Raw genomic sequence first — 68,741 nt, forward strand, 5'->3', positions numbered from 1 at the left:
TATACATATGCTAAAGCATTTTTGGTTGCAAGGTCCAAAAAAAGGGTTTCGGAGCATGTAGCTAGCAATCTCAAATAATAGGGATAAATGCTCTTAAGCAACAAAGATACACTCCCCGGCCATGCCAACTCGGTCGCCAAAGCTTATCAAGAGTAACTAGCTAATAAGAGCTAGAGCAATCAGTTGGTCAAGATTGATAATTCACTAGTTCCTAGTCATATCTTCTTCTGTTGGGATGTTTGTGTTGGGGTGGGGCTTGATCGCCATGTTACTTTCATTTTTATGTCAAAGATTTCAAAAATGATTTGATTTCTCACCAATAATGATTAAGATTGATCACTCATACTGGAAATTAATAATCCATAGTTCGTAACCATATCATCTTCGCTGTCACAAAATGTTCATGCAAGGTTACCAGCATGTTTCATATATATTGTCATATGTGGATGTTTCTCAACGTTTCAGGTTAGTTTAAGGAATATTGTGGCATTAGCACTAATTTAGTTGATTAATAATTTTCACCACGCACGTGTAGCTAGGCTTAAAATTTTTAATGGCAACTCATGTGGTCTGGTCATATATTTCTTCACTTTGATTGAAAAAGCTCCAAATTCACATAAATCCTCCCTCTTGATAAAAGGACTGGGAAAAGAATATTACTAGAAGTGATGCAGAAGCATATGGAGCTTCACCAAAAAAATACCTTTGAATGAGAGAGAGCACTACAAGAGGGTGTTTGAAGAAATTCTGTGACACTGTCGTGCGCATCTACGGAGCAGAATTTCTTAGAAAACCAATACAAGAGGACATTTACCGGCATCATCTGCAAATGTGAGTCTCATGACTTTCACGGCATGCTTGGTTCATTAGATTATATGCATTGGGATTGGAAAAATAGTGGCCTTATATGACACTTGAATGTGGCATACATTATTTGGAATGTGTGGTTTTCACAATACATATCTGTCCTTGTTTGTTCTCATTAATTTGTTTGATGAGCTTGTTGAAGAACGTGGTCCTACTGTTAACTGTTTCCTTAATCGTAAGACACATACAATCACATACTATCTTACAGATGGTACATGTCTCGCATGGCGTAAGCTTGTGAAATCTATATCTCAGCTTCAAATTAGAAATCTCAAGTATTTTGCTAGTAAACAAGAAAAATATCGCAAGGATATGGAGAGAGATTTTAGGGTTCTCCAGGTTTGCTATTATAAAAAGGATTGTTCGAGCTTAGTAGTTAGATTTTTTTTTTTTTTTGAAAAGGAATTTTATTGAAACAATTAACGAGTACATTCGTTTAGAATGACATCCCTTAGTAGTTAGATTTTCTTAGTAAGATAATGAAGACTTGCATAATTTTGCGCAAACATGATTGTCGAAGATGAACGTCCATCAAAGAAAGTACGTATTCTCACGTGATGTGTGTTTGAGCCCAAAAGTGACTTTGGGCTAGGTCCAAGGAGGACAAGCACCATGGGCTGAACTAGCAGCCCAAGCTGGAAAGGACTCGCCTCGTGCCGCGCGGGAAACCAAATGGGGATTCCCGCGAGAGCCCAAAATGGAGCCCATGACCCGCGGCGGTGAAAAGTAATCATCAAGATTCCTTGCACACATGACGATTGAAGGAAACAGTGAAGGCTTCCTTGCAAATAAGGGAATATGTTGGGCATATAGGACCACGCGATCACCTTTTATCGCAAAAAAGGTGTTGGGAATATGTTGGGCATCATGACTATATTAGTGTGCGACCATGGTGGAATTCTCGCGAGGATGAGCTTAAATAGTATACCCCAATTGCCTGCATCCAATAGGGGGTCAGTTTTACTCTTATTCTAAGCATATCCAGATTAATTAAACAATTAATCTGAGATATTCGCTATGACTCTCGAGGTAATGCGTCTACAGGTCATATACTCCTGATCTAGAATAGAATATTCTACATTCTTCCAGCAAGAATAGCCTATATAAAGAGGCTAGCACGAAAGAGCAAAGCACACAGCCAATTCATCAATTAATCTCTATGATTATCCAATCCCCAGAGGTGGGGTTGTCTTACCAGTGATCACACTCCAGTCCCAGTATCCTTAGGAGCCGACTGTCAGTGCCACCAAACCCTCTGTCAACGTGCTTTGGTCCTAGTCTCCTCGGGAGCCGACTGTAGTACCGCGACCACAACGGTTACGAAACCAGCCAAGCAAGGGTAACGCCCTCGCAAACTAGCCAAGCTAAAGTCATGCTTTAGCAAGTTCTCCCCACTTCCCAGTGATTTTCGCTCTGCTCGATCTACGTCGTCGAGTATCGATTGTGTGATTTTGAAGAAACATTTCTCCTCACTCGGATTTCCCTTGAGCCAATAGTCAACATTTGTTCTAGGGGAAAACATTTGTCCGCGAGGAACAAGGTGATAGCACTCTCGCGGAGCTCAAGGAGAAATTCTCACGAAGCTCAAGGAGAAGGCCAAAGAAATCTTCGCGAGAAATATTTGTTCGCGAAGAACATTTTCGCCAAGCTCAAAGATATTTCTCCTCACTCAGATCTCTCTTGAGAAGATTTCTCCTTACTCAGATCTTCCTTAAAGGAAAAAGTCAGTGAGGCTTCGCGGGGAACAAGGAGATAGGATTCTCGTCAATGTTTGAAGAAGCTTAGCAAAAGTCCTCACCACGAGGCACAAAGAATCCCGCGACTAGGTTGGTGCTTTTCTCGTCCACAATCGCTCGAAAGAAGTCAGGTCAAGGGACACCCCCGACGACCGCACCCAAACGGTGCTGGCACGCCCGCGCAGAAAAGAGACTGTTGACCAGCTGCAACAAAACTGGAGCCAAACAATGTGCTGGAAAGTAGTACTAGAAGGAATGAAGAAGATGAGTACGAATCTCTACATGATGCTGAGGATATGAATCGAATTTTAATGGACTTAGATGTTTTCTTGGATTGTTACACTCAAATTAGGAGTAGCGGGTGCCATGACAAACTCAAAGATCTAATTGATCATTTATACAATCAAAGAGGAGTTCGACCTTGAGTAGTTCTCATTTTTTGAGTGTGTTTCGCGTGGGTGACCTCCTAGCTTTGAGCCTGTTTTGGTCCTTGATTTAGTTACATTGTAATGAATTTTTTTGATGTTGATAAATACATCTTATTTTACACTAATATGTAGAAATATTTTGAACTTTTTTATTTTTATTTTTTATATTTGTCTAAAAAAATAAACACAATCCTCAAATAAAATACTCAAATGTGGGTCTGTCTCACAGTGGAATGATGATTTATGTTCTGCACCCAAATATTAGTCCAAAAAGTAAGGAAGTGAAATTCGCACAAGATAAAATTCGCACTCTCTATTTTACAATCCACACTTCATATTTCCTTTTGTAGTATCTTAAATTTAATCATTTTATAGTGTGGATTGTAAAATTGTGATGATAAGATACTAAGAAAAGAAATATGGGAGTGTAAATTGTAAAATAAGGAGAGTGAATTTCACCCCATATAAAAACAAATAGAAGGTTGGGAAAGGGAAAATGTCACAGTGGTCAGTGGGTAAGAAGGAATAGCAATTGCTGTCAGCATTTTTGACAGAAAGGAGGTTCATTTTCACTCTTCATTCCGGTAACAGATTGAACTAGATGATCTGTTTGCTTCAATGAGAACTAAATCACTGGAAGCTACAATGCTATGTCAAAAAATTACAATCTCAAAATGTTACCCCTGATACACTCGGAGCATTACTCCCGATACAATATGTAGACTCAGTATTCTTACTAAAAAAATCGGACTTTATGTGACGCTAATGGATGTGGCATATGATTCGAGTAGTGTCAGAGCTTGCTCCGTGATAGCCCTATTCCTAGCACGCTTCACCCAATCACCCACAATTTCTGCTGCTTGGGTGCCCTTGACACCTTCTTCTAGTGCCTCTGCTGCTTCGACTAATTTTCCTTCAGCGAGGTAGCACTCCACTTTATTGATGATAGACTCAATCCCATCTCCAGATTGATCTACTTCCTTCACCTAAACAAAATCCAAAGGCAAGTATGGTGAACACTCCAACAAGTTGAGTTCAAAAGTGATTAGAAAGGAAATCAGACCTCATATCTACATACCTTCAACCAGGATGCTATCCGTGCTAAAGAGTGAGCCAAAATGCCGCCGCCACCAGGAGGGATTAGGCTGAAGTGTCGTACTGTCCCTTTTAAGGCATCAAACTGCAAGACAATTGAATGGAGTTTAGCAAGTACAGCACTGATATTAGACATACTAACTAGGACTTTCAGTATACAGAACTTGAAGCACTGTACTAGGTTAATGCCATGCTAGTATCTCGATCACATTGGACAACAATGATAAACCAGATTTGAATTGAGAATATTTAAGAACACTAAACTCATAAATGAAGCATAAGCAAGAAGCTAAGATGAAAGTGGGTCAACCAAATAAAACAAAAATACTTCCTTAATGAAGATATTCATCATGTTTTTACATTTTGCCACAACCAAAAGATACACATGTGACAGCAACGGAGACAAAGAGAGAGATCAAAAACAAGGCTTGAGTCTGTCCAGGACAAAGGGAAAAAAGAAGAAAGAATGTTTTCAAATTCGAGTGCATAAGTGGTGCATTTTAGTCATCATGGAAAAACTATTAAATGCAAATAACAAAAAGATCCATGTCCACACAAGAAGTTGGAATATTGATCCTGAAGTAACGTTTTCAAAATGAGCAATGGCCTCACAAGCCTTGCTAATAAACAAAGAAATGAGTATACATCTAAATAAGATGAAGCTAATCAGTCATCTCACATGCAGTAGTACCATGAAATATGTTATGAATCTCTAGCCTGTTGCTTTAAACTCATATAACTTATGAGGAACATATGAGCCTACCTTTAACAGCTATTATACATCCATGAATTACTAATCACGTGTGCAATCAAAATCTGTAGGAAGTAATTAGTCCTCCCCTCAACTATATAAGAGGGATATCAACTATGCCTTTGCTATTCGTTAATCTACAATGAGGCCAAGTTTAACAATGCAGACAAAAGCTCACAGAAGGCTGATAATGTTCACGGTTAATTATAAGAGTAACAACCAGCAAACATCTAAGGAAGAAGTAAGAAGATAACTAGCCTTCTGATTCAATTGCAACAAGGTATCTGTGCCACTCCTCCGTGTTTCCTCAGGAAGTGATGATAGGACCAAATCCAAAATTGAATTTTTATCAATGCCTTCAAGATAAGTGTCCAAAGCCTCTATTTCTGTGTGGATTGGTAACCCTTTGGAAAGTGCATCTTCCAGTGCAAGTGCCCCCTGCAAGACACAAAACATAAAATTGATAGGATGTAAGTTGCAGGTTTGGGAAAATAATTGAGGAGATTGAAAGTGGATAGATGTAAGAATAATAAAGTAAAGAAATTACCCACCAAAGCAAGCTTGTGAGCAGAGTGAGTCTGACGAGCTTCTTCAGATCTTGCATAGAATGCAACACACAAGGCATTTATCTACAAAAGAAGAAACTAAATACCATCAGCTTTCATAACACGTAAATTCGTTAATCACCTATGACAAAAATGATTGCTGACATATGTATACGCCAAACAAAATAGATCTTTTAAGCAGTTCTACTTAGTGATTGTGTCCAAATTCCAAACTGTATACAATTGAAGCCTACAATCCTTAACCTCATAATGGATCAAATATGGGCCAAGTAGCAAGTCTTCATTAGTAATTATTTTGTGCTCTTTCAGCACAAATGAGGTTCGTTTCAAGTTGTTTGTACAGTTCTACTTTAAAAGCATAGCTTAGGTGTGGAGTGAATTCAATTTACTGAGCTATACTCTGTGAAGCAATTGTAACAGGGGTTACTAACAAGCATTTTAATTACTTTCTGGTTTCAAATAATCTCCTCCATCTTCATGTATTGAACTTTCATTAAGGTTTTATTTAAAACAACAAAAGAGATCACAATAAACATACGTTCAAACTTAAGCACCGTTTATCTCTTCTAAGGTGACTTACATGAAGATTTGCTTCTGTCATTTTCTCAATCTGGGATGCCTTCTCACTTGCAATTGTGGCAGCCAGTTCAGCTTTTGCTAATTCCTCAACCTTTTTTAACTTCATTTCTGCTTCGTTTTCCTGAAATTACTTAAAATTATAAACTTTAATTTATCCAGTCACCATGTGCTGATGCCCCATAGAGAGATAAATATATGGGAAAGAGAAATGTGACAGGATCAAGCATCAAAGTATTGTGCACCTTCTGCTCAAGTTCTGTCTTATATTTCTCTTCAAGTTTTTCTTGAAGTGACTTGAGTGCAGCAACTGCTTTTGCTCTTTCTCTCTTTAATTCCTGAAAAAAAAAAAAAAAATCTACAAGTTTTCCTCTGAAAAGCAAAGGTGCAAATAATACCTATAAATTTGAAGTAAATACAAGCTATTTGTAGGATAGTAAGGGATCAACTAAATCTGGGGTGGGGAAAAAATATTATGTGACAGTAAATAGTCAGATGCCAGAACAAGTTCATAAGCAGATCATCTATTTCCACTTCTTCTCATGTTTTACATTACTAGTCTTCAAACTCAATTAGAATGTCAGATAGACTTTATTCAAAGAAGTGAAAAACATTTGTCCAAATGAAGCAGGTATCTTTTTTTTGCATATGAGAATGGCAAGATAAATATGGGACTTTAGCCCAAATGTGAGTAGCAATGATTCCCTTGTGCTAGTGAAAACATGGGATGATTAGTAAAACAGGTAACCTGACATAGGCAAAGTCACATCTACTCTTGTATGAAGTCTTATAACACTCTATACATTCTTGATTCCTTTGTATTGTCCTACAATCATGATTGTTAAACCTCTTCATTGATAAAAACCAAAGACATTGAGAAGGGGTTCAAAAACCTCTCCTTCTCTCTCTCTCTCATATATATATATATATATATATATATATATATATATATATATAACTGTGCTTAGGAACAACTGTTAATAACAAACAAGTGCCCACACACTTTATACTAATTTTCTACTCAGTCAAAGCTCCCATTCATAATAAACCAGCCACATGAAGATAGTCCATTGAAAATAAAATGGAGAAAACTAAAGAGACAGGGAGAGCTCATTAACCTTGTCTAGCATTGCTGCCTCTTCTGCAAGCATCATTTCCCTAATGCCAGCATCCTTCAGTTTCTTTTCATACTTCTCCTACAGTGAGCAAGAAGATTATATTTATGTACCATACAGAGCTCTCTACAATTATCAATAGAATCATTTTGAAGCAAGTGAATACCAAATTCTTGTTAAGATGTAAAATTTGAAACCTTTAATGCTCAATAAGATAATCTTATAAAGATATTTCAAACCTTTAATGCTCTCTTTTCTTCAGAAGAAACACGAGCATCTAACTCAGCTTGCCTTTTTTCAGCAGCATGAATTGCTTGCAAGAAGTCAAGAACTAACTTTCCATCTTTGGATATGTAAGCATCATCCAACCCTTCAATAGCACCAATTAAGGCCTAAAATTAAGAGCAATAAAATTTAGTAAGTAACATTGGTCATCCTTATTCAGCATTGCAAAAACTAGAAAGAAATGCTGATAACTACCTCTTTTTCTTTAGGAAGTGGATTGTATTCATTACTGCCTTGTGTACTAATATTAGTCTCACTGCCTCCATCAGCCTCGTCCTTCAGATTATATTCACTGAGCAAAGAACTTGGTGGTTCTTCAACATTAGCTATTGCATCCTGTAACAAAGTTTCGCCAAACGCAACTTCATATAAAGTCCATTCAAAGTAAGCTTCTTTTGATTTTGAACTACACCAAGCTTGTCACAATAACTCTATTATGCATGATCCAACAAGTTCTATAAGATGATAAACTATTAGTAAAAATTAAAAGCAACCCAAAATGAGGACTACCTGTGCCTTGTCTTCTATGATTTCCTGTTGAGGAGCCAATGCTTTAATCTCATTCTCTTGCTGATCAATCTCGGTAAACACCGGTGCAGTTTCAACCTCCTCCTTGGGCACCTCACTAGTTTTCTCCTCTACACTTTTATCATCTACATTCTCTTCAGACGATACTCCAACATTTGCATTTTGCGAAACCTCCCGCAAATCCTTCTCAGCTGTTACATCACTGACCACAGATTTATCCTCCACCTTCGACTCGCTTTCACCCGAACCTTCAAACTTGGCAACATCCTCTGACTGTGCATCACTCCTCTCCTCAGAAACCTCAGGAGCAAAGCTCAGTTTGCTACTCTCTTCCTCCACACGCGGCACATTCTCTTCCACACCTACATCCTCATTGACAATCACTTCAACTTCCGGTTCCGGCTGCTTCTTCTGGCCGAGAATCGGGTCCAGATAGCCAGTTCCGTAAGCCAAAGCAGCCCCTCCACCAACAACAAGACCTCCAAAGATAAGAGCGTTTGAACCGCCAGACTTCTCCGGTGGCTTGCCCGGACCGCCGGGCTGAGCGGCCGCCGGATTCTTCTGGACCGCGGCGGAGAACTCCTTTCTCAAAAACCTAGGAACGTGCTGCAAATTTTGAACCGCCACTTCATATCAACAAAAAATTCACAGTCTCAACTAAAAATTGCTGCAAATTTCGAATGTGAACGAATTCATAGAAAAATCTGAAGATCAAAAATTTACATACCTGACTTTGGATCCTCCGAACGGCACGACGCGACGAAATTTGGAGAATGGACCTGAGAAAAAAAGAAGAAGAAGAGAGAAGCGTCGGTGAGAGTGATCGGAGATTGTGTGATGGAATTTTGAGGTAGAGAAAGAGTGTGAGTTTTACCTTCGCAACATGGCTTTTCGCCGGAGAGAGAGAGAGAGAGACTGGGATTCAGTGAAGAGGCGCCAAAAGACGGCGAGGTTATAGTCCGGAGTTGAAAGACGAGCAAATGATACAAGAGGTTGAGTCGTCCTAAAACGCACCGTTTTAGGAATAAAAAAAACAAACGAGAAGCTAACGAAACGGTGCGTTTTGTTTGGGTTGGGGCTCGCTTATAAATCCCTAGGTGAGAGACCCTTGGTCAATTTTGAAAAAGACGCTACCGCCTCCCGGAGAGTGAAACCAGTAAGCTCTCCTCTCTCTCTCTCTCTGCCTCTTTCTTCTGGTTTTGATTCATCTCTGGTCGATTAGCATAAGAGAAATTCAAATTCCAAAAGAGACGCAAGGAAAGGAAGAGTCTTTTCTTGTTTTAAAGTGAGACACTTTTGTTTTGGGGTTTTAACTAGGGTTTTGGTTTGTTCTGTTGGGCTGTGTTTGGATGAATTCAAATGTAATTTCCATTATCAAGTTCACTCTTATATATCTCTCTCTGTTTTTGTTGTGTTATTTGTGTGTAGGTGTAGCTCTGATCTCAAGTTGAGTAAGAATGCTGAGTTTCTTGTTTGATGATACTTTTGTCATCGAGAAGCTGGACCCGGATGGTAAAAAGTTTGACAAAGGTTTGTAACTAAAGCATTCTCTATCTCCATTTCTGGATATAGTTTCACAAATTGTCTAATAAATTGTTTCAAGGGGGTTTATGGTAGTCATAGTTGGAATGAGGCCTTGCTGTTTGTTATTAACCTTCTGAAAAATACTCTAGTACTATCTGGGTCGTTTTGTTTACATGTTTATTATTTGTTTCTGTAGTTTCTCGAATTGTAGCACGGAGTGAGAAGCATGGTGCTGTGCTGCACCTAGATGTGAATACAGAGGTATACCCTATGCATGAGAAGGAGAAGTTCTTGATGGTGCTGTCTCCTACGCTTAACTACAGTGGAGCACCTGTTACGAACCAGGCACAGGTATTTCACTAATCATTGATGTTTAGTGCCCCATCTTTCTTTTGGAAAAACATATTGCAGTATGATCCTAACTGTGAAAATTAATATGTCGATTATTTACTAGGACATTCATTGAATCCCGAAGAATGAGAAGAACTTCAAACTATGAAATATTATTTTATTGGATCCTCATGGGCTGGTTGGTTCGACATTTAGGTAGGTGAAAGAGCTTGAGGAAAAGATTTCCAATGTATGATTAGATAACTAACTTCACCAATTGATAAAACAGTAATGCGCTTATGCTGAAAATAAATGTATAGAGATACCACCAGTATTCCTTAAGTTGGGTAACCTGTTACAGTAATGCTAACTGTAAGGATCTTTGACGACTAGTCAGTGCTTAGACTTTTCAAATGCTTCACTGCTGCCATATCTTATATAGTCGGTGATTCAAGGTAGGTAAAGAGAAATAAAGTGCCCGGAAATTTAAGATGGGCTGCTGCAGAGCTGATGGTCCCTGGATATTGATTGGACGAATCATATGTATTGCTTTCGCACTGCATAGACTATCTCTTTTAAATTATAACACTATAACAATGAGAAAACTACCTGCTGTACTAAAGAGGGGAGAACATTTCAGGCACACATTCATATTTTGACTAGCGCTCTTCCTTGAATGACTAATACCCCAACATCGTAATTATTGTATAATGATGACAAATAAGACTAAGGCTATGCTGTATCATGTGTTTTTGCATCTTTTCTGTTGCCTTGATGTTGTGTTTTTGTTTCTCTTAAATTACTGAAACTCATATTTATCTAGTGACTGAATATATTATACCTTTTGGCAGGTTGAACAGAAGTCTCTTGCAGACAAGTTTGAATATATCATGCATGGTTTGCTGTATAAAATGGATCACATGAGATCAGAACCTTCAGATGGAGGCTCAAAGTCGCCACCCGTAGTGTAAGTTTCATACTGCTCAAATTATATTTTCTTGCAGCTTCCTACTTGTATGTTGAACTCATGACTCTGAAAATGGACTCGCACTCACACCCAGGCTGTTACTATCGTGTCTATTTAGCTCATTTAAGTATACTTGTATCTGGTTAGGGATTTATTCTTCTCACACTTATTTAGGGATTTCTTGTTAGTCAACTCTGTATGCAAGTGGTGCTCGTGTTCTTAGACATTGTATATAGATCCAGAATCCCAGATACATTTGATCTCTGATATATTCCTATTGTGCACCAATAAAAATGATTTCTCCTAGATAGATGTAATAGCTTTGTGGTTATCTAATGAACATTCCTTTCTTCTGGGTTTCAGGGAGGTATTTGTTTCTTTTGGTGGGCTACAGATGAGGCTGAGAGCTGATCCCACCAGCTGTGCAAAGTTTAAGGTTGACCAGAACATGTTTTTGCTTATCAGGAAATTGATGTAGAATTGAATGGTAGCTTGTTAAACCTTCTACACACTTGATATGAATCGAACTTATTCGCCTTTTCTAAAAGCTGATGGTGTTGCACCTGTACGAGATTAGACTACAGTATTGCAGCCGACTCTTTTGTATACATAAAGTATTCAATGCGGAAGTGTTATTTTCTTTTTAATTGTCTATTCCCAGACTTCAGAGGCGTAAGTTTTTCCTATAGAAAAAGCTTAAAGAGAAGGCACCAACCTGTCAGACTATTCACTAACTCCATGTTGCAAGAACTGATATAGAGCTAACTCATGTTGCAAGAACTGATATAGAGCTATTGTCAGAATTTGACCTCAAAGTAATTTGTGTTGTGAAGAATTTTTTACTTATGGTGACGGGAAGTTGGGTTTTATTATGACCTCCCGGTTTGGCACATGGATTTAGCTTTTCATATTTTAACATCAAATCCAAATATGCATCTCTCCTTCCCACCTTCACGGCTTCACCCCAACCACATCCGCAAGTCACCTCCGGCAGTGCTACTGAAGAGCCTCCAAGGGTGACAATTGCCCATCTCCGATGACCCCGCTGCCCATCTCTGCCGAAATATATAAGTCCCCGGAATGTTATCCCGTTGGCTCCCATCAAATTATGCACCAATTTTTTTTTTTATTAGGCACTAAATTCTTAGCCTTCTTGCCAATATTATTCTATTTACCTAGTGGGGTGAATTTCACATTCACTTTTACAATTCACATTTTATGTATCATTTTGGCGGTCACTTAAATTTTACCTTTTATAAGAACTTCAACTAAAAAACTAAAAGAATGAGCGTGTGAGTGTGGATCACGGTGCGGTAAAAATGTGAAATTGAAAAAGAACAAGGGAAAAAAAAAAAAAAAAAAGGCAAGGGACAAAATGGACAATTTTGCTTGATGATCTACCCCGCCGATTAAAACCCTCGGAGCTAAAACCCGCCATCGTCACCTGTCTCAGAAGTGAGAACTATACTTTAGTTTCTTGTTGATAAAGAAAATCAATGGCGCCCAACAAGCGGTTCAAGAACCACAAGCCCCATAACCATCGTGGCGAATCTAGTCGAACCCGTACCCATCTTCCACAGTGAGTATTTTCGCTTCCAAATTCCCCGTCTTTGAATTGCTCCTCTGTTTCACTCACTTTTGATCTCCGTTGTTTTCCACAGTGACAGCGACTCCCTACCATCTGAACAAGGTCCCATATTCATCACCTTTATTCTCTTTTTGGTTGCAAAAAAAAAAAAAAAAATTTAAAAAAATTCAGCTTTATTTATTTTTGCTTGGAGGTGTTTGATTTAGTTGCACCAGTGAGTTTTGGGTTTTGAGTTGTGTTTGTTGTAGCTACTGAAGAGGAGCCAATACGTCCCAAAATCCAGCTGGCCATGTGGGTATGCTTGTTTCTGTTTCTTGCGAAATTTGAGTTTTGTGTGATTGAGATAGAAAAGTGAAGCATTTTATGATAGTCAGCCTTCAGAAATCGGATTCTAGTTTTGTGTTAATGTAATCTGTAATGAAGTGTGTGCTAGAGTAGATCAAATTCATCTGCCTTTTTTCGTGATTCTGAAGCTGTATTGATATCTTGAACAAGTTGTTGGTTGTTGACCTGAAATTTAATTGGTGCTATTTTGTTGATTCAGGATTTTGGCCAATGCGATGCAAAAAGGTGCACGGGACGCAAGCTCTCAAGATTTGGATTTTTGAAAGCAAGTATCTGCTTTAGTGTTTTTTCACACTTCAATTTATCATTGGATGGTTTTCCTTTTGTTTTAGATAACAACTGTCCGTGGTCTTTCATTCCATCTCTGTAAAAGTTTATTTTTTAATTAGATCTTCTGATTTTATGTTTGATTTGAGGCTACCAACTGGGATCTTCTACTTTATGGAAATGTCACTAGTGGTATGAAATCTTATTAGTCTTTGTTGGATAGGGAATTATTACCTAGTGTCAAGGGGAATTACTCAAAAGGTTAAGGTTTCCTTAAAGAATAAAAGAAAAACAAATGGAAAAAGGATCAAACATACATGATGACCTTACGTAGAAGCTTAAAAGACTTTGTCCAGCTGTCATCTCATGCAACCTTTTTGATGACCGTAGGAAAGTATTGCCTGTATTGCATGCCATCAATCATTTTTCATATGGTGAATTAGCACCTTGAGCATATCAGTAACCAAATTATGAAGATTGTGTTTTTTTCTATTTGGCCTATCAAACAAGTATTGTAACTGAGGGATATCTTTGGTTGCATCTATGACACAAGCTTTACATATCATTTAGTTGGTAGAAATATGTTGTGAGAAACAACATTGAGTAATAGTACTAATCCCTTTCCCTTTGAGCATAAACTGGACACTCTGGATAATGCAATGTATGTAGTCTTGACACTATTAAAACTTCATGCAGGAGTTGCGGGTGAACCATGGTTTTGGAGGCATTGTATTGAGGTACTTGAATCAAATAATGCTGTTTACCTCACTCTATCTATGATGTTAATTGATCTACCTTGAATGATGTCATGTAGATTTGTGGTTATGTTCATATGAAAATCTATATCATTGTTCAAATGATCTTTTTGTGCAGGAATATTGAACAGGAACAAATTTGAATTGTATTCAAAAATAAAATGTATATTCTATGGCCTTTCTTATGCTGTAAATTAAAATGGCATCAATTCCTTTATGGTTAATCCCCAAGGTGTACGAAAACATTCATGAAAAAGGATTGATTGTAATATATAAAGTCGGGATTGAGTCAAGAGAGGCTGCTATTATCTCTCAAATGCAAATTTTCAGAACCACCATTTTTTCTTTCATTAAACAGTGTATACGTTTAAATGACATCTATTGCTTCATGGTTCATTTACTCCTGTCGCATATTGAATATTCGATTTATTTCTAACTGGTTGTATATCTATATTTCAGTCCAGTGGGGACGGATTGTGTCTCAAGAGAAGATTATAGCTTAATCCAGCGAAAAGGTTTAGCTGTTGTGGATTGCTCTTGGGCACGCTTGGGTGATGTACCCTTTGTGAAGCTGCGTTGCACTGCTCCTCGCCTCTGTATGAGCTTTAAGTCTTCACTCTTGGATATCTTTCTGAAGTAATGATTTGTATATGTAGCTGTAAGATTTGTGTGTTGACTGTTCACACAAACTACCAATAGGTTTCTTTTCCTTTTTTTTTTTTTTTAAAGATCTATAGGTATGATAGTATAGATACAGTTCTATAATCACACAAACTATAAATACAATAGATTTACAGGGATTTTAGGATTTTATTTGTTGATTGTAAACTTCCATAGGTATGACAATTATTAAGAGTATTCCTACCAGTTGATATTGGTCACAACCCTGTCGATCACTTATTGCACATACTAATGAAGCTATTTGTTACTAGTTTTTTATTCAGTGTTGTTAATGGATTCATGAAATAAAACTGCACTTCTGGTACTTGAATTTGTACAGACATGGAGTTTATATTGCCATGTTCAATTGATTCTCCTAGCCAGCTGAACTTACACATTAGTTAATATTGCAGTGCCTTGGCTTGTAGCAGCAAATCCAGTAAATTATGGTCGACCATGTGAACTATCCTGCGTGGAGGCCTTATCTGCAGCTTTATTCATATGGTACTGAAACTATTTTCCCTTGCATTACAAACTTATACTTTTAGTTTATCTAATTCCGTGGATCTTACAGTCTGTTGCTATTACGTGTTTCTGTAGTAAAACTTCATTTGTTTCTATTAGATGGTATGGAAACCTCTTTTTTAATATATGCCTGATTTTTCTTGAACGGTTGTGTGTGTGTGTGTTAGTGATGGCAACCCAACCTGACTTTGACATGGGAAAAACCACTTATAATGCAGAACAATCACTACTTTTTCCCATTTCTTGTATCATAGATTCTTGTAGGGATAATAGTATGGCTGTTATGGTTTTATAATATTAAGATTAAGTCATTATTAAATTAATGTGGATAGGTTATGTTGAGGAACCATGATGAAAGTTTTTAGTTCACAGAGGATATGGAATCAACCAAAAGTGATTACAATCAAGTTAGTTAAACAGGTCAAATTAAGGTTTGACTGGCCATTGATGCGAATGGCTACCCAGTAACACAAATTGTCGCCCCGGCAGTCCTCACTCAACAGTAATAGTAATAAATCTTAAGACATTGCTTTTAAATTACCGTTACAATAAAAGCTAGAAAGGCTAATAAAAGATGAAGGTGTCCGGATTTTGCGATTATACTAAAAGCAGAAAGACTGTTGGCTGGTGTGCAGTGTCTTGGTACAGCCCACTTTGACTAAACCCACTTGTGCAAGATCCCAATTAGGAACTACATAATTTATGCTTAGGCTTCAGAGCTTTTCTCTTCCACACTTCTGTATAGTTTTGAAGGGACAATTCATAAACAATTTTTTGTTGTTGTGGAACTATTACTATTTGGGCCAATGTTCTATATGCTATATGTTTCTTAATTATATGCTACTTCTATACAATTTTACAGTGGGGAAGAGGAAACTGCAAATTTGTTGCTCGGAAAGTTCAAATGGGGTCATGCTTTCCTATCCCTCAACAGGTATGCTTTTCTTCATTTCTTGAATTTTTTTTTTTTTTGGGTAAAGAAACATTGGGCAAGATGCTCACCAATCACCATACACAGTATATAGCAGTAGTAAGTTTAACAGAAAGCATAATTCCAATCTAAAGGACACCAGAAAAAGGTATATCCACAAACTCAATCGAACAGAAGCCCATAAGGATGTCAAAAACTTAACTCTGACGCATCTTTAACTGAGTATTCATCAGAATCTTCACTGTTTGTTTGTTTCTTTTTTACTATCTACATACTCAAACTATCACCATCAAACTGCAATCTCATAGAAGTTAGTTGCTTCACACATTGATGAATGATTCAGCAACGTTTGCTTCTCTAAACAGCTTCCATAGACTCTGTGCTGTTGGGCAGTGAAGTAGTATGTTATCTGTGCTTTCCACTTCTCTTTACACATTGAGATTCAATAGAGTGATTAACAAGCTTAAGGCCTCAGCTTTGTGTGAGCAGCTACCTGAACACATACCTTAGCCTTGGGAGGCACTCTGGCTTGCCAATCAATCCTGCTCGTTGAAATCTAGGGAACTCATCAGCATTGTTCATTGCACCAATAGTATTCACTGAGTTGTTTTTTTATTTTATTTGTTTACCTTATTCTAATTCCCTATACTTTATAGAACTTAGAAAGCATGGTCCATGTAACGGGTTCCAGATATGTCAATTGAAACCCGTAGTGGACTTGAAAATTGAAGTCTAACTTCTGAAGACACGCATGGAATCATCTTTAGTGTATTGTTGAGTAAAGAAACTGATCTAGAGTCGGTCGATATCCTTTTTCAGTTGAACTTTGAGATTGAGGTCAGTGGTCATTCAGCTTGGATTTGTTTAATTGGTGTCGCGCTGTGCAGACAGCTGAGTTCGCTATAATAATTTTACAAAGCTATTTTAGGACTAAAGCCAAAACTAAATTAACACTGTTACAGAGTGATTGACTAGTGTTTTGTAATGTGATTGGTTTCCCGAAACTCTCTGTGACTCTAGTCTCTTGCATTCTGTTTTTTCTTTTATTTCCATGGAATTGATGAGCAAAATGTCAAGACGACAATATTCCCGTTGCGATTTCTTTGTGGGTCATTGAGATTAATTTGTAAATGTAATTTTGAATTGAAAAATTTGTCTCTAATACTATTTCAACCAATGCAGGGAACTTCTAAAGGCATACTCTAATTGTGAAAACAGTGCTGAGATTATTTCATTCCAAAATGCCTGGCTTGCACAGGAAAGACAAGTTCCAAAGGTTCCTACAGAAGTAGAAGGTATCAGTTTCTCTTTATCTAGAGAAAATACTTTTCTGTTTTCTTTTTCTACAATTTAACACATTTTGTTGTCTGCATTCATATGTATTTGAATGATATTGGTAATCACTATTTGTTAAATTTACTTTGTAATTGTATGTCAAACTTGCAACCCATCAAAAGTTGTCTTGTGCTCTAGAACCTCAGTTACATCCAGTTAGATTGTATTGGACTTCTTAGACCCATCATGTTCCATATTGTTGCTTTCTGGCTATGGCTTTTACAATCCTTTCCTAGTCCTTAGCTGGAATTTCTATTTTCAGTCTTACGTGTTATTGTCTTGGTGCGCATCAGTTCATTCATCACAAGATTCGGATGGTGTTGGATTGAAAACATCAAGAAAGGTCCTGCCTTTCTTTCATGGGACCTATATTCACAACACACTATTGAGACCAGTTCATTATCAATTGACCGTCCTCTCCATTTGCCCGGAGGAGGTGATCTGGTCTATAAATATCTTATTGGAATTCCACATATCATCAAGATAATATGCATTCATTCCTCAGTTTAATAAATCATAATCTGGTCTGTGATTCATGGTGCAAATTAAGTTGAGTGACCTCATGAATATTTTACTTGATTTGGATGTTTTCCTTGCATAATTTCTGATCTTGTAAATTGTCATCGACTGAAGAAAATAAATCTTGTTGAAAGCCATGTTTGCTAAGTAAGTTACTTAAATATATGTTTGCTATCTGCTGCTCCAGGAGGAGAGAGGTCAGCTCGCAGTGATGATGAGGGTTCTTATGATTCTGACGATGGGCTTCCGCCACTTGAAAAGAATATGAATCATTTAGACTTAGAGGATAGTGATGAAGAAAGTGAGTAGAGAAAGATCAATATTTTGTTTCCTTGGTGTCTTAAATATGTTAAAATGACCCGAGAGATGATGTCTTCTGGTTGATGCCTATCACCCATAGGATTCAGGCTTCTGATGTGTTGTTGTCAGATGGGTTAAGGTGTTCTTTGTATCATTCCCAGAGGAACTATTGTTCGTGCTTTTAGGAGCATTATGTAATGCAAAAGTTTTGTTTATCTTCCGCTGCTACTCTGTTTTTGTAGTACACTATAAAGGAAGTGGTGTTAGCTTAGTGGTTAGAGCGCCCACTACCTAGGATTCAGGTCCTGGGTTCAAGTCACCATGGAGATAGGAGTGAAATCCTTTTATCCTCTTAAAAATAAAATAAAAAATAAAAAAAGACAAAAAACACAAAACGATAATGACCATTTACACAATTTTGGGGTTAATTAACCCTACTTACCCAAACACTCTAAGAGATTGCTCACTTACATAATATTTTATATATATTTTGCCCTAATACCCAATTAAGTATTTAATAAACTTTTTATTTTTTTTTAGGACAATTTTGCCCTCTCCTTCTTTGTCACTTAAAGAGAGAGAAGTCATCGGAGACCTTGCCGGACTCCGGTGACCGGCGGCCGGCTACGGACTCCGGTGACAGGAATCCTGCAACTGGTGACTGGAATCCAGCCATCGGACCGGTGGCCGGATTCCGGCGTCCGATTTTATATTGCCCCCTAGTAATACCCAATAATCATATTATTGCCTCCAAATAATCATATTATTGCCTCCTATATATTACTCATATTATTGTCTTCCAATAATCATATTATCGCCCCCAATAATCATATCATTGCCCTCTAGTGAATTGCATAAACTCCCAAAACCAAAATGAATACACTACAGACACAATTGATCAATTTATATGTTCAATTCTACATGTTCACTTTTTTTTTCCTTCCCCGTTCTTGGAGCTCACATTTTACCAAAAAAAAAAAATTGGGCCACCCAGAAAATGCTTTGGGCACCCACCGGAGTATGAGACCGGCTCGTTTTTTCGCCGGTGCATCCCTGGCGGCGGTTTAGAGGTCGTGACCGGATTGGGCGGCGGAAGATGCGACCGGCTTGGGTTGGAGGACTGGGAGACCACGCTATCCGAGACAGCAGCGTCTTCGGGTCAAGACCAGTCGCTGCTCTGGTGGATCTCGGGCGACGTGGACAACGCGTCTAATACCCGGCTGCAAATCGGCGGCGTTGAGTTCAAGAAGAAGGCTCTGGAGTCTCTGCTTCAGCTTCTCGAAGACGACGATAAGGCCGCGACCCTCGTCTTCATTTTCCACCTCCGCCGTCTCGCCCCTCGGAAACGAACTCAATCTCGGACCCGACCCGGACTCGAATTCGAACTCCGGCTGCCTCTCCAACATTACTCCCGTTCCTCACTGATTCCAATCCCGTTCCGGCGACTCAGGACCTCAACTCCTCCGTGGTCTCTGCGGCGATGACCACTGAGCCAGCACGCTGCCAATCTGAGATTGAGGCCAACGACGACGGCCACGTATTCGGGTTCTTCATGCTGATTCAGGCCATGTCTACCGGCGAGACTGGTTCTGACAGAGCGATTCGATTTCGCCATGAATGAGATGAGAGAGAGTCGTGCTGTGGATGGAGAGAGAGAGAGAGAGAGAGAGAGAGAGAGAGAGAGAGAGAGAGAGAGAGAGAGAGAGAGAGAGAGAGAGAGAGAGAGAGAGAGAGAGAGAGAGTCTGAGGGAGTAGTTGTTAATTAAAATGAGGGTAATACTGTCAATAGATGTTAAATTGGGTAAATGGGAGTAAAAAACTCTTAGTGGAGTAAGTGAGCAATTTTTAGGCTCAAATTGTGTAAATGGTCATTATCCTCAAATTGTGTAAATGGAAGTACACTATAATGGAAGTACTTACTGTCAAATTAACCGAAACATGTAATCTTGATAATGCTGTTGTTTCTCTCTATGACCCAAGTTATTGCCATCAAACTGCAATCCCATAAAGATTGGTCTTCTTGTTTCCATCAAAACTTGAATGCCTCGCACATGAATGAATGATTCAGCAATGTTTGCTTCTCTCTAAAGTGCTGCTGGGCCGGGGTTAGAATCTAGTCTGTGCTCTTTACACATGGATAAAATAAGAGAATAAGGGTGATATTGCATGTGTTGAGCTTTGTCCTTTAACCTTGGGAGGCACGCTACTGTTGCTGATTGAAATATAGGGCGTTAACTGAGGTGTTCCATACTTGTGGCCACTGACCAGAGAAACAATAATGGTGGAGATGGAAAGAAATCAAGTCTTGACTTCTGAAGACACGTAGAATATCATCTTTTCAGCTCGCACTGGTCAGACTCTATTCCATTCTCTAGGGCTTAGCAACTGAATCATAAACCCTAAAGCCAGACTTAGTTTCCTTTATTTTTCACGTTAGATTTTCTCGATTAAGCTAGAGGTTGTCAAGGATTTGGTTGTGTATTGTGTTTGTGGATATCCGCGATTCCATGACACACTTTACGGTCATGGCAGAAGCAATGAACAAACAGAGACGGCCACCGCCGGACCCAGTGGCTGTGCTGTAAGGTCACCGTGCCTCTGTCACACACCTTTGTTTTCATCCATCTCAACCTCTCCCATACACTGGGTACCATTTCAGTACCTTAGCATTATTATTCTTCTGCTTCTAATTGTTACCTAGCTACTTGATCAAGTGTTTTTTTTTTTTTTTTTTTGGTAGTTCTGCAGACGGTGAGTTGCGTATATGGGACACTCTCCAGAATCGGACGATAGTATCAAAAGGGTACTCCACATAGTGGGCATTTTGTTTCATGACTGTTATGCAGTTAGTTTTCGAGAATAAAAGAGTGAAATTTGTGTTTGCAGGGTGCATAGTGCGGCACATGGGGTTGCTTTTGTTGCTTGTAGCTTAAGTTATTAGGTACTTCTTGTTTTCCTATGTGGTGTTCATTTACCGGCTATTGTTGTAGTTTTAGAGCAAGAAATGAAATTTGAGAATGTTTGTGTTGCCAGGGTAGGGATGGAACTGTTAAGTGCTGGGATATTGGAGATGGAGGTCTATCCAGGTTGTTAGCTAGTTCTCGTGCTTTTCCCCCATAGCTATTAGATATTTTGTCTAATGTTAAAAAAATTTGATCCTCATTTGCCTTGCAGGACTCCCTCTGTGACGATCGCTACAAATGCTTACCGCTTCTATAAGCTTTCATTGGTGAAGAGACCACATTCTTGTTCTACACAAGTTGATAGGCCAAAGCATCATGACGGAGATGAGAGGGAGACTACTGATACAGATACTCTGGATGATAGTCAAGAAATGGTCCAAGGATATCTGTGTCAGCAGTCTAGAACTAATGAAGGTATGTTAAGATCGGTAGTCTGATAAAACAGGTTGTGAATGCACTTCAGTAGTTTCTTTTAGGGTGTGAGGGCATATCTATTAGAATTGAAGTTTGTACCTGTGGATTATAGGATTATAAATTTTCTTGTCATCTTTGCTCTTAGACGGCTTGAACAATGACGGATAATATTTCTTTGGAACAGAAAATACTGAAGTTGGAGGATCTAAATACATTGCTATAGCAGGAGAGCAGTCTTCTGAGGTTTATACACAACCTTGATTACGTTTACTTCTTTCCTCATTCCGTAGGCTCAATTATTCATTATCTTCATGTGGTATTGATGTGCCAAGGTTGGGATTTGGGATCTTAATACTGCATAAAGGTGTACACGAGTACACGACTACCTCAAAGCTGTTCTGCTGGCTCCTCAGCTATTTCTACCAAGGAAAGAGGTCAGTTAATTACTAATTCCATTGACTTTTGACTAATTAATGACTGGGTAGAAGTGGACTTAAAGTCTTAAATTAGCAAAGATAGGGCCATCATATATATGTTTACCTTCATAAATTTTTTTATTGGATTACCTTCATAAATCAAGTAAGTTGGAAGGATTATTGGTTCAGAAACATGTTTATTTAAAGCGTTGCTACTAATGCCTGCTAGCATGCATAATTTATTCTCTTATAGAAAAGTTCATTTCCGGAGTTCATTTGGACCTTTACATTAAACTGATTTGGAGATTTTTTCGAGGTACAGTAATGATTACTTAGATGCTCATGAGCTTGTAGATGTGAAAGTAATCCAAAAAATGATTGCAACCCTTCAAATGATGCTACAGTTGACATGCCGGTAATGAGCAAACCCATGGAGAAAGAATTTGCTGTGATTCTGGAATCTGGAGACAACAATCTGCATAATGAACCGATAAATGTGGCAAGCAACAATCTGTTAACTAATTTGGGTGAATATGAAAAGACTGTGATGCCTCCTAACGAATATCAGGGCGATATTGCAGAAACTATGAAACCAAATGGCCACGATGGCTTTGGTAATAATAATGCTTGCGCAGGAACATGATGAACAGATAAATGTGGCCTACAATCCAAGATCTGGCCTCAGGCCCAGATCGACAACAAACTTGGCTACTTGCATAGTTGGTCTTTTGATAAAACATATGGCATTGAGCTACATAATCTCCCTAATCATTGCAGATAGCAGATGGCCTATTTGGGAGCGCTTATCATATGGAGGAAGAATGTTTAGGTGTTGATTTTAATCTAGATTATTGGTCGAGGCAAAATTACTTTTCAGTGAATTTGAAGAGAATGTGTTGCCTGATTCATGGTTCCCATACTCTCACGGAGGCTCTAGCTAATTCAGTGTATATAAAATAGCCTATGAATCAATTATGAAATCAAAATAAAGAAATATATGAAAGAACTTAGAAAGAATGATAATACGACTGGGAACAATATTCATTGAACTTCACTAGTTTTGACTCAAACTAGGGAGATAAAAAAGCAACAAGCTGAACTACTTAAATCTTCTGAGACTCCTAAAGACTTGATCAATAGCAGCAAATTCCAAAGGAATAGGACAGCTACGATTTATTCAAAACAAAACAAGCATTAAACTCCAACACCGCCTTACTTACAAATGGAAACCAGAATTTGACGCAGTGGCTTTGCAGGAAGCTTAGCATGCATGTTGAGCCAGCAAATTATCTACTAGCAGAAAGTCTCCTTTCTCCCATTTGATGTTCACACAGTTCTCCTCTAAGATTTTCTTGAAGGTTTTCACTGCTGACTCTGGAAATTTGGTACCATTTGTGAAGCTAGCTAGTGCTGTCGACATCTTTAGGAGCCTAGCAAAGAATGGTGTTGAACCATATACCCTCTTTCCTCCATAGCTCCTTTTTTTTTTTTGGTCAAATAAACTCATTCATTAGATGAAACCCATATTACAAAGGTAATACAGAAAAAGTAGGAGTCCTAGGCCCGAAGATCCAATAGACAACCCATAAACTAAACTAGAACTAATTGACAAGCCGAGACCCAAAAGCCCAAAATACCAGCAAACCTAGATCTAAAACCAAAGTCTTCGCTACAACACAGGCTGGCCGCCGTGAGTACCACCATGGCCAGATGAGCTCCGACAGAAGCTTGACTTCCAGAGGCCAAATAACTCTCCACCATCATTCTCCACACCGAAATTGCATGCACAGGAAGAAACAAGAAAAACAGAGAACTTAGTAAAGGTAGTCGTGGAGGTGGAGACCACCATGCATCACAACACCACTGGTCCGGCGATGTCCACACACTGCGGTGGCTTGCCGATACTGCTGCAATCATCAGGTGTGAAGTTAAGTGAACAGATCCCTGTCGAGACTCCAATGGTTGAAAGTGAAGATGGGGTTGTGGAAAAAGAGAAAAGTCGGATGAAGATGAGAGGGTGAGGTGTCTGAGATGGAGGAGGATGGGAGGTTTGAGAATAGATTTGGAAATCTGATGAGAAATTGGGCAAGCACAAGGACAAATAAAATAGAAAAGAGACATGAAAAGATTTAAAACTGAAACCAAAGCTCAGAAAACCTCACCACAAAAGGGTGGAGACGCACCACTGAGGGTGGAGAGACTGGAGCGCTGGCGTTGCCGACTCTCAAAACGGCAGAGAGAGCGAGCTGAGAGAGAGAGACCACTCCCAACTCTCAAGCCGTCGATCTAGATCCGGAGGGATCAAGATCTGGGCAAGAGAGAAGGGGGAGGGGTGATGGTGATTTCAGATCTGTTTTCTCTCTCTAGATTTTAGAGAGAGAGGCTCTCGTAGTGGTGTTTTATGTTACTTTCCTCCATAGCTCCTAATTGGATTCATTGGCCCATATACGATCTCTCAAACTCCATCCTTTCTAAATTTCACCTCATTGCACAAAAACTTTTCTTTTGCTCTATAAGATCGAAGAAACCCAATAATGTAATAAGCATATAAACCATAGGTGTATGCATTTCAAGTACCTATAGCTAGTTTTCACTAGTGTCCTATTTTGCTAGAGATGGATCTTATTGATCAAGTCTAAGTTTTATCGACCATTCACAAAAAAAAGAAAGAAAAAAATGTTTTAGAATAATAGATTGATGAGAGAATTGTGTGTTCCACTATTGATAATAGGAGCTCTATATATAGGGATTACAAAACACATATTTTAATGACACAAGGAAAACTATTCCGAATAGGACTAGGAATTCTAAAACCTTCTCTCCTATTACAATCATAGAATTAATCCTAGTTTGACAAGGCATACAAAATGTCAACATTCTTCAATACTCCCCCTTGTGCCGCTCAAACTTGGTGGTGACGCTTCAATCGTTGCCTCGTTAAAAACCTTGCTCGAGTGAAAAACCATGTGGGACAAAAACTACCCCGAGGAGGAGAAAAAGAGTACATGCAACACGTCCTTCACTCTTCGAGATCGAACATGTAGACATCATACCTCCCCCTGATGTCGATATCTCCCCCTGATTACTACAATCATGGGAGTTCGGATAACTTTCTCAATCCGATGCTCTTCACATGTTTCACGAACGTGGATTTAGGTAACGACTTAGTGAATAAGTCTGTTACATTATCCTCTGATCGGATTTGATTCACTTCAATCTTTAAAAGTGATTGTTGTTGCTGATTATGAAAGAACTTAGGCAATATATGCTTGGTGTTGTCGCCCTTGATGAAACCTAACTTCATTTGTTCAATACAAGCTGCATTATCCTCTTAAATGTATGTAGGTTCATCCATGGTAGACTTCAAACCACAAGTTTCTCGAATATGTCTAATTACAGACCTTAGCCATATGCATTCATGCACGACTTCATGTAGAGCAATAATCTCTGCATGATTTGAGGAAGTAGCAACAAGAGTCTATTTTGTAGACCTCCAAGATATCGTAGTGCTTCCTATAGTAAAGACATAACCCGTCTGGGAGCGACCTTTGTGAGGGTCAGAGAGATACCTTGCATCAACAAAACCCATCAAAACATCACCGTCATTTTATTGGAGGGGAGGAGGAGAACGTCGGCCGCCATGGGCGGTGGCGGCGGCAACATGGTCGGCGGTCATACCTTGGACGGCGGCGTCTTGCCTTATGGGGTCCGGTCTCAATTTTCCGTCATTCCTCTTCTCTCTGTAGGGATAAAATAGGCCCATATCAATCGTACATTTTAAGTATCGAAAGATTGTCTTTACACCAATCCAATGGCGGCGTGTTGGCACAGAACTATGTCGGACTAACAAGTTCTCTGCGAATGAGATGTCCGGTCTTGTGCATTGAGTTAAGTACAATAATGCACCTATTGCACTTAAATAGGGCACTTCGGCCTCTAATAACTCTTCGTCCTCATCCTTTGGACGAAATGGATCTTTTCCGGGCTCAAGACTACGGCCAATCATGGGAGTACTCACAGACTTTGCTTTATTTTCATTAAAGCGCCTTAGAATTTTCTGAGTATATGCAGACTGATGGATCAAAATCCCATCATCACGGTGGTCGAGTTCTAACCCGAGACAAAACCGTGTTTTCCCAAGATCTTTCATCTCAAATTCGGATTTCAAATACTTAGCAGTTTCCTTTAACTCATCTAGAGTTCCAATTAGGTTCATGTCATCGACATAAACTGCTACAATTGTAAATTCGGAACTTGTTCTTTTAATGAACACGCATGGGCATATTTCATTGTTAATATATCCCTTCCCAATCAAGTAGTCACTTAGACGATTATACCACATCCGTCCGGATTGTTTTAATCCGTATAGTGAGCGTCTTAATCTTATTGAAAACGCGCTCCGTGGTTTAGAGCCACTTGATTTGGGTAATTGAAGTCCATCTGAAACCTTCATATATATCTCTGAATCTAGATCCCCATAGAGATATGTTGTAACCACATCCATAAGCTAGATGTCAAGTTTTTAGGAAACTACCAAACTCACAAGGTAGTGGGACGTTATGACGTCCATTACTAGAGAATATGTCTCCTCGTAGTCGATTCCATGACGTTGTGAGAAACCTTGCTCCACAAGGCGGACTTTATATCTAACAACCTCATTTTTGTCATTACGCTTTCTAACAAAGACCCATTTATGGCCAACAGGCTTTACATTTGGGGGTATCTGCGTTATAAGCCCAAATACCTGTCTCTTTGCTAGTGAATCTAATTCAGCCTGGATTGTATATTTCTATTTAGGCCAACCCGCTCTTCGTTGACATTCTTCAACAGAGCGAGGTTCGATATCATTATACTCTATAATTCCTTTTGCAACTGAATATGCAAAGGCATCATCAATATAAATAGAGTTTCTATTCATCGTCTCATGTACACTAGTGTAATTCATGAAAATCTCTTTATTCTCTGGAATTGGTTCTGACATTGGAGCGTCCCCCAATGATGTTTCTTGGACATAATCATAATCCGGAATATCTTCATGAGACGGATTATTCACATCGATGATTAATGAATTATTTTGTGCTAAACTTGCTTTCTTTCTTGGGCGAGAATCCATCGAACCTCTGGGCCTCCCGCGCTTCCTGTCATGAGCCATGGGCCTAACCACAACATCACCATAGGAGGGGACGTTGGCGCCATGCTCAGGTTCCCTTGAGATGGCGTCATGTCCTCTAATTTAAGGGACATCAATCCTTGCAGGCACGTTTGCAGCAGGTATGTGTGATCTCATCACTTTAGCGATATCAGAAAATGCATTAGGCATCTATTCTGCTACATTCTGAAGATCGAGAATTCTCCGCACTTCAATTTCGGGCTGTGCGGTTTGGGGATTAAGATGAGACAAAGTGGGGACAGACCGCGACAATTCCTGTCGTTCCAGTTGAATATTTATGTTCTTATCTCCCCCTAACGTCGGGAAGACTGTCTCATCAAAGTGACAATGCTCAAATCTAGTGGTAAAGAGATCGCCTGTCAAGGGTGTTACACCCCGTATTTATCAATTTAGGGGTTGCTAGAAGTTGACTTTTTATGGGTTAACAATTTGAGAAAATTTCCTGCATGTAAGTTGTAGGGGACGTTAAACCGAGTTCGTGGACATGTGATACACTTAAATCAGAGTTCGTATGCGAAAGTTTTGAGTGATTTAAGAAATTTACTGTTCATGGTAAAAAATATATAAAGTTGGAAATTTTACTGTGGTAGGTTTCCAAATCCGGAAACCTACCTTCCTCTCTCCTCTCCCCCGATCTCTCCCTCTTTCCTCTTCGGGCGGTTTGCTTTCCCCTTCGATTTGCCGTCGTCCGGTCATCAACAGGTGGACAACCGGCCACCATGGGGTCGCCTCCTTCCCCTCAACACGCTGGTGCCCTTGGTTTTCAACAATTTGGCCGGAAAACCTCGAATCGAAGCAAGTTCCCTCTTAGGGGCAGTTTGAGTTTTTCCGGCGATTCCACCGTTTCCGGCCGTCCCCGAACACCAAATCACCATCGAAGGTTCGGTTTTTGCTCAGGATTGTTTTGCCCCTAGCCTTGAGTCAGGATTTGCAGTGTGGAGGTCGAATCGACGATTTCAAATTCTAGGGTTCTTGAGTTTTTCTGGAAAAACTTCTCCAGCCGGTTTCGACTGTATCAAGGTAAAATTGTAATAAGTTGTAGTTGAGAAAATGGTTGGGCCTGTTTTGAAGTTGCTGTTGTCAAAATTTGGTGGTCATCGGAGGTGGTGGTCACCGGCGCGTGGGCCCCACGCGCCGCCACTGTGGGTGGCGCGTGGTAGCGCGTAGGGATGAGTTTTAATTAATGCTTTGGCCCAATAAATCGTACATTGGTTGTAGAATGTTTATACATGAAGTTTGATTGAAAATTTGAGGAGTTATGAATTGAATATAAATTATCGGTTGGTGATTTACGTGAATTCGATTGCCGAATTTCTTTCGAATTCACTTTAGAATTTATATATCGATGAATGATTATTATTGGAGAATTTCGGATGGATTCGATGTGAATTAACGAGTTGGATGTTGAAGGGGGACGCTTTAAATTTCAATTTTTAATATTCGTAAAGTTAATTTCCGTCCTGTAAATATATTTTTACGAGTGCTATTCGTACAGGACGAGAGGAGTCTTCGTACGAGGAAAATACCAAGCGACGTCAGGATTGACCATATACTGTGAGTGGACTTTTATTTTCAAAGAATGATGCATGCATTTATTTATTTGTTTCCGAGATGATAATTTATTTATCGTATTACTTTCTCGTGCATATGGTTATTTTCGGAAATGGTTTTGGATAATTGATTATTTGAAGATTTTATGGCGTGCGGGGTCACGTCATTGGATTATGCTTATTTTATCTTATTTATTTTTTGAATCTGAGTTTATCTTGGCGTGTGGGACACGTCATGGGAATTCTTTTTCGAGAGTTGGGGAAGCCTTATGTATTTATGATTTTACTGTGGTTTCCGGATTTTCTTTTGCCATACTTTGGGTGACTTATCATTGCTAGCTTTGATCTTCCGCCTTTGTGGCGAGGTGATGGGATCACCGAAGCCCTCCGCCTTTGTGGCGCTGGTTACTGTCTCTGTGACAGTAATTCTGAAGCCCAGTATCCTATCGCTACACTTAGTGGCGTAAGGGTATATTACGGGAGTAATGGGAGTACTTTAGCCTGGGAGGCTATCACCCGAGCCTGGGAGGCTATCACCCGAGCCTGGAAGGCTCACTCGTATGGCTATCGTCTTCCCCTACTCACTTTACTATTTTTGACTAGCGGGGCTAGTTCGATTTCCGTTTAACCAGCAGGGCTGGTCCTATTTTTTTGAGTACCGGAGTTTCAATCTTTTCTTTTAGTTTGTGACTAGCGGGGCTAGTCGGTTTTTCTTGTACAGAACTTCTCTTGTTTTGTTGTCCTTAAACATTGCATGCATCAGGAGTTTTTAGAGAAATAAATGGGGAAAGTATTAAATTCCTTTTGTTAAAATTTATTTATTTTTGTCCACTCACGCTAATGTGTTTTTCAATACTTTTCCCCTGGGCCCTTCGGTTTCAAATGCCCAGTTTACAGTATTGCTGCTCGGCGTTCAGGAGTGAGCCATAGTGACCGCATCCGCTTCCGTCATCACATTTCGTAGGTTACCTGTTTAACCTACTGTACTCTATGTTAATTTACGTTCCTAGATTTGCTCTGATTACTATGGGATTTGTGACCCAGACTTGTAATGAATTATATTTGAGGTCTACGACCTAACTTTGTGAATTGTAGTATCCTAAATCTTGGAGTTTCTTAGACTTGAAGTACTTGATACACTATTATTATTTTTGAGTTTGGGTTGGTTGAATGATGGGAGCAGGGTGGCTCCAGAAGTATGTGGTTGGATTATTAGAAGTGAAATTTGTTTTCCGCAGGTTTTTGGGTTGACCCTTTTTAAGGGAGGTTATGCTGAAATTTTTGGTAAACCTTCTTTAAAAGTGGGTCCTGCAGGGCCACTTCGGATTCCAGGATGGAATCCGGGGCGGGTCTTGTCAAAGGGTTCTAACTAGCGGATAACAGTTGGAGAGTCATATCTTCCGAGAAGTGCCAACCAACAAACCCCAAAGAGTCTAGCCATGGAGCCCCTAGAAGCAAATCACAACCCGCAACCGGCAACAATAAGAAAGAGTCCAAGAAGGTGTAGTCTTGGATTTGGATAATGACATCCTTGACCTGGCCCGACGGCGAAATAGAGTGTCCTGAGGCTGAGGTGAAGTGGATGGGAGAGATGCCCGCAATAGGGATGTGCAATCATTGTGCGACAGAGGGATTGAGAAAATTCATCGCAGATTCGCAGTCGACGAAGATGGTGATGGGGTGGCCATTGAGTGAACCTTGGAAACGCATCATCTCTCCTAATTTGGTGTGGGTGATGGAATTAAGAGGGTACCCGATTTCTGGAATGGGATTTGGAGGGTCTTCTGGTATAGTAGGGTTGGTGGCAGGGGCCAGGTCATCGGTGGGGCAAGGTGTCGGACAATCGAGGATGGCGAGTACCGGCTTTTTTGCAGACATGAGCGGGGCTGTAAGGTTCATCACAATGAAAGCACAGGTTTCGTGCTCTGCGGTCACGCTGCTCAGAGGTGGACCACTGGCGAAAAGTGCCTCTGTTTTGGGGGAGTTGTGCAGCTGTTGTGACCGTTGACGGCCCGGCTTGAAAATTGGTACTGTTGGGCTGTACCGTAGTGGTTGCGGAGCTGTGGTTGGGACCACCAAGCGTTGGTCATGGGGGCGGAGGGGGATTGAATCTGGTTACCCCGTAGGGTCATGGCTTTGATACCAAAATGATAGGAACAAGGAATTGCAGAAAGGAAAGCAAAGGAAATTCAAGAGAAATTCATATTTTCATTCATGCCTCAAAATGGGATTCAATCCAGAATATAACTACTTTTTTTTTTAGAGAATTAGTCAACCACTTTATTAATAATAATCATAAGAAAAATTACAACTTATAGATGTAGAAACTACATCAAAATATAAAATAACAAGAACGATACTAGATGCAACAATGCATCGGAAATAAAACCTAACAAGAGTATTAAGGGATGCAATTAAGCATTTGATGAAGCACCGGACATAATCCGGGCTATGTAAAATGGTACCAATAGTATGGCCGACCATATTTCCATGCAAAGATATACGTCGAATAGAGGGTAACCTTCTATCAAGATAACCGGCGGTAGTGTGACCGACCTTGCCTACTCCATGCAAAAAAATACACCGAATAGAGAGCAATCTCCTACCTAAGTAACCAAAGAAGCAGATCCAAAATTCATAACAATTTAGGGTCCATAAAAAGTCTCTTGGATCCCAAATGCGAACCTGAACAGCAATGGGCTCATACACCAGTTGCAAAGCCCCAATAATGAAGACCCAACCCAAAACCCTACTTGGGCCGTCCAACAGAGCAAAGGCCCAAATCCACAACCTGCTTTGGGCACCCAAAATCTCTCTTGGCACCCATCCCTTCCCTGACCACGGCCTTGATCTCTGCTCCACCTCCATTTGTCGGAGAAGGAACATCCCAGCCCCACCAACTCGACGCCGATCTCCGCCACCAATACCACCAACCGGAACGCGGATCCCGCCCAGAGTCCAAACTCTGCTCCGCTCCAAATGCAGCTCCAGCGCACCAGGAAACTGGGCCGAGACCTGGCATATCCCCTCACTCAGCCACACCGCCACCAAACCAAAGCCGCACGCCGGCGACTTGAGTCGTGCCCGAGTTGGTCGAAGACTCCCGACTCTCGGTGCAGACCCGATCCGAGAAAGCAGCGCAGCCGTGGCTTCTCCCCTTTGAACGACGGCCCAGTCAGAGAAGATCTGAGAAGAAGAAACTGTCACAGGGTGAGATGCGAACCACGACCTGATAATGGGCACGACAGAAGCCGTGAGCGAGATAACCGACACCGAGAGCGGTACCGGAATAGCACTCCATCGATGATGGAGGAAGGTACAGAGAGGCCGGAGGCGGCACTCTCCCAACCTAGCAGAGCAAACCCTCTAGGTAACATGACCTCTCCTACTTCAGAATATAACTACTTGGGACCAAGTCATTACAGCTGGAAGTCATTGACACCTGTCCATAGGACTTGAAGATAATTAGCTACTCCTAAATGGGCTAGATATTCAGCTGGACCAAAGTAAGATGGGTTGAGACCATAGTGAGTCTATCAAACAACACACCTTTTCTATATAGACAAGGTAATAAAAGATCCCCATCAAGCCAATGAATTCCTCATCTCTTTTAGTAGAGGAAGAGTGGAGTGCTCTACTATTTAGAAATGAAAAGGTAAAGGAGGCTCTATGAAATCACCTACAAAAGCTCTGTGGATGGTTGGGCAGAAAGTTTGAGGGTGAACTTGTGAGAATGACTCTTATAGAATGTGTCTGGAAGCTAGTTATGGTATTTGGGAGTTCAATCACTTTTTAAGAATCAAGTCATGTTGCAAAATTGTTTAATTGCTTCAATTATCTCTCCCAATCATCCAAGATGAAGAATGAACAAATATAAATGAGTTGCATATAAAATTGAGAGCAGAGTTCGATTATGAAGCAATGGATATCATATGATACACAACGATCATAGAGGACCAAAGTGATATATTTGAAACTTGAGTGACCAAAGTGTTGAATGAGTTATAGTTGAGTAACCATTTGTGGAATTCTCTCATAAAAATATATAAACTAATACTGAGAGGAGAAAAAAACCCTAAGTGACAGCTTCAAGTTCTACTCCAATGAACCCAGGCATAAGAAGAAGAAAGAAAAGTTTCACTAATACCAAAAAAAGGAAAAGAAACCTAGCTAATCTCAGACTAACATTCTTATCCTCACGATGGTGCTATCAGTGTTTCTTTGAGCAATGTTCCTTCAATAAAAGAACATAAGTAGGGTTCTTGAAGTGACCCAAAATGGTCTCGGCACAATCATCATCAGCTTCCCTAATGGCCTTGCAGCAATCTTCTCCAATATTGAGTTTGCGATGCCAATAAGATGCATAGATCTGCTTCAGACAAGTACCCCTTGCGGTGTGGAAAGCAGCAATGCACTTGTTCAACTTAGCGCGCTCCTATTGCTGCGGAGGTAGCTTCGGAGGCTGTGCAGCAGTAGCATCAGAAGCAGCCAAGAATAGGGCTGCACAAGCAAGGAAGAGTAGCACAGCAGCAACTCCTTTCTTCATTTTTGTTTTCTATAAACAAGGTGATCAAAAAGTTAATGAGAATTGTGAAAGATGCGAGGGGATGTGAACTTTGGGGAGCTATATATAGGCATGTACAAGAAGATTTGCTAACTATCTCAGATGTTCCACTGAGGCGGTTTGTTGTTATCCAAATTGTTTCTTAGAATTTCGATGGTTATCGTAAGGAAGAGATGGACTCTTAATGTTATCGGGTATTACTGCTTAAGGTTTGCATGGTTATCTTTTCCATCGATCTGTAAATAAACCACAAATATATCAGCTATTATAGTGCTGGGATCAGATTGTGCTCAAGTACGACGTCTCCTTTCAGAAGAGGAATTTGAATTGGAATCCTCCACACTGTTTGTTAAAATCTCCACTATTATCTTTTAGCAATAGAGTAAGAAACTTGCGTATGCTGGTGCACTTTAGCTCTACAAATTGATTTGTTACTTAGCCAAAAGTCTATTATGCATTTGCTTATCCTTCAAGGACAATTAGAACAATCTCATCCCACTTCCTTCACTATGGAGTTCTTACTGGGATCAGTGCATACATTGGTTGGGGGAAGGTCGTTTACAGTTAATGTGGTATCGATCATCACCCAAGTAAAAAGATAGAACTACCGATGTCTAAAAGAAATTCACTTGCCAGCAAATGTCAACAAGTTCAATTTCCAGTTAATGTCAGCCGAGGCCTAACAGTTCTTATTTGATGGGGAGGTTTTGTAATGCCATTTCTCTCTGCTAAACAGTTGAATGGTATAAAATAAGTCCAAGCTTTATCTTTACTGGTTATAATGGAAAGTAATTCCAGACCTTTACTTATTTAGCTTGGTAATAGTACCCAAGATGCTTCTTTAATTGTAACCAAAAAACGATGCTTCTTTAATCCTTCTTGATATAGGGAATCCCAAGTAAGACCAAATCATCTTACAGTACCCATCATGCTCCAGTAAAATGGTGAAACTGGAAAACAGAACCACAAGAATACTGAATATATCACAACTGCTAGTAGATGCTAGGAGAATAACGAAACCAAATAGACTAAACAACAGGGAACAACTATATTAGTTTTCATAGTACTTTTGTTGTTCTTTTGCCCTCTTTCGAGCTAGAAACCGCTCCTTTGCTGCAGCCACCGCATCTTCACCTCTTTTGTGATGATTAACCTTTGGTTGATCTGCTGGCTGCTGTTCAGCTGACAATTTTTCCTGTGCTGATGTGTTTGAAGCTGGCTTCTCGTCAGAGGGTTCAACAGTCTCAGACATAGTTGTATTTTCACCTTCATCCCCCTCCCTCACCCTTGGAGACTCCAATGGCATTGGTGCTCCAGCTATTTCTCCCTCGTCAAGTTTTGCCAGTTTCTTTAATTCGAACTGTTTCTCTGGCTCACTTACTTCAGCCTGCTTCTCTAGCTTCGTTAATTCAGCCTGCTTCTCTTTCCTTAATTTGGCGTCTTCTGCACCAAACGCAACATTTTTTTCAAGGTTGAAGTAAAATTCACTCAAATCCGTCTTCTTTGTAACATCATCTTTCTCCTCCCGAAGTTGACGAAGTCGGTCTTCCTCCATCCATTTTGCCTGCTCTGCAAGTTTCTTTTTGTAAGCCTTTGTGACAAATTTATCCTTGTCTGCATACAGGTGATCTTCTTGACTTCGCTCTTTTGCAAGCTTTCTTTCAAATGATATCTCATGCTCTCGATTTCGTTCTTCTGCTTTTTTCATTAACTGCTGAATATATCTTGACTTTCTCTCTTGGTGATCTTGTGCCCGAGGTTGTATCGCTTTCTGTTTCATATCATCATAAACTCCATCATAGTCGAACACCGATGGGTCCTGCTCCAGCGCTTTCCTCTGCTGCTCCTCAATATCCCTGAGTGACTTGTTCTTGGTAGCATGTCGAGAAATTTCCCTCTCAACGTCATTGTCATCATCATCGCCAAAACCAACAGGTTTACGAAGAGGAGGCCTAGGGGGCTGCTTCTTCTGCTGTGGCCTTAGGTTCAACCCATACTTGCTCATTCTTCTTCTTCCTTCTTGTACGGCGAGTCCAGTCAGTAGAGTAGGAGGCCCTGCATCCAAGTTCCAATACACAAGCATTTATTAGTGTAAAGTAACTTTATATATGCAGTTATAAACTAAAAGTATGAAGATTATAAAACAATGTCCACATCAAAGTTTAAACTCTTGCTACTTGAAGAAATTTACTCTGTTTGTTTTGTTACATTAACTGGTGTTGTAATAACTGAAATTACTTCTGTCAAGCTTAAACACTTGAATGTCGTGTAAGGCAACAATATAGTGAATCTTTCTCATTTGCACCCTCTCTGCCTTGATGAAGCTTCTATTGCTGATTATTGGTGCATTTTAACTGGAATGTGTTATATACCTACTTCTAATGTTTTTTTCGCTTCTAATAATTGGAGAAACATAACCCTTAGTAAATCTATAAAACTATTACTATATCTCAAATGACAAGACAAAAAGAACAAAGCCACCAACAACAGAAAGCACCAAAGAAAAGTACTGAAATCAACTGAGAACCAGTTAGCAAGAATAAGATGTAAACTGGACTGAAAGAACCTAGAGAGGATCAACTTACGCTCGAAGCAAAATGGACTTGGGAAAAATACCTAGCATCCTAAACAATCAACCTAATATAGCATCAATATCCTTGTTCGTAGCTTGAGAGTCAAATGTTCCTCTCTACCCCTTTCTCAGACATAAGTGTCCAAAGTCAGTATTAACATCCTCACCTAACACATCCTTCGACTTGGCCTATGTTTCCCCCCTTCTGCTATTACATTATGTTTTAAACTGATTATAAACCAACCCAATAATTAGGGCTTCAACCTGTGAAGAACCCCTCTATCTAAACCAACCCAAGTTTCAAACTTTTTAACAGTAATAGTTCCAAATTAAGCACAATTTTTCTGGGTCTCAAATTTCAAAGACGAATTTCACCAAAACAATACACAAATCAAAGTTCACAGCGTATATCAAAATCAAAATTCCCAGATCAAAATTTCACAGAAATTAAAGAACCAGAAATTGGGTATGTAATTGAATCAAAAAAAAAAAATTCGAATAAGATAAGAAAAATGAAAGAAAAACTCACTTTCTTGAATGATTATGGCTTCTTCCGACCAAGAACCAGAGACTGAAATCAGGTTCATGGATTCCCCTTCATCTTATTTCAACCCAAATCGAATCTGGTTTTCCTAATGGGCCTGGTACTGACCCGACCCAACTAAACCCGCCACGTAGGACAACGTTACGGGAGGGCAGTTTCGGAAACACGGGGCAAAAATAGAGTCGTACTTTAAGATGTGGAAATCTCTCATATCCCCTCACAAACTCTAAAAAAAAAAAAGAAACTCGAAGAAATTGAAACCCTAGAAAGAAAAAAGAAGAAGGAAAAATCCCCAAAATTTCAGAGAGGAACAATTTCAATTTCGATTTCAAACCAAACCAGAAAGAAAAGCAATTTGATTTTTCGTTTCCGCTTTGCCTTTCTCTCACATATTTGATTTACAATTTTCTTTCTTTTTTTTTGTTTTGTTCTGTTCTGTTTTGGTTTGTTTTCAGGGGAAAGATTAATTAGAGTTGGAGTGGTGATAGGGGATATTGTAGAATCATCATCATCATCATCTGTTTTTTTCTGGGTTTTGTGTTGGTGCTGGTGATGTTATCTGTGAATTCTCTAATGGTGGGTTTTGTCTTGTCAAATTAGGGTTTTCAATTTGTGTCCACTCTCTTCCTTTTTCTGTGGGCCTTTTGATTCCTTCATCGACGAACGCTGCGAAAGCCCGACATTACTGTGAGTCTTGTTGCGTAATCCTTTCACTGTTAAGAATTTGAATTTGTAATGCATTTTGTAAATTAGGGTTTTTGGTTATATGGCTTTCGGGGCTTTGTTGTTTTGTTAGAGATTAATGCTTAGTGAATGTGTCAATTTTCTGTAGTAAAGGGATTTCTTTTGATTTTGTAGACAATTCTTTGTAGTAAGTTTCGAATTCATCGTTTTATTATTACCATTAGATTTTTCTAAGCTTCACTTTTTTTATTTTTTTATTTATTTTTTAATTTCTGTGGAGAAATATGATAATTATATCTCCTATTAACATATGTCCTGCATAATTTTTTTAAGAGCTATTATCGACTTGTGCTTGTCTTTTCTTTATACTGCATCGGGTGGGTATTTTTTTTTTTTTACCCTTTCTTTTCCTGTTTTGTATCTCTTAGGAATTTTTTATTTTTTATAATTTTGATTCTATTTGTTGCTAGTTTTGATAGCATAATTGATTTTCCAATCAGGGTTGAAGGTGAGATTCAGTGTGGGAAAAGATGTCATCACCATATCCCAAACTTGACAATCGAACAATTGATCAGTGGAAGGTTACTGAGTTGAAAGAAGAGCTTAAGAGGCGGAAATTGACAACCAAGGGTTTGAAGGACGATTTGATCAAACGTTTGGATGAGGCAATTCGAATTGAAAAGGAAAATGCCGAGAGGCTTGAAAGGGAAAATGCCGAGAGGCTCGAAAGGGAAAATGCCGAGAGGCTGGAAAGGGAGAATGCTGAGAGGCTCGAAAGGGAAAATGCTGAGAGGCTAGCAAGGGAAAATGCTGAGAGGCTGGAAAGGGAAATTGCCGAGAAGATTGTAAGGGAAAATGCCGAAAAGAATATAGAGGGTAATGCTGAGAAGGTGGATAATGGTTTTAATACTGATTGGGAGCGACATGCAGTGGATGCTAAAACAACTACAGGCTTCATTGATGGGCAGGAAAAGGCTGAAAACGTTGTCATTGGTGGTAGTGCAGCAGCATTGAATCAAGGCAATATCGAAGAGGATTATGTTCTTGTGGATAAACATGATGCTGCTATTGTTGGAGAGGAGATGATTGTTCAATCAACTACTGTTGAAACCACTGTTACTGTCACTGAGAATGTGGTAGAATATTTAGATTTAGGTGGGCAAGGTTCACAGAACACTGAAGCAAAGAAGACGAATGAGAATTCAAAACCACAGCTAGAGAATGAGGATCCAAAGCCCCAGCTGGAGAATGAGGATCCAGAGCCCATGCGGGAGAGTCTGGTTTCAAAGCCCCAGTTGGAGAATGAGGATCCAAAGCCCCAGCTGGAGAATGAGGATCCAGAGCCCATGCGGGAGAGTCTGGATTCAAAGCCCCAGTTGGAGAATGTTGATCCAAAGCCCCAGCTGGAGAGTGAGAGTTTAGATGCTACACCCAAGGATGCCGTGCTCGACTCTTCTGCCCCAAACTACCAGGTATCTGAGGTCAGCACTGTTTTAGGGTCTGAAGTAAACTATGATTATATTTCTACTGATACTGTGTCAATTAATGAAAAGATTGAACTAAAGGATAATATAATTGCTGATCATGTCAAATTAGAATTAGATGTTAAGCCGGAGATGGTGGACCCATCATCCAGTGCTGTTGTCCCAGTCAATGGTGATTCACATCCAATGGATGCTGAAGAGCCACCTGAGAGCAAGGCATCTGTTAGAGAGAAAGATGACAACTATGATACTAATGCAGACATTAGCAAGAAAAATGATAGTGTGGATGTGGGGTACTCAGAAAAATTAAATTTGGAGAGAAGTTCTGGAGATGATTCTATGGAAGAGGATGTGCTGGACAGTAAACAAATTGATTCAAAGTATAGTTCTGATTATGTGGGAGATAGGGTTGAGAAAACTGAAGAACCTATTGCATTGGAGGATAGTCATGTTGATGTTGTGGGAGATGATAATTCCTCTGATAAAATGGATACAAGTGTTGATAACAAGAATCATCCAGCTCTTCCTGCTGAGAAAAGAAAGCTTAATGGTGAGTTACAACTGAATTTGTTGATTAGTTATATTTCAACCCATTTGTTACATTTAAAATCTGTGGAAACACCTTTCAGCATTTCTTTAAATCTTTGATATATTTGCTCTCAGATATCTGCATAAGTAATAAAATTGATTCGCATAAGACTAGTATCTCTTCAAGAGGACTTGTTGATGCCATTCTTGTGGTATTTGCTGAACGTTAATTTAGGTTTTTTTTTTTTTTTTTTTTTCCCTGGGGTTTTCTTTTAGTAGATACTTTGAAGCATGTAGTGGTAAGGATAATGTTTTCTGAAAAATTAAAATGTAAGGAAGGAATTAATTGGTACTGTATTTTAAGTGGCATACAATTTGGACAGGTTGCTAGTCAGTCTATAGAAATTTAGGCTCTTTCTTAGATTTTTTTGTCTTGCACAGTATATTTTCTTTCTACATCAATTCACAGGTATTTTGAAGAGTCCTTTTTATAAGCATATCCTTTCCTCTTCTGCCTGTAAGCTCCTCTTGTTTTCATTCCTGATGATTTTTCTTTTGTTCATTCCTATAGATAAAGCAGCAGTTGTGACCAATGAGCCTGCTGTAAAGAGGCGCAGGTGGAACTCTGAAAACTTGAAAGTTCCAGAGCCACAAAACTCTATTCAAACACCTACCACCACACCCAAAGATACTTCTCAGACCCCCATTCTGAAGCGTAACTTTTCGAGATCAAACTCTACAATTGGTGAGGATAGTCCCAAGGAACGTGTTGGTGAGTCTTCTCTGTTTCTTGAATTTGAAAATTTCTAGCAGCACAAGTTTAGATTCCTTACTTCTTTTCGTTGCAGTTCCTCCATCGCAGAAGCCACCAACTAATTCCTTAAAGATTGATCATTTTTTGCGGCCTTTCACCCTGAAAGCTGTGCAAGAACTTCTTGGGAAAACTGGGAAGGTTACTGATTTCTGGATGGACCACATTAAGACCCATTGCTTTGTTACTGTAAGACTCTCTCTTTCTCTGTGTGTGTGTGTGTGTATTGTTGCGCTCGTGAGTCATGACACATGCAGTTGGTTTAGTAACAATTAAAGACCACCTGTTGTGGAATTTGGGAATCAGGCTTGAGGATTAATGTTGCTTTCATTTTCATTGTAAAAAAATTATGTCACCCATTGTGATTTAGATTTATAACTCATACTGGCTATACAAGTGGCAGTCACCGTGTTTCTGATTGTCAATTGTTTTCTTAACCTTGACACACACACTCACTCCCATTGCATTTTAACCATATTGACATTCCTTGTTTGGGGAGATTGTTTCGCTTTGTTTGATCTGAAATTAACTCATCCATTTCTTGGAAACTTATGTCTTGATACAGTATTCATCTGTGGAAGAAGCCGTGGAGACACGGAATGCTGTGTATAACTTACAGTGGCCAACCAATGGAGGCCGCCTCTTAGTGGCGGACTTTGTTGATCCTCAGGAAGTACAAACCCGGGTTCAGAATCCTCAGACTCCTGCTACACCTGTGAGTGCTCCTGTTGCTCCTGCTTTCTCAGCCACTTCGCAGCATCAGCCTTCACCTCGTCTATCTAAGCAGCAACTACAGCAGCAGCTTCCACCACCCCCTTCTCTCCCCCCTCCGCCACCCCTGTCTACCCTTCCCCCAGCAAGAGAGCGGCTTCCTCTGCCTCCCCCACCTCCTCTTTCGGAGAAACTTGATCCTCCAATTGTCACTTTGGATGATCTCTTTCGAAAAACTAAAGCAACCCCTCGGATCTATTACCTACCTTTATCCCAAGAACAAGTAGAGGCAAAACTTGCAGCACAGGCCAGAAACCCTAAGCAGTAGGACATGTCAGTTCATGCTCTTCAGATTTTCTGATGGGTTTGGTCACTGTTAGATAGTGGTAGGGAGGGAAGTATCCTTTGCATTTATTATGGTTTTTGGTTTTGAACTCTCTGCTTTATGTTTAAGGGGCATGAGGACAAGTTTAGTGTTAGAAATTTCCGACACTGAGCTATCTTTTTGGATTAATGGATCCATTGTATCTTCGTTCCGACTTCACTTTAGTTGGTGGACTGTAACTTCTATTGAACAAATCTTTCTTACAGTTTATGAATGTAGGACATGTTGATGTTTTCCATAAATTTATCTCAGCCTATGTATTGGACTTGATCTGAGCTGCCCTAGTTTGTGTAGCTTGGTGACATGAGTTGTGCACGCTATACATTTATGGGGTGTTCCTCTTTGGTATGTGCCTTTGATATTTGGTGGTACAGAATATATATTTATTTGGAGTAATGTCCAGAGTCCAGGTCCAGCCAACTTGAGCAGTCCTGTCTTAAAGTACAAATTTTCCTATGAACTTGCATTGATTATCTCCAGCTTATCCAAATGAGACTTTGTGTTAATGGAATACAAGCAAACAGAAAGATTTGGCATTTGATGGCAATGACTACTGTCATCAGAGCAAATCGCAAGGAAGTCGTATGGAATTTCAACTTCAATCCGAGTAGAAGTAGGGTACTGTATCACCAAGCTAATAAGCAAACTGCTGGAATTACTTTCCATTATAACCGGTGAAGATAAAGCTTAGGCTTATATTATACCATGTAACTGTTCAGGAGGGAGTAATGGCATTACAAAACCTCCCAATCAAAAAACTGAAAAAGAACTGTAGGCCTTGCTTGACATTTCCTTGGCAAGTGAATTTCTTTTAGACAGGTTGTTCTATCTTCTACTAATCAATTTGTAGAGCTAAAGTGCAACAGCATACCCAAGTTTCTTCTTCTGTTACTAAAAGATAACAATTCCATCTAATTCAAATTCCTCTTCTAATAGGAAACACTTGAGCACAATCTGATCCCAGCACTATAAGACCTGATATATTGTGCTTTATTTACAGATGGAAAAGATAACCATGCAAACCCTAACATGTTATTCATCTCTTCCTTACGATAATGATCGAAATTCTAAGAAACAATTTGGATAACAACAAATCACTTCAGTCGAACATCTGTGATAGCTAACAAGTCTTCTTCTATATGACTATATTAAATTCACATCTTTCACAATTCTCATTAGTTTTTTTATCACTTTGTTTACAGAAAACAAAAAAAATGAAGAAAGGAGTTGCTGCGCTGCTACTCTTCCTTGCTTGTGCAGCCCTATGCTTGGCTGCTTCTGATGCTACTGCTGCAGAGCCTCCGAAGCTATCTGGGCACGCTAAGGTGCACAAGTGCATTGCTGCTTTCCACACTGCAAGGGGGACTTGTCTGAAGGAGATCTATGCATCTTATTGGAATCACAAACTCAATATTGGAGAAGATTGCTGCAAGGCCATTAAGGAAGCAGATGATGATTGTGCCGAGACCATTTTCAGTCACTTCAAGAACCCTACTTATGTTCTTTTGTTGAAGGAGCATTGCTCAAAGAAATAATGATAGCACCATCGAAAGGACAGGAATGTTAGTCCTAGATTAGCTAGGCTTCTTTTGGTTTTTTGGTCTTAGTGAATTAAGCTAGTGTCGTTTTCTTTCTTCTTGCTAGTGATTGTCATTGGAGTAGAACATCTGAAGCTGTACTTAGGTTATTTTTCTCAGTATTTGGGTATGAACTTTTATTATATATGCTTTTGGGATTTTGGTATTATTAGTTAATTAAGATTCTTCATCTTCAGTATGTTTCCTTTGAGAGTTGTTTATGATATGATATCCATTGTATTCGTTCATTCCGCAACATAATTGTGATAGATAACTAGAAGAAACAATTTTGCAACATTATGACTTCATTCTGAAAGTGACTTTATTCCCAGATACCATAACTAGCTTATTCCGAACTCTTATATTCTCACAAGTTTAATTACCAATTGTCTATCAAGTCTAAACCTTCTGCCCACTCTCAACCATCCACAAGAGCTTTTTCGTAGGGTGATTTTGTAAAGCCAAAAATTACATTTTCATTTCCTCCGTGAATATATTGACACATCCGGAATCAAATTGGTTTCTGCTTCATCAAGTACTAGTAGCACCTAGAGCTATCTTACCAGTTGCTACTTGTATACCTTGCCCTAGCCTTCTTCTGTTGTAAGTAAAGACTGAAGCTACTGCAGCTTGTGAGGGTATGATATGGGCTATGTCTACAGTTCTTCTGCATTATCGATCAATGAGACTGATTCAAAGCACTTATTTTAAGACTGTTTCTGGTAAGTCTGCTGGGAAATCCACCTTCTGCTTTCCAAGATTAGAAAAGTTCAAGTAAAGTTTGTAGGAGGCTGCAGATGCAGTGGCAGATTGGCTTGCATTGTAAGCTAGGTTAAGAAACTGGATTGTGAAGACTGGGGTAAATTTCTTTGAAAGAGACAGATACCTTCAACTTGAGAGAGCCATACAACCTTGTGTGCAAGATCACCAAGGGAGAAAGCCGAGATAGATTCAATATTTAATGAAAAGAGCAGAAGAACGAAGTCGAGAGCACGAGATAGTATTTGAAAGAAAGCTTGCAAAAGAGCCAAGTCAAGAAGATCACCTGTATGCAGACAAGGATAAATTTGTCACAAAGGCTTACAAAAAGAAACTTGCAGAGCAGGCAAAGTGGATTGAGGAAGACCGACTTCGTTGACTTCGGCAAGAGAAAGATGATGATACTAAGAAGACAGATTTGAGTGAATTTTATTTCAACTTGAAAAAAATGTTGCAACTATGTCTGAAACTGTTGAAGCCTCTGAGGAGAAGCCAGCTCTTAAACACATCAGCTGAGGAAAAAATGTCAGCTGAACGCCGCCAGCAGATCAACCAAAGGCTAATCATCATAAAAGAGGTGAAGATGCGGTGGCTGCAGCGAAGGAGAGCTTTTTAGCAAAAGAACAACAAAAGTTTTATGAAAACCAGAAAAAATCTACGGTACATTAATGTACCAATACATCAAGTATACTAGATTTGATATCAAGACTTGACTCCAAGCATAAGTAGACTAACTTGACTTGATCTCAAAAACAATTCTACCTCTATATCGAACTAATCTACTTAATGTATCGGTACATTAATGTACCATAAACGAACGCTGAAAACTAATATAGTTATTCTCGTAGTTTAATCTATTAGGTTTCGTTATTCTCCTGGCATATCGGCATATCCTAGTTATTGTGATATTTGGTATTCTTGTGCTTGTGTTTTCCAGTTTCAACTTTTTACTGGAGCATGCTGGATAGTGTAGGATGATTTGGTCTCACATTATTCATAATTAAAATTTAATAAGCTTGGAATAGGAACTTGAGTGATTTCTGAAGCTGAATTTATAGATGAATTCTAAAAGTTTTAAAGCGATGAATAATTGGTACTTCTAAAAGAGCACATAATTGATTTTGAACAGAACCAGTTAGAGTGTTAGACATACTTCATTAGGGGATTACCTATCTGGACCATCAACATTTATCACCTAACTTGTATAGTAATAAAATCATCTTATGCACTCTACTTCAAAAATTGATCACATAAACGCACCTTGAGGTCCGTGTCATAAATTATTGAAACACTACATAAGTACTTCAGAACTTTATGGAACGCCAACAGAAAGAGGTAAATCAGTACTTTAGAATTTCAGAAAGATAATAAGCACAGGTCCCCTTGACAAAGAATAATATCTTAAAGAGTTCGCAAAACAATACGGTTTTGACTACTTAACACAAAAGAGACCCCGCTACCAAAATGTCTACTCAGAGGGACCAGCTCGATCAGCCTTGATAACACATTGATAACTAAAAGGTCCAAAATATATACGAAAAGAGCTCGTAGAAAAACAGGCATGACTGGCCTTCACTTTCTTCCAGTTGAAACTCGCGGCTTGGCTTTTACCTCAGATTCCTGCAACCATTAAAGCATGTAACATTATACAGAGTTTTTCAGGCCTTCATGAAGATAACTATTTGAAGCAACTCATTAGAATACCTGTGGCAAATGGAGGAAAATGTGGTTCTTTGCTGCCGCAGGATTATGATTTTCTGCACCCTTGCTCCAATCGTAGCAAACCTACGCACACCAATTGGGGGAAAGAGTTTTAATGTAATACATAAAAGATGAAACATCTCTAGAGTGTTCGTCTTTGTGTTGTGCTCCCAATTATATGATTCGTGAAAGAGGATTACCGCATATGCATATATGGAGCCATCGTGGTTAAAGGTACTGCAAGGTATAGGCTGACTGCACCTTTGCATTGCCTGAAAACCAGAAAACCCTCCGTTAGACACCTATATTTACGCTTAAAGTCTTGATAAGGCGAGCGAAAATAAGATTAACCTTGAGTCTTTGTTTGCTGTCCTTGTCCCAAAAATTAAAAGAACCATCAGAGCCAGCGGTAGCAAACGTGTGGTGGACCTGAAACAAAATACACACAATAAGATCAAAAATGACAACACAGAGAGAAAACGGTGTTTATTTAACATCTTTCTGAAATACATAACAAAAAACCGTAAGTACACACTACTTACACAAGATGGAAAGAAAAAAAAAAACAAAAACAATTGAGCATTCCAGTCATGGTTCTGAAGTAAAACAAATTCCACCTGTTCATATGTACTTCAAAATTCCTCTAAGATACTGTCTTGAAAAATACACGAGAATAAAAGGAATAACAATAGAAATCTTACAGGATGGAAGTTCAGAGAGTTGACAGAGTATATCTCATTGCCCTCCCTGTGGCATTTGAAGGTAAAGTTTTTAGATAATTGTTGCTCATCCAGATGATGCACACCAACCCTCCCCTCAATAGATCCAACCTGGTCATAACATTGGGACACAATCATAATTAATTTATTAATTATTCGAGAAGATAATAGTTATTAAGCAATAATAAACAGTATTCATGAACTTATATGTCAAACTATGATGAGGGGAACTGAAGCAATTTTTTGATGTACATAGATTACAATTTGGATGGGGACATTAGGATTGATAAGAGGCTAAGAAAGAAAAACCACAATTATGTATATGAAAAGAAATTGAATAACTATATACAATAATCACTTTTTTATTTTTATTATAAATCAAAGGTTCAATCAGAAGTTAGCTAATGCAATATTGACTAACTTCCTAGAGTAACCGTTAGATTTTAAGACCTTTCTTTTGAAGAATTCCTATAGTTTTGGTGAGGACTGAACTTATAATCACAATTTAGCATCAAGTATGCAATTTAGAAGAGATAAGCTGAACAATCTAAATATTTGGTCCTTTACATTAAACTCTTGTTCAATTCTGTATCTGAACAAATAATTCAAGTTCTATGCACACATGCAAGAACACATTTACATTGCTTGCTTGATCCATGAATATCAACTAAAAGGGGAATTTCACGGACCATCCCCCTCAAAAACCACAAATACGATAAGAGAACAAGGTTTCAAACAACCAAACACAATCCCCATATAATGCCTAATTTGAAGGCAATATAAAAGCTCTGCTCCAATCAATTGGCAGCATTTGACCAAAACATCCCACTAGCAAGGGTCATACTGACTAAGTACCAGTTATAAATAATAAAGCATATCATATATGGTAAGTTTTATGTTCAATGAGCACATTCATGCAAAGATATGTTTCAGTTTGTCAACATAAGCAATAATTGTAGAAAGAACTATTTTTTGAGACAGAAATAAATATGGAAATAACAAAGGGGAGAAGAGACAGAAAGATCTAAACGAGGAGTTGATACTTACCAAGAATCCTTGCTGATCAGGGAATGCAGCAACACACCTTGTCTGAAACTTTAGGGGTGAAACAATTCTCTTCAACTCATTCTGTTTGTAATCAAAATTATAAAAATTATAAAACATCCATGGAGGTAAAAGCAATTAAATATGAAAAACTCGTAAACATTCAAATGAAACTTTATATTAAGAAATGATTAACTGAGCTTGAAAAATATAAAACTAGAAGTTTATCCTCAAAGATCCCCCAGCCCAATTGATAGATAAGAGTTGCAGAGGGTTGAGATACTTTCTATATAAATAATAATAAATAAAAATACAGTGAAATCAGAGGTAAGATCCTATCGTCTATATACATGACTGATGACTCCACTTTTGAGGAAATCACATAGGCATGCTCTTAGGGTAGGATTAAAACTACTGAAATAGGCTCATCATGATGAGATACAAAAACTAAAGCCTAAATAAATATATTCCTGGAAGCTGGGACCAATAAAGTCATGGAAGTAAAGAAGCTTTTTTTTAATTAGAAAAAAAAAAGAGTTTATTCTTGTAACATCACAATGGTAAAATAAATATAATCTGGTGACCCCTCAAAATGAATGTTACCTGGGGTTGCTGCAAGTGAAAAATAATAATATTTCTATCCGCCGTCCCAACAACCATTAGAGACTGTTTTACTGATAGTGCATAGCAGCGTTCAGGGAGCTGTTGGGTGTGCGCTGGGCTCTGCTGCCTCGTATCCCAATACCTGAACACAGGCAATAAAAGAATTAACTAAAAAAGTAGCAAACCTGACATTTAAGGCAAGATAGCGGATATCTAATCTAGAAATAAAGTTTTAAGGAAGACAAACAAGACAAGGCACTCAACCATTAGAAGAGACTCATGTGAGAGAGTGAGAGCATTAGGTGATACGAGAAATCTTAGGAGCAAAGGGCAGTAAATTGGCGGAGCAAAGAACTCCATTATCAATTCAACTATTGCGCATAACCTTATATGAATTATTTAATAAAACACCACATAGCTTGATGGAGTATAGTTACTCAGATAGCTAATAACATTTTAGAATGACTGCTATAGAGGTTCAAGCTTCCAGTGACTAAGAGGTTCAAGCTCATAACATTCTAGAAAGACTGCCATACAGGTTCAAGCTCATAACATTTTCAAAACATTTACATGTATTACTTACTTTACAGTCTTGTCCAAACTTCCAGTGACTAAGAGGTTCAACTCGGGGATCCAAGCCATGTCTTTAATGGGGGCATCATGCACAGCAACAGTCATTGTTTGGTTAGTAGCCAAGGACCACATCTTAGCTTGCTTGTCACATCCTCCAGAGAAGACAGTCGCCCCATCATCCTTCCAAGTTGAGCACAAAGCCTACATTGATAATCATATATATATTAATGTTTGTATCCAGATTCACGAATCATAGTTTTACAAACCGCTCGCAAGCTTAAACAAACTTCCCACGAAAGGGGGAAAAAAAAAAAAAAAAAAGCCACATTGTAATATTACATCTGCACACACGTATCTTCCTAAATGAGATACAATTTTCCAAATGCAAACTTAAATAAAACAAAAATACAAGATATAGAGAAATTGGCCGCTACCGGATGGTCGTGTGAAATCATTCCCTTGGGGGTACTAGCAAGATTTTGTCCACTGTGTTGTATCTCCCAGCATCGAACCTGAACAAAAGGAATATTGCACCAAAATTCAATAACTTTCTTAGAGATCAAAAGTCAATAACTTTGTTAGCGAAAGAATTGAAACCTGGTTGTCCCAGGAGGTGGCGACGAGGTGATTGGCTTTGGGGCTGAAGCTGAGGCTCGAAATGGAGTCGTTTGGAGGTTCGGCGACCTATTAATATTTAATCCAAATTAACACACACACATTCACGAATCAAATCAAGAAAATCCAAAAACTTGGAATGGAATTTTTTTTTTTTTTTTTTTACCTCGAAGGACTTGTTGGGATTCGTGTTCTGATTGGCGGCCGGCATGAAACTCGACATCGGAGAAGCTGCTACTTACTGAGAGAGAGAGAGAGAGAGTTATGGGTTTTGGAGGGGTTAAATAAATGGCACCGCTTAAGCTTAGCTTTTAGGTCTTACGGTGGTCGTATTAGCGTGGATTTTACGACCTTGTTTTTTTGTTTTCGAAAGCTGGAGCGGGAGCTTACTGTTCTTCTGGGTTTTTATTACTTTTAAGTTTTAATGTGTGTCAAATTGGAAATACACAATTATATTTTTGAATTACGGTCTATTTGCATTTTGGCCCCGTAATTTGACGCTTTTTCTCACTTTCCTCCCTCTTATTTTTGATTTGTTAATTTCACTATTTGAGAATTGTCTCCATTAACCCAAAATAAAAAGAAAGTACGGATATAAATTGACTTCATACTTGATAAGACTAGTTTAGTGTAATTTTGAGCTAATTTTTTTGTCCTATAGAATTTATTTTCTATTTACCTGTCATTGTCATTTCACTTCTGCAATATTCTTTTAAAGTGTGCTGATTGGTGGCGCTAACGACCACATTTGGTGATTACGAAATGTTTTTTAAAACTCATCTCGATATTTCATGACTTCTTACCTACTATTTAATTTTGGTGTTATTACATAATGGTTACTGGATTTTTGGTGTACACTTGCAGAAACAGGTATGCAAACGTTACAAATCAATTTGGCCTCGCACCAGATGAAGAAAAAAACCAAACTCTGGTCTCCATTTATAGTAGTAGAGAGAGACAAACAACTTAATATTTACTCAATTTGTAAAAATTAACTTTTAATAAATAATTAAATTCTCGTCATAATATCTCTTCATCGGTGTCAAGAGTTTTATAAATTTTGTATTCAGCTAAAATGTTACGACGATATCCAACATTATTCTAACAAATCAAAACCCCCCACACACTCAAAGGGTGGAACTATAATTAGTCCAAAAATAAGGGGGACAAATTTCACATCCTCTTCGATCTCATGAAAAATAAAAATTGGGGTTAAAAGAAAAAAAGAAGAAAATTCTGGAGATCTGTCCTTTAATTTCTGGCCATCCTCCTGTACTGTTAGAGAGACCGGACATCCAAACTCGGTGCTGTTTCTCTCATAACAGTTTTGCGCCAAATGTCCCCAACTTAACAACTCAAAACCTTCTCCTCTTTTTCTCGAAACGTTTCTTTTCCCCTACCCACAAAACCGTTTCTAGGGTTTCACCAAACTCTTCCAATTTCAACTTCCAGATTGCCACAACGTTCTGTAATTTCCGCCAACGACAACGACAACGACAACGACGTCGCTTAGTTTGGCTTGCCAAAGTCGGAGTCTTTGTTCCATTGGGATTGTTTTGGTGGTGGTGGTGTTGCTGCCTTGTGCTAATTGCAGCTGGGAGGTCCTTGGTTTTGGGGTTGGAGCTCCAAGATTTTGAATTTCTTCGATTTTGTTTGAATTTCTGCAGAGGGTTTTCGGAGTTTTCGATTTCGAAGTTGCTTACTGTGATTTAGGGTGTTTGGTTGTGTAATTGGTTGGTGTAATTGGTGGGGATAAGGCATTGGTTAGGTATAGGATATGAGTAGTGTTTTCAGTGAGCAGATACTTGCAGATAAGCTCTCCAAGCTCAACAGCACCCAGCAGTGTATCGAAAGTATCCTTTTTCGCTGTTCTTTTCGATGAATTAGGAAGTTGTTTATGTATGTGGTTTGCTCTCAATGGCTTGAGTTTCCAAAAGTGGTACTTCTGACTCTCATTGGTGTTGTTTTGTGTTTTGGTACTTCTGACTCTGATTGGTATTGATGTTGATTTCAATTTTGAATTGCTGTTATAGAAGCTGATAATTATCAAACTTTATTGTTAGTGTGCCACAGATTGGTTTAGGGAGCGAGCGGTGCGACTGATTACCAATTTTCTCTATTTGTAAACTGCAGGATTTTCAATGTTGTATAGAATCTCTTACTTTTTTTCTGATGGGAATTTGGTAGCTATATGCTACTTATAAATTCCTGATTAGTTTTTGGTTCAAAATAAGGCTCCTATCATTTAGAATTGTCTAGTTACTGGGAACTTGATTTTACCCTTAGATAGGTACCCGTTGTTTTCACATATTAAACTATTTCTCAATCTGGTTGAATTGAAGAGTTAAATCTTTCAATGAAATGAATGTAACTAGTTAGGAAAATGTAGTGATGTTCCTTACTGCAAACATCAATTTTTCATACTTTGAAGTCATGTTGCTGTGTGTTTGCTGACTGCTTAATGTAGATTCTGCTCTATTTTGTTTGAAGTTTCACTGTAGGTTCAGTTGTGTAAATTGTCCTGTAGTATACTTGTATCCACTCTGAAGCAATGATGTCCTTTTCTAAATTAAAACCTGTTGCCTTGACTTTATTAAAGCTTTGTCACACTGGTGTATATTTCATCGGAGCAAAGCTGAATTGGTGGTTACAACATGGGAGAAACAGTTCCATAATGCACAAATGGTTCAAAAAGTCCCTCTCTTGTATCTTGCCAATGACATCCTACAGAACAGCAAGCGTAAAGGAAATGAATTTGTTACCGAGTTTTGGAAGGTTCTTCCAAGAGCTCTTAAAGTTATTAATGATGAAGGCGATGACCATGGAAAGAATGTTGTCTCTAGATTGGTAAGTCCATCCTTCATCTTTTTTGAGATAGACCATACAGCCACCGGTGACTTCACCCTATTTGAATATGGTGTTATTTCTCAACAATTTAGGGTTAGCGCGTAGTCTATCCTAATTTGTTTAACTATTTCTTTTTACCAGTAAGTGGCAAATAGTAGGTCTTGTTCATTTAATCCTCTCTTGTTTTTTTTCCCCAATAATCTTCTTACCTCCTCTTTACCTGTCCCAAGAAATGGTATGTAAATCATGTGCACCAAATTTTAAGAATCTTTGACAGGCTGGTGTACTATTTCATTTTAAGACGGCTTAACTTTGTTTGCTGTTGTTGCTTACCAATTTTGTAGGTTGGTATATGGGAAGAGAGGAGAGTATTTGGGTCTCGCACGCGGAGCCTCAAAGAACTAATGCTTGGGCAAGAAGTGCCTCCACCCTTGGAGTTCAGTGGCAAAAAGCGCTCACGTTCAGTCAGAATTATGAAAAGAGATTCACGCTCTATCAGAACGGTGAGAACAACAGTCCCCATTTTATTATTTTCTCATTGATTTGTTTATTTTTATTTTGATTTTGGACTACCCCAAATAAGTCTTTTATTCAACATTTTTTTTTTCCTTTCCCTTTTTCACTACTTATTTGAGAGATTTTGAATGCTGTGTTATTTGGAAACCAGAAACTTTCCATTGGAGGTGCAGCTGAGAAGATTGTATCGGCATTTCACTTGGTGATCGGTGAAAATCCAAATGAAGATGCCGAGATGAGTAAATGCAAGTCTGCAGTTCACCAAGTAAGGAAGTTGGAAAAAGATGTTGACAGTGCCTGTACTACTGGTAAAATAAACTAACGTTTCTGTGCATCTTTGTTTTGACTAGAGTGGTCAACTGGAAATTCGTTGTAGCTGTTTTACATTGCATCCTTGTGCAGAAGGGCAGTTAGTCTTGCTGTAATTTCCAACATACTTGTCTGTTAACCCATTTTCTTTTGTCTTCAGCAAAGGATCCAAAACGGAAAAGTTTAGCAAAAGAACTCGAGGAGGAAGAAAATGTGTTGAAGCAGTGTTTTGAGAAACTTAAATCAGTTGAAGCGAGTAGAGTAGCACTAGTATCTCAATTAAGAGAAGCTTTGCATGAACAGGTACTTTTCTATGTCATATTTTCTTTAATTTATCATTAAATTAGCATGTAGTGCTTCTTTGGTTCATGTTGTATGCTTTTGCTGATATCCTGGGATCTTTTTCAGGAATCCGAACTGGAGAATGTTCGAACTCATATGCAGGTATGTTAATCATCTTTGCAAACAGTATTCAGTTTTTTGCTTTCACCTATTAAGGTTTTAAGAGTCGGGAATTCTCATGTATTATAAAATTTCACCCTTGATTAAAATGTATAGTATTTCAGAGAAGATGCTAGATAGTTTGTAATACTTTGTTTTTCTTAATTTAGAATTCTTTATTACCTCCGCAGTCAAAGGTAGCAACCAGTTTGTCATCAAAATATGTTCCTAGTAGAGCTGGTGAAATCTGCCCAGACCTGATTGTTTTCATTGGCCTAAACGGGGTGGGTTGCTCAGTTCAGTCAATTTTCATGTGGGCACACACTTGGGACCCAATTTTAGGACCTGTGAAACACCCAGAATTAAAACCCTACCAGTTATTGTCCTCTTCCAGAAGCAGGTGGAAGTTTCTGAGAAGACCAATATTAAAGCCAGAAATGGCAGAACCTTAGCACACATATTGGAAACTGATGTGATTGTTTTTCTTGGACCAACCAAAATAAAAGATGTCATTCTTTTCCAGTTATGTTTGACTACTGAGAAATTATAGAATTGAGTAGATAAGAATGCCTTTTTGATGATGATGAGTAGTGTCGATTTTTCTGCATCCCGTCAAAGTAGAATGTCAGTACTGCTTGAAATTTGCCATTTATTTTGTTTGCAAAACATTGCTTCATTTAGGTCTTTTCTACTAAGAATTGAGGAATGGATGATCTGACTGCTTAGTAAATTATATTTTGATCGAGTATAGGTGGCACAAGCACAGGCAGAAGAAGCCAGCAACATGCGGAAACGGCTAAATGATGAAGATTATATATTTAATCCATCAAGTGCTGATGCAAATTCCAAGGGAGGACAAACACCAAAGAAGTCTGCTGCAGCCATTGCAGCTTTGGTTGCAGACAAGCTTGCTGCTTCTAGTTCCTCTCAACTAATTATGACTTCTGTTCTTTCTACTTTTGCTGCTGAAGAGGCGAAGAATGCTGGCCTGACCAAGCCCTCTACCTCTTCCAATTCATACCCATCCACGCCAAAGAGTTCGGGCACTGATTCAATGTCTAAACCCGAAAGGTCCATGCCAGTTTCAGATCCCAATGTTTTTATGTCAACACAGCCGCCCGCTGCGCCTCCAAACCACTCTTACCAATCAGCAATGGTTCCACAACAGCAGAATCATGTCCCAACCTCACAAGCTCAATTTCATATGCTTCAAAACCCATCCTCACAACAATATTTACAGCCATCAGGAGGTGTCATGAGCCAATATGTTTACGGGAACATTCCACCTTTGCCTCTAGGACCACCACCACCCCCACCGCATATGGTAAGTCCAATGGTGCCAATGTCTCAGCAGCCCATGCAAATGAACCAGCAGCCCTCACCAATTACCCAGCAGCAACAAATACCCTTAATTCAACAACCTCCTAGTTTCCGGCCACTTCAGCCACCCGGAATGGTGTATTATAGCCTTCCTCATCATTCTCAGTGAATTTGAATACCTTAGGTAGGCACTAGGCAGTATAACCAATGTGAGCTTTATTTTTGTTTCAGGAAAAAATCATCAAAGTTTTGTTTAATCAGCATTTTGGCTATTCTTTTTTCAAGCCAGCATTTGCTTTTTCATGATTAATTATAATTTAATCATTGGACAATAAGTCAATAACCATATCATTTTCTGAAGCAAAATTCTGGAGAAATTAGTGTGAAGCCTTTTCTTAGGTTGGGGGAATCTTGTAATGGTATCCAATATATAGTGTTTATAACACTTGTGAGTAGTGCGTATTGCGCTTAGTAGCTGAATGCCAATTGCCAAAGGTCAGAATATGTTTTGAAATTTAACCTCTGTCTTCCCAAGCTATGAAGGTCCAAGCGCTGCTCTTCTCCAGGCATTTATCCATCTATGCTGGAAAGTGCAGTGTCTGCAATATTGAAGCGGATCATTGTTTTGAACCTTATCACCGTACGGCCACCCAAAAATTATGGCAGGAGTATGATTCTCTTGATCTAACAAAGGCACAAAGCTCATTGGCATACCATGCTCTATTCTATTAAAATCTCTTGGTGACATATTTCCATATTATAGTGTGCTCTGGATAAGGTTAACTTGTGGTTCTTGGGATTCAATTGCAAGTGCAAGCTTGTTTAGCAGTTCTTCCAGATGCAGTCGTGAAATGAGTGCGAGGCGCCTACGCCTTGGGATAAGCTGATTTACCTCATATACAGTAAGAATGCAGATATACTAATCAAGATACATACAATATTTTGGATTCTTTTTTAACTTCACAGTCTCTGCCTTATTTGTCCTTGAAAATGATGCTTCCTTGATACTGACGATCAAAGATTATAAACCAGACCCTGTAAGAACTCAAAGTTTCATTGCTTTCCTCAGGACAAAATCCCTAACGACGATTGGCATATAATACAAGATTGCAAATATGACAGAGAGGTGACCGGAAGAGAACCAAGCTGGTGGATTCTTCTTCAGAATGGCAGATACTGTCTTCTTCGCAAACTCCTCTGAAGGGGTTGATTTGGGTCCTTGTGAGAAAGTCACTCTAGCACGAATTGCTGCCTCAAAAGGTTTATATAATTTCCATTCAGGCATCTTGTTGTAGCCAACTAAACCAGAATTTCCAATGTTTGACCTAATAGCTCCAGGTACAACAGTGATTACATTGATCCCAAAGGGCTTGAGTTCCAATCTAGAAGACAAAGATAACTGACAATAATTAGAACCCGAACGAGGAAAAAGAAAATGATGAAAGATGAAACTGTACAAATTTAACAAACTCAAGTTCCAGGTTTTGTCCATGCGCAAGAATTGGATAAACATACAACTATATCTGACATCACTTCCCGCAAATGTTGATAGATATTAGCCTGGCATCAGTACCAGATTCCTTTATCTATTGATTTGGTGTGGTGCAGTCTGAAACTAAAGTTTCATTAGTTGAAAATTATGTTGTTCCTAGTACGAGGTCTGTGAAAACAAAACTTCAATACTGAATGAATGACATTGAAAATCCTACAATATTTCTTTTTTTGAAGTAATCCTACAATAACTCTTAGTTACTCTGACAATAATGCTAGGCGAACCACCTTTTGGAGTACAAGTCTACCACCTAGATTCTACCTTATCAGAAATTTTCATTTTTTTTCTCTAAACCTTTAACTCAAAAGGCCAAGACTTACTATCCAACATTGTTAACAAGCATTCCATTGATGCTACTTATTCCTTTCATTAGAAGGCTTCAGCAGGCATGCTATAGATTCCAAAAAACTTAAGTAACTCCTGATCTCATAAACAAATACATGCAATCACATACTTTATCAGTATTCAAAGATGAGGGGGGTAGTCTAGTGTAAATGATTCAACAAGAGTATAGACTGAACATAGCACAGGTATGCAAGTAATAATACTAACAAAAGTGACACAGGGACACTAACCTTAAAGAATCACTAAGTGCTTGAAGAGCAGCTTTAGATGCTGTGTAAGCGCCAGACCATGGTCCAGGGGACAAAGCACTAACACTTCCAACATTTACAATCTTTCCCTTTCTCCTTGACGCCATGTGAGGGATAACAGCTTGTATCAACCTCATGGGACCTGAATAGGAGTGCATATGCTTAGGAAGAAAAACAAATAATATGTGTGTGGCATGACTGAAACAATCGGATCTTATATTAGCATTTTATAGAGAAAAATGCTCCCATCAATATCAATATCTATTTTTGCTCAAACCATTAGCATATACTCTTGTCATGGAAACTATTGAAGGTAAAGAGAAAACAACCCCAAAAAGCAACAACAAATTAAGACAAATACATGAAAAAGAAAAAGTAAAATCCGATTCGTTTCCGATAAGTAGAAGGAATCCAAAGAATATACTGAGTGATGAGAACTATTAAGTATGTTCCGATTGTTGTGTACCATAAACGTTGGTGTCAAACGTGTGGTGCAGAGCAGAGAGAGGAACTTCAGCGAGTGGACCCACGCACTGAACTCCAGCATTGTTCACCACCACATCGATTCTGCCGTACTTCTCCACCACTGTAGACACCACTTCGTTCACGCTCTCCTCGGAAACCACGTCCAATTCTTGAAGGAAGAATCTTGGGTCGTCCTCAAGATCGGCCATGGAGCTCAGAGACCTGGCTGTGGCCACCACCAGGCAGCCCTCGTCGGCGAAGGCGCGTGCCAGCGCGTGGCCGATGCCACCCTGCGAGCAGCCGGTGATCAGAACCACTTGTTGGCCGTAGAACTCCATCTGGGTTTTCTTTGTGGGATTGAAGTTGTTTGAGAAAAGGCGGAGAGACACAAAAACAAGTTCAAGAATTGTCGGTGTGACTCGTTGATAAATTATAGGGAAATTGGTCCAAATGGTACCTGAACTATTGCTCCTTATAAATTTCTCGGTTCCTCAAGTTTTGAAAATATCAGAATGGTACCTGAGATTGTAACCCCAACCGAACTTTGGTATCTAAAGCAGTTAGGGCATGTTTACTTACTTGGAATGGAATGAAATGTAATTGAATGATTACGGAGTAAAAATAACCCTGTGTTTACTAACACATAAAGGAATCGGAATGATTCCAAGTAAAAGAATTCATGCGTTTACTAACACATGAAGGAATTGGAATTGGTGTAGGTCCCACCTATTTATCAGAAATCGATTCCTGAATACTCAGGAATTCGATTACGAAGGGGGGAGATGGGTTTAGGAATCATTCCTCCGGAATCAATACCGATTCCTTTCTTCTCCCATTCCACTTGTCTCCGATTCATGATTATTTTCCATTCCAAGTAAGTAAACGTGTCAGCTATGGAGTTTGCCAGCTGACAATTTTAAATTTAAAATGACTAATTTACCCTTTTTCCCAAGTTGTTCTTCTTCAGATAATTGAAAGGCTTTTTTTTTTGGACAGTGAATGCAAAAGAAAAATTTTGACTGAAGAGAAATTAGGGCCGCACTCCTTGAGGTCGATCTCGTACTCCTTCGGTAATGGATGAAAACCTCGCAACTGCTATATTAATTCGAGTTAAGAGAGAGAGGAATAGGAAAAGAGAAAAGGCGGGGAGAGAAGGGGGGGGGGAATGCATAGAGAAAAAAAAAGTTAATTAAGATACGAAAGGACGAATGTGCCCTTCAAAAATTGTCAGTTGACAGACTTTGTAACGGAGCTAACGGTTCTAGATACCAAAGTTCGGTCGGAGTTAGAATCTCTCAGGTACCAAGTACCGTTCTGATATTTTCAAAACTTAAGGTACTGAAATTTATAATGAGCAATAGTTCAGGTACCATTTGGACCAATTTCCCTAAATTATCATTTCAATATTATAAAGGCCATGCTTTTTCGATTCTCACTAAGTAAAAAAAAAAAAAAATCAAGAATTTAAATGGGACAGAATTATATGATTTGCAGTGTATTAATTTCTCACGTCATTTAACTTCAGTTTTGTATTGTCACGGTTCTATTTTACGAAAGAATATAGAGGCGGTTGAGGAGAACACCATAAGGGGCAGAGCCACCTCGGTACTAGTGGGTCTTCGGCGCCACCTGATTTTTAATTAGTTTTATTAATTTAGGGTCTCCGATATTATAGTAACTACCAACAAAATTATTAATTATTTTAGGTGAATCAAAAAAGACATAGAATTTTCTTTCTTGTTAAGTTGAATTTACGGTCCTTGACTAAAAAAAAACATAAAATAAACTAAAATTATTCTACTTACCCTAGCAACAGAGTTTTTATTCTCACTAACTTTTTTTTTTTTTTTTTTATAGAATATCACTAACTCAATTTAAAGAGATATGACAACTTTGCCCTTAACCTAATTAAGAAACCACAGCCATCGTCACTTATCTCTCTCTCTCTCTCTTCCGCGCTGTTTCTTTGTGATGCCCCGAAAATTCGTATTTATTTTCCGAGGATTTTCCGGAATTTAATTAGTGGTTGTTGGAAGGTTTCGTGGCTCGTGGACGGAGCGGAAGTGTTTCGGACGAATTTTTATTTGAAAATGATGACTTTAGGGGGGTTGCAAAGGTTGACTTTTGATACGTTGAGATTCTCCGAAAACTTCCTTCACGAAAGTTGTAGAGCGCGTCGATACGAGTTCGTGGACATGTGGAACGCAGAAATAGGAGTTTGTACGAGAAAGTTATGGCCATTGGAAGAAGTTTCCATTTTAGTATAAATATGGAATTTCAGAAATTATTTTCATAATTCCATTTCCATTTCCGGAAATCAGTTTTCCTCTCTCTCTTCTCTCTCGACTGATACCTTCGGTATCAAAGTTTTTCGACTGACCCGACCCGAACCCGGTGTTCCGACCCGGCCGGAACTCTCAACTCCGGCGACCTCTACCGGCGAAACCTGCACAGATCAATTCGCCTCCTTGCTCCGGTCGTCTCTGTGGTGGGCTCGAGCGGCGATTTTTGGTGGAGGAAGCGCAGCAAGGCGGTGCAGTTCGTGGTTTTTCAACCCGACCGGAAAACGCAGCTCCGGCGACGGCAAGGCTTTGGGCCAAGCTTGGGGAGCTCAGAGCAGCCTCCTTGATCGATCTATGGTGTTTGTTTCGATCGATTTACGTGGAAATCGGTTCAACTCAGATTGGATTACTGTTCACAGTTTGTGAGGTAGTTTTTGATCCCTTATGCTTGTTTTCTAACTTCAAGCTAGTTATGAGAATTCACAAGCATGCTTAGATGAAGCTTTTTGATGTTGGGAGTTTTGTGAAATAATGAGTTTTTAGCCGGCGGCCGTGCGAACTGTTTCTGACCGGTGGTGTTCCGGCCATGTAAGGAACTGTTTCTGGCACTATATATCTTCTACTCGTCGATACGAGCGTTTTGATATATAATATGCAGATTTTGGAGTTCGTATGGATTTGTTATGATTTTCACCGTTTCATATCGGTGAATTTATTCAAATCCTTGAGGATTTAAGCATCGGATCGACTTGTGGCTTGGACACATCGATCGTGGAAGTGTTCCGGAGACTTTGGGAGGTCTCGGATGTGGTTTCGCCTCGATTGGCGTCATCTTGGGAATTTTGGTTCGATTTAGGGTTTTCGAACGTTATTCCTTGTGATTCGTTAACTGAATCAGAGTTGTGTTTCCTTAGGTACTTGACGAAGTATTCTTTGGATGGCTATTGTGATTGGTTGCTTTGTTCGTTATTGAAGACGCAGCGGGAGTTTCGAGGTGAGTAATCTCACAAGGTTCATTATGAACGGAATTACCATTATTGTTTTGGCGTTAATTATTTAACTGAAAACTATAGTTGGTATTAGTAGGCATTCCTGAGCGAATGACTACGTATATATATATTTACGTGAAATATATATATTCTTGTGGATGATGTGTGATGAATAATATGCATGATGGGTTCATATTATTGTTGAATGGGACTTTTCATAGAAACGATATTGTGGAAAAAGATGTTTTCTATTGTTTGAAAAGTATTGAGTTTGATGTTACATTTTGGAGTCAAGCGTGACTCATTTTAAATGTATTGGTCATTGTACCAAGGGTCACAGATGGTGAGCAGGGATGGGGAAAGCCGGAACTAGATGGTCGTAACGTTTTTAGGTCAGGTGTGATTTACTTAACGTTGACTTGAGACCGGATGGGGTCTGAAAAGCATGGGTCGCAGATGGTGACCAACGGTTGGTTCTAAGACCAGACGAGGTCTGAAAACCAAGAGTCACAGATAGTGATAGGTTGCAGATGGTGACCAATGATTTATCTGTGTTACGAGCCTAGTTACCATATTGTCTTGGAGTTATGGGATTAACTGTGACTATAGATGGTATTAGCTAGTGACATTTCTGAGTGTATGACTATGTGTACGTGTACATATGTATATCATGGGGGGTAGCGGGGAGCTATCTGATGCTCATGAGTACGTGTCTTTAAAAGAGAGTTTCGGAGATTCTTTCTTTTAAATGTCCTGGGAGGACTTGTGAATCATATGCTATTGTTAGGTTAACGATAGGTATGATTGATGTGCTTATGTGTTTTATCCAGGTTGGATCGATTAATCATATTTGAATTGTTAGGTTAACGATTATATGATTTTGTCACGGTGTGACTTTTGTGATTTCCTTTTTGGGAGAAGAGTATTGTTTTGGGAAGCATGGTATGTTTCCTTATTCTTGAGTCGAAAGATGTTCCTCGTGTTTTGGCGTGAGTTGTGCGGGTTTTTATCCCGTGATTTGGTGTGAGTTGTTTTTGAGTTACTCATACGGGTTTGCAAAAGCTTACCGGGTTTGTTGTGTGACAACCCGGTGCACTATTCAAACGGTGTAGGGGTTAATCTTGCAGGTCAGGGAAATCGTGGCTGAAGCTGAGGTATCTTGTTGGCAGCAGAACTGGTAGGAAGCAAATTTGATTGGCTTTGCCATTGTTATGACTTTCGCTTTGTAGTAAACTCTGAGGAGCTTTTACGTTTTATCTTGTTGTTGACAATTTAACTCGTAAGCTTATGTAATATATGACTCTGTGGGCGGGTCAATATTGACATAGTGGGTTCAGGGCATCAACATGTATATTGTATAAAGGGAAAAAGTTTTCCAGGTATTTGGTATTGATGGCTGAACATTCACGCATGTATAATTATGGGGTTATATATCGATTTTTAATTGTGTTAAAAAATCAGGGGCGTGACACTCTCTTGGTGCCATCTCTTCTTCCAGTGACGATTTCAACCGCAATCCACCGCAATGTCCTCTTCTCCTTTCACAATCCACTAAAGCAAGACGAGTAAATATTTAAATTTCTCTTACAGTTGGCTTGAAGTAGTCAAGTATGAAATGAAATTCTTGGTCGACCTTAGCTATCGAATCGATTAGAGAAAAGAGAGTGTCACTCTGTTCAGTGTTGGAGGAAGGAAGGAAGGGTCTCCGATCCTGATGTCAGCGATGGAGATCAATAGTTCAATTTCATGCCCTTCAACCCCTCGTTGGAACTCTGATCGAGAGGCCGTTCCTCACTGACCACTTCCTCCTCGTCTTCTCTTTACTTTAACCTCAACCTCCTCCTCCTTTACTTTCCATTTGAAATTGCTGTTCGGATTGCTCAGGAAACCAAAACGACGCCGCGATTCCGATCGAGATCAGAAGCTTAATCTCTGTCTCCATCGAGATCGAGCTTTCCTTGCTCCTGGACATATGCGACTCATGTTCTCGCCTTCCCGGTTTTCCTCCTTGGCAACAGGAAGGTCCCGCGAGCTAGAATCGGCGGTCTCCTATGAGTTGAGACGACGATTTGGATTGGAAAGATCCGGCTAGGTGGATGATGTGGCTACACGCGTTGGGGAAGCGTGAGAGGATGTGGGTGCCCAGTGCATTTTCTAGGTGTCTAAATCATTTTTTTTTTTCATAAAATGGGGGCAGAAGACTCAGAAGGAAAGAGAAAAGGAAAAAGAAAAACTATATTGGAAGGCAATAAAGGTCTATTGAGGGCAATAAATGTTTTGAATTAATATAATCGCCTCGTTTTTTTTTCCTTAATCAAAGTTTTATTTGTCTAATTTTAGAGAGATTAGTTCTCATTCCGGCGACCAAAATGTCTATTGGGAAGCAATAGAGATTTATTGAGGGGGGGGGTGATAAACCTCTCCAACCCCATATGAGATCTCCGACAACCTCTTTGGGGACTTTCGACGAGGTTTCATAAACTTTTATTGCCCCCAATAAAGGTTTATTGGGGGGAAATAGATGTTTATTGGTGGGCAATAAAGGTCTATTTGGGGCAATAAACTCTTCCGACGACCTCTTGCGAGGTTTTCAGAGAAGTTTGGTGGGTGGTGACCAGTGACCGGTGATCGAAATCAGGCGATCGTTGGTCGGAATCTGGTGGCCGGTAACGGGACTACGGCGAAGTCTTATATGGCTTCTCTCTCTCTCTCTCTCTCTCTCTGTAATAAAGGGGTGAGGGTAAAATAGTCTAAAAAATAAACAAAAAATAAAAAACAAAAACATTAATTGGATATTAGGTAATACCGTATTAGAGTCTTTATGGGTAAGAGAGAATGACTTGATGCATAAACTCTCGCAAACGTACGAATCGTGTCAAGTAAAGGAAGTATTTGGACTTTAGTTTATCGTACCTCGGGGATTAGGTGTTGGACCTAACCAAGATAATTGGTACAGGCAAGTTAGGCTCACAATTTACTACATGCAAATATAAACCCAACTTGAAATTAAGCTCCTACTCTTTACCAAAGCTAAAATTCCTAGTGGTGATGAAGTCTTGATAATGTGAAATGAAAGCCTCTTAATTGTTCATTGAGAAAAATGGTAGAGAATGATATTGGGAAGTGAGAGAAAATGGGAGAATAGAAATGGAGGTGGGTCGGTGTGTGTTGCGGCTGTTAGAGAAGAAGGATGGAGTGTGCAGCGCTGAAGGTTGGGATGAATATATGAAGGGTTTTAATTGTGGCCCTTGGTCTACTCTGGTGGCTGGGAGAGAATGGGAAAGAAGATAAAAATTGGATGAGGTGGCAGCATGTAAATAGCCAAGAGATTAATGAAAGTGTGCAATTGGTCAAATGCATAATTACGTTCATTATGTTGCACGTGGGTTTTGGAAGAGAAGGCTGCAATCTTTGCTTTGATTAATTAAGTAATTAATCACTTTGATTAACTAACTTAATTAACTAAGCTTCATTCCTTTTCTTCAATTTTCTTCTTGTTCTTTTTCTTTCTTTCCCACTTTCCACAATCTCGAATATATTGTTAAGGGACTAGTTGGGTTTCACTTCCTAGCTTGCATTGACTATGGTTGACTGTGTCAATAATTCGCCATTTTCTCGGAAACTCTAATTAGCTCAATTTTCTCTTGATTTTCACAATTCCGCTTATTTCCTACACAATAAATAAAAATAGATTAATTACATAATAATTAACTTGATGATTAACTTATTTCTAGTGTTTTAGATATAATTACATGCATAAAAATGCATGCAATCAGGGAATTAAAAAACTTAATGGGGTAAGTGAGATAAATGATTCTAGAATTAGGGTAAATGGACAAAAATCCTTTAATTTAAAATTTTGTTAGGAGCATATAATTTAGAGAGACAGTAACGCGTCAAAGGACTTGGCTTAATTAGAGTACGTAGTGTTGAAACTGCATGGCAAATAAAAGTCAAACTCTTCAAGCAGAGCGTTTCGATGCATGTGTACCATCTCGTCCCCTTACTGTCGCTACGCGACAAAACATGGAGGTGACGCGCCAACAAAACGCGTCCTGTCTCAGGAACTGGATCCTTTGGTTCGTTCGCCAGAAGCTGGATCCATCGGCTCGACGTCTGTTGTGTCGGCATATGTTTCAGTGGTTGCCTTTGTCAGGCACCGTTCCACCTCCGCCAGCATGTCCCTCGCCTCCGCCAGATGCAACAAGACCAATAAGTTGTCAATTTATCAATCTATTCATCACAATTGCCCACAACATAATTTCAAAGAGTGACAAAGTCTAGAAACATGCTTCTAAGGACCAATAAATTCGGATTTAAAGCATACACAATGGAAATTGCATTTATTAAAATTAAAGCATCAATATTTATACAAGATGAGTTAGGGCTTCACAACCCTAACTCCCAAATTGAACTACTCACAACCCATTATCAAATACATCACCAAAAGCATAGAAAAATTATGAAAGAGATAATGAGGAAGAGAGAGGAGAGTTAGCTTGGTCACTTCTAGCAATGGGTTAGTATGAACCAAGTAATTTCTTCACTCAACTACCCAAAAAAATGAATGTGTGCTCTTGATGATGATTTCCTTGAAGCCTTGAGTGTCCAACCCCAATAGATTGAAATTAAAAATAAAGAAGGAAAGAGGAGAGAGTGTGAGGTGATGGGTGAGAGAAAATGGAAGGAATGATAAATGGAGGTGGGTGGTGTCTGTTGCGGCACTGTAGAAGGGAAGGCAATATACATGGGTCTGTTTTTTTTTTTTTTTTTTGGTCGAAGGGATGAATCAATTAAGAAGGCACAAGGCCGCAACAACAGTACAAAGGGACTGTTAGGTCTCGATATTGTTAAGGGAGAGAACAATGATGAGTTTTAATTATGTGTGGCTGGCGTGAGAGAGAATGAGATTGGCTGATGGATGAGGTGTCAGAACTTGATTGGTACCAAAGAAGAGAAAGAAAATGGTACTAGCGTGCAAGAGTAGCAAAGGTGATGGATTGCCATGTGTCATCATTTAATTGGCTAACTTAATTAAACATTATGTTTAATTGCTGCACATCTTCACGTGATGATGGCACTGATGCCAAACTTAAGTGATTAATTAATCATTATCTAATGATTAATTAATGAAATCAATCTTTTCTTCATTTGTTAATTATTTGCTCCGATTTCGCTCCATTTTCTTCCGATATCCGTGACTCCGCTTATTTTCTACAAAATAAATAAAAATAAATTAATTACATATTAATTAACTTGAAGATTAGCCTAATTCTCGTGTTTTAGATACAATTATATGCATTGAAATGCGTGTAATAATGTATAACTCCTAGGCCTGCCTTTTCTTTTTCTAGGTACAGGAACATCTTCTTCAACACTGACCTTCTACTTTCCTTTGCAAACTGCCTTCTTTTTCCCCTTCTCAGCCTCATTCTTTTTCCCCTTCTCACTCTCCTTATTCTTTCCCTTCTCAGCCTCCTTATTTTTTCCCTTATCTGCTTCCTTATTTATCCCATTTTTATTGGGCTGTTGAGTGATCGTTGATGTTGCTTAGGCCCCATGTTCTGCTCCTCCTTGCTATGGCTCAACATCTGTGGTATTCCCAACTTCATGGACTTCAACCCCCACTTCATGGTCTTCATCTCCCACTTCATGGTTTTCACTTCCCACATCAACAAAGTTATTAAAACCAAGCCCAACATCTTCCTCATCTACAATATCCTCTATTTCAATTGGCTTGTCCTCAATATCTTCTATGAAATGCCCAAAAAAGTCCTCATGGTCTGGGTTTTCCTGATACACCCCCAACTCCTCTGTAGTAAATATCTTCCTCTCAGTTAAGCAGACAATATAGATCTCCAACCCCTTGCTACTCTTATGCGCAAACCTGCACATATTTTGACAATCTCTATCTGTCACTATGGGCAAGTACCCAGCCCCTGCTTCACTCCCAGGAATCTTGAACTAGTACCCTATTGGACCTCTTTTATAACCCAAGTCATGGGCCCAATAGTTAATCCCAGTAACAGAGACCTTATCAGGGTCAACACCTATCTTAACAATTTCTATCTGTCACTATGGGCAAGTACCCAGTCCCTGCTTCACTCTCAAGAATCTTGAACTAGTACCCTATTGGACCTCTTTGATAACACAAGTCATGGGCCCAATAGTTAATCCCAAAAATCACATAGTTAACCCAAGTCAACACCATCCACAAAAATCACTTCCCCATCGTGGTAGAATCTGTTACAACCCCTCTGATGTGAAACCTTCCTCCATGGTGTATTACTATAGTGAACATAGCCGGGTCTGCATCAACAAAGACATCACATGAAATCAATTTCTAATTATTAACAAGGCCTATTAACATATCAATATGCCCTATAACAGTCCAAAACATCAAACCCGAACTGCACAGAGTTAAGCAAAACTACCAACACAGCTGGGAATTTAATTAATTTGTCCCTTGTTCATTTAATTCATTCCAATTAAACCCAGTAACTGGGAATTTAAGAACACACCAAACCAGTATGAAAAGAGAACCCTAAACTGACCCCATCCAACCCAGCGTTTAACACAATCAGAGCAACTCCAACAGCTTCTCTATAATTTTTGTATTATAGGGAAGCAAAAGTCAAAGCTTTAAGCAATTTTTCTTCTTCAACTCCAACAGATTCCAACCACGTGGTGTGGTGTGTTGGTCGAATGGCCTAGTTTGAAACCCCCAGGTCTAGCGTTCGAATCCCAGCTCCATCCCGTGGCCAGCAGATTTGAGGGATCCTTTGGGTTCGTGCGTCTGCGGTGCAGTGGATTAGTCTGGCTTTGCCAGGCTTTCGCCGCAATGTCGGTGCAGGTGTCCTGGCGCTGGGATACCATTGCATGGGTGTGTGAGTTACTAACAACTAACCCGATCAAAAAAAAAAAAAAAAAAAAAAAAACTCCAACAGATTCCCTAGTTAACAGCAATCTCTAAAATCTCCAAATTCTTTCTTAAAATTTTAGAGATTGCTGTAAATTTAGGGAATTTTGTTTTCTCTCTCCTCACTTTCCTTAAAATGGAGATAGTTATAGGGAATCTGTTGGAGCAAAAGAGGCTCATTTTTCCCTAAAATAGAGAAAAACTAAAATATGGAGAAGCTGTTGGAGTTGCTCTCACCAACTTCATTCCTAACAACAAACAAACACAATGATTAAACTATTGTAGATGGAAACAAAAAACAAAAAAAACAAAAACAAATATCAGCCAAACCCCAAAACTGTAGACAGCGACATTGAAACCCTAAAACAATTTCCACTTTCTTGACCAAATTGATTTCTTTCCATTTTAGCAAGATGACAAAAGCAAAGCTTTTAGTAGGGGGACCATTTCGTTCACCTACATATCTAGGTGGCTCCTCATTAACCCGAAAATATCTCCAATAGATGGGTTCGCCCATGGATTCTAGCATGACCGAATCTTCTACTATCTTCAGTACGGGTCTGAATATATTTGTTATGAGAGAATCGAATCTCTCTGTGTGGAGATCAGATTTCAGAGATGGGAAGATAGCTGGAGACAAGAGATTCATATGAGAAAACATAAATAAACGGGTCTCTGCTTGAGCCTTCAAAGATAAAGGTACATGAACAGCCATTTTATCCCCATCAAAGTCTACGTTAAATCCCTTACAAACTAATGGATGTAAACAAATAAGATTCCTTTTCTGAATGTTGTAAGATTTGTAAGAGAGTTTGACTGACCCAACTCGGGGAAAAGGTTTTAGGGTTGACGACTGGTAGTGAAAGGACAGGTTTACACTTGAAAAGTTAACCCCGTTAACGATTTTACTGTTCCCAGGTATTAATATTGGGTCGGGGTCAAAAGTCCAAGTACTGATATGATATTTTAAAAACCTGAGGTACGAAAGTTACTAGTGGCTAATAGTTGAAGAACTGTTTATGATTTTTTTTCCTTTATTAGATTGTGGTTTTATACCGATTAATAAGTACCTACTGCTTAGTGGTAGGGAGATGTGGGCGTTATCCTAGACCGTGGGTGCCTTGTTTGTTTTAATTAGGCAGCGAGTTCCTTACTTCGTCAAATGATCGAAACCTTCTAGTAGCAGGATAAAACTCAGTGTTACAGGAATGTTTTTCTGATGGCAACATGATGGGAAAGCTGAGAATAGTAGTAACTTATGGCTTCGCGTAAGCAATATCTTTCTGGTATGTCCCACAATTGCAAAGCGAATGGAGTAGCCAATAGTGCACTCATCGCTAGTCGACACTACTTAGAATACATGTATTTAGTTAAGACTCCTGTTATTATCTCGGGATGTTCTCTTGATGCTTATTGTAATATGGAGTTTAGACTCAATATATATCTCTCTCTATATTCTGTAATTTCATTAATAGTAAAAATTTAAGGGCAACCATATTTCATCCATTCCCAAACAAAATAGTTTTGGACTATTCACATAACAAATAGTCCTATTTAATTAATCGCCATCTACCTAACGTGCAAATTTTATATCGTTTCCCTTGAATTACGCATTATGCTGCTGGCCCTTTCTGATTGCCCATTCCCCTGCGGCAAAATCAGCGGAAAACCTACACTGCTTCAGTTCTGTGGGCATAATGCATCTGCTACAACAAATCCATGCATGCTTTTCCTCTCTTTGGTCTATTTCTTTACCCAAGTGATCTGTACGGGAATGCTAAAAGCAGTTGAGATCGACTTTGAAGAAATCGACACATTGGCGACAAATTTCTAAAGTTAACGGCTGAAGAATGAAGAGCACCTTAATTTGCTGGCTTGCGATTTGATGGAATTGAAACCAGTGGCCGACCTCATTATATTACTACTACTCTAGGGGCGTTGGTGTTGATGGGTTTCACTTTCAACTATGCACGCGCGCACTTGTTCTTTTTCTTTCTAAAAGATCACTTAATTGGTAGTGATCTTTATTTTATCTTCTTTGAACTTTTAATGGAAACCAAAGGCCCAGGGTAGAAGTTGAACTCTAGCATTGGGGAAAAGAAGTGAAGTTGACGTTTTGACACGATTA

General features: G+C 39.1%; 9 protein-coding genes and 1 pseudogene across 10 annotated transcripts; 6 read left to right on the top strand and 4 right to left on the bottom strand.

Annotated features, from left to right (window-relative positions):
• Positions 1–3,554: 3,554 nt before the first annotated feature.
• On the bottom strand, positions 3,555–8,964 carry LOC133724356 (MICOS complex subunit MIC60, mitochondrial). Its single transcript, XM_062151060.1, has 12 exons — positions 8,822–8,964; positions 8,675–8,726; positions 7,930–8,553; positions 7,615–7,755; positions 7,374–7,526; positions 7,138–7,215; positions 6,265–6,357; positions 6,024–6,143; positions 5,429–5,506; positions 5,136–5,315; positions 4,110–4,211; positions 3,555–4,017 (listed from the first exon to the last, which is right to left on the bottom strand). The coding sequence occupies exons 1-12, from the start codon at positions 8,830–8,832 to the stop codon at positions 3,784–3,786; spliced, it is 1,866 nt and encodes a 621-aa protein (XP_062007044.1). The 5' UTR covers positions 8,833–8,964; the 3' UTR covers positions 3,555–3,783.
• Positions 8,965–9,048: 84 nt separating this feature from the next.
• On the top strand, positions 9,049–11,415 carry LOC133724357 (DNA-directed RNA polymerases II, IV and V subunit 8B-like). 2 transcript variants are annotated; one of them, XM_062151061.1, is made up of 5 exons: positions 9,049–9,103; positions 9,376–9,477; positions 9,668–9,822; positions 10,653–10,768; positions 11,132–11,415. In XM_062151061.1, the coding sequence occupies exons 2-5, from the start codon at positions 9,405–9,407 to the stop codon at positions 11,244–11,246; spliced, it is 459 nt and encodes a 152-aa protein (XP_062007045.1). In that variant the 5' UTR covers positions 9,049–9,103; positions 9,376–9,404; the 3' UTR covers positions 11,247–11,415. The 2 variants fall into 2 exon arrangements, with proteins under 2 accessions (XP_062007045.1, XP_062007046.1); XM_062151062.1 differs by having other exon boundaries at positions 9,093–9,232.
• A 771-nt stretch (positions 11,416–12,186) lies between these two features.
• Positions 12,187–18,208, top strand: LOC133724358 (uncharacterized). Its single transcript, XM_062151063.1, has 10 exons — positions 12,187–12,347; positions 12,430–12,458; positions 12,605–12,651; positions 12,901–12,966; positions 13,665–13,705; positions 14,183–14,319; positions 14,797–14,887; positions 15,771–15,842; positions 17,022–17,134; positions 17,881–18,208. The coding sequence occupies exons 1-10, from the start codon at positions 12,265–12,267 to the stop codon at positions 18,000–18,002; spliced, it is 801 nt and encodes a 266-aa protein (XP_062007047.1). The 5' UTR covers positions 12,187–12,264; the 3' UTR covers positions 18,003–18,208.
• A 2,322-nt stretch (positions 18,209–20,530) lies between these two features.
• LOC133725010 (protein DECREASED SIZE EXCLUSION LIMIT 1-like) lies at positions 20,531–22,429 on the top strand (annotated as a pseudogene).
• Positions 22,430–33,935: 11,506 nt separating this feature from the next.
• On the bottom strand, positions 33,936–36,269 carry LOC133724361 (uncharacterized). The gene is made up of 2 exons (XM_062151065.1): positions 36,172–36,269; positions 33,936–35,125 (listed from the first exon to the last, which is right to left on the bottom strand). The coding sequence occupies exons 1-2, from the start codon at positions 36,227–36,229 to the stop codon at positions 34,122–34,124; spliced, it is 1,062 nt and encodes a 353-aa protein (XP_062007049.1). The 5' UTR covers positions 36,230–36,269; the 3' UTR covers positions 33,936–34,121.
• Positions 36,270–36,395: 126 nt separating this feature from the next.
• LOC133724360 (uncharacterized) lies at positions 36,396–41,137 on the top strand. The gene is made up of 5 exons (XM_062151064.1): positions 36,396–36,873; positions 37,371–38,904; positions 39,454–39,654; positions 39,731–39,882; positions 40,259–41,137. The coding sequence occupies exons 2-5, from the start codon at positions 37,401–37,403 to the stop codon at positions 40,730–40,732; spliced, it is 2,331 nt and encodes a 776-aa protein (XP_062007048.1). The 5' UTR covers positions 36,396–36,873; positions 37,371–37,400; the 3' UTR covers positions 40,733–41,137.
• Positions 41,009–42,562, top strand: LOC133724362 (uncharacterized). Its single transcript, XM_062151066.1, has 2 exons — positions 41,009–41,134; positions 41,992–42,562. The coding sequence occupies exons 1-2, from the start codon at positions 41,093–41,095 to the stop codon at positions 42,322–42,324; spliced, it is 375 nt and encodes a 124-aa protein (XP_062007050.1). The 5' UTR covers positions 41,009–41,092; the 3' UTR covers positions 42,325–42,562.
• A 1,805-nt stretch (positions 42,563–44,367) lies between these two features.
• LOC133726959 (protein RAE1-like) lies at positions 44,368–48,765 on the bottom strand. The gene is made up of 11 exons (XM_062154620.1): positions 48,547–48,765; positions 48,363–48,449; positions 48,200–48,277; positions 47,776–47,966; positions 47,193–47,334; positions 46,593–46,673; positions 45,528–45,656; positions 45,178–45,255; positions 45,027–45,098; positions 44,830–44,910; positions 44,368–44,745 (listed from the first exon to the last, which is right to left on the bottom strand). The coding sequence occupies exons 1-11, from the start codon at positions 48,601–48,603 to the stop codon at positions 44,698–44,700; spliced, it is 1,044 nt and encodes a 347-aa protein (XP_062010604.1). The 5' UTR covers positions 48,604–48,765; the 3' UTR covers positions 44,368–44,697.
• A 788-nt stretch (positions 48,766–49,553) lies between these two features.
• On the top strand, positions 49,554–54,154 carry LOC133724363 (uncharacterized). Its single transcript, XM_062151068.1, has 7 exons — positions 49,554–50,233; positions 50,980–51,227; positions 51,572–51,730; positions 51,895–52,051; positions 52,213–52,355; positions 52,461–52,496; positions 53,245–54,154. Exons 1-7 carry the CDS (start codon positions 50,158–50,160, stop codon positions 53,980–53,982), a joined length of 1,557 nt encoding a protein of 518 aa, XP_062007052.1. The 5' UTR covers positions 49,554–50,157; the 3' UTR covers positions 53,983–54,154.
• Positions 54,155–54,711: 557 nt separating this feature from the next.
• LOC133724364 (short-chain dehydrogenase ptmH-like) lies at positions 54,712–56,933 on the bottom strand. Its single transcript, XM_062151069.1, has 3 exons — positions 56,425–56,933; positions 55,941–56,100; positions 54,712–55,195 (listed from the first exon to the last, which is right to left on the bottom strand). Exons 1-3 carry the CDS (start codon positions 56,759–56,761, stop codon positions 54,859–54,861), a joined length of 834 nt encoding a protein of 277 aa, XP_062007053.1. The 5' UTR covers positions 56,762–56,933; the 3' UTR covers positions 54,712–54,858.
• Positions 56,934–68,741: the final 11,808 nt, after the last annotated feature.

Source organism: Rosa rugosa, chromosome 1, assembly GCF_958449725.1.
Source record: "Rosa rugosa chromosome 1, drRosRugo1.1, whole genome shotgun sequence".
Taxonomy (NCBI): domain Eukaryota; kingdom Viridiplantae; phylum Streptophyta; class Magnoliopsida; order Rosales; family Rosaceae; genus Rosa; species Rosa rugosa.

Coding starts and splice junctions, on each gene's coding strand:
- LOC133724363 (XM_062151068.1), top strand. CDS start 50,158: ATGAGTAGTGTTTTCAGTGAGCAGATACTTGCAGATAAGCTCTCCAAG. Junction 50,234..50,979: donor CACCCAGCAGTGTATCGAAA/GTATCCTTTTTC, acceptor ACTTTATTAAAG/CTTTGTCACACTGGTGTATA. Junction 52,052..52,212: donor TGACAGTGCCTGTACTACTG/GTAAAATAAACT, acceptor TTTTGTCTTCAG/CAAAGGATCCAAAACGGAAA.
- LOC133724362 (XM_062151066.1), top strand. CDS start 41,093: ATGAGTTGTGCACGCTATACATTTATGGGGTGTTCCTCTTTG. Junction 41,135..41,991: donor TTATGGGGTGTTCCTCTTTG/GTATGTGCCTTT, acceptor CTTTGTTTACAG/AAAACAAAAAAAATGAAGAA.
- LOC133724358 (XM_062151063.1), top strand. CDS start 12,265: ATGGCGCCCAACAAGCGGTTCAAGAACCACAAGCCCCATAACCATCGT. Junction 15,843..17,021: donor GCTTTCCTATCCCTCAACAG/GTATGCTTTTCT, acceptor CAACCAATGCAG/GGAACTTCTAAAGGCATACT. Junction 17,135..17,880: donor GGTTCCTACAGAAGTAGAAG/GTATCAGTTTCT, acceptor CTGCTGCTCCAG/GAGGAGAGAGGTCAGCTCGC.
- LOC133724360 (XM_062151064.1), top strand. CDS start 37,401: ATGTCATCACCATATCCCAAACTTGACAATCGAACAATTGATCAGTGG. Junction 38,905..39,453: donor TGAGAAAAGAAAGCTTAATG/GTGAGTTACAAC, acceptor TCATTCCTATAG/ATAAAGCAGCAGTTGTGACC. Junction 39,655..39,730: donor TAGTCCCAAGGAACGTGTTG/GTGAGTCTTCTC, acceptor TTTTCGTTGCAG/TTCCTCCATCGCAGAAGCCA.
- LOC133726959 (XM_062154620.1), bottom strand. CDS start 48,603: ATGTCGAGTTTCATGCCGGCCGCCAATCAGAACACGAATCCCAACAAG. Junction 45,256..45,527: donor ACTCTCTGAACTTCCATCCT/GTAAGATTTCTA, acceptor ATTTTGTTTCAG/GTCCACCACACGTTTGCTAC. Junction 44,911..45,026: donor GCTCCATATATGCATATGCG/GTAATCCTCTTT, acceptor TGGTGTGCGTAG/GTTTGCTACGATTGGAGCAA.
- LOC133724361 (XM_062151065.1), bottom strand. CDS start 36,229: ATGAACCTGATTTCAGTCTCTGGTTCTTGGTCGGAAGAAGCCATAATC. Junction 35,126..36,171: donor AGCCATAATCATTCAAGAAA/GTGAGTTTTTCT, acceptor ACTTGGATGCAG/GGCCTCCTACTCTACTGACT.
- LOC133724364 (XM_062151069.1), bottom strand. CDS start 56,761: ATGGAGTTCTACGGCCAACAAGTGGTTCTGATCACCGGCTGCTCGCAG. Junction 56,101..56,424: donor GTTTGACACCAACGTTTATG/GTACACAACAAT, acceptor ACTCCTATTCAG/GTCCCATGAGGTTGATACAA. Junction 55,196..55,940: donor GCACTTAGTGATTCTTTAAG/GTTAGTGTCCCT, acceptor TTTGTCTTCTAG/ATTGGAACTCAAGCCCTTTG.
- LOC133724356 (XM_062151060.1), bottom strand. Junction 5,507..6,023: donor TGACAGAAGCAAATCTTCAT/GTAAGTCACCTT, acceptor CTTCTTTTGTAG/ATAAATGCCTTGTGTGTTGC. Junction 5,316..5,428: donor CTGCTCACAAGCTTGCTTTG/GTGGGTAATTTC, acceptor TGTGTCTTGCAG/GGGGCACTTGCACTGGAAGA.
- LOC133724357 (XM_062151061.1), top strand. CDS start 9,405: ATGCTGAGTTTCTTGTTTGATGATACTTTTGTCATCGAGAAGCTGGAC. Junction 9,478..9,667: donor TGGTAAAAAGTTTGACAAAG/GTTTGTAACTAA, acceptor TTGTTTCTGTAG/TTTCTCGAATTGTAGCACGG. Junction 10,769..11,131: donor TCAAAGTCGCCACCCGTAGT/GTAAGTTTCATA, acceptor TCTGGGTTTCAG/GGAGGTATTTGTTTCTTTTG.